Source organism: Triturus cristatus, chromosome 7 (genome assembly GCF_964204655.1).
Source record: "Triturus cristatus chromosome 7, aTriCri1.1, whole genome shotgun sequence".
Taxonomy (NCBI): Eukaryota; Metazoa; Chordata; class Amphibia; order Caudata; family Salamandridae; genus Triturus; species Triturus cristatus.
This window is the reverse complement of record NC_140590.1, coordinates 1,713,022,650-1,713,094,738: the sequence shown is the minus strand read 5'-3', so window position 1 is coordinate 1,713,094,738 and position 72,089 is coordinate 1,713,022,650. Positions and strand designations below refer to the sequence as shown.

Here is a 72,089-nt window from a genome sequence, read left to right as displayed (position 1 = left end):
CTGCAGCCGGAATTTTGCTGCTTTCTTTCACTTATGCTCAATATTCTTATATTCTTGCATAGATGGATAACCCTGGTAGTGGTGGAGTGGGCCACTGTACAGGCCAAAATTCTTCCTCTATTGAAGAAACCGACCCTTGACCCCTCTCTGCCTTGCAACTACCGTCCTATCTCCCTCCTCCCTAGCCTTGCTAAGGTATGTGAGAAGGCAGTGACTAGGCAACTTTCCGAGTTTGTGGAAAGTTCTGAGGCCTTGCACCCAGCCCAGTCTGGTTTTCGGGCTTCTTACAGCACGGAGTCGGCACTGGTGGAGATCTCAGAGGCTATTCGGGACTGTTTAGATGCGGGCGGCAAAGCAGCTCTGGTGATGATTGATCTGTCTGCCGCATTTGATACGGTGCCTCATGCCAGATTGCTTTCCCGCCTCTCCGAGATTGGTGTCTCTGGCCTGGCTTTAGCCTGGCTGAGGTCCTTTCTGGAGGGCCGTTTCCAACAGGTTTGGCTGCCTCCCACTGCCTCTCTTCTACAGGAGGTCTCTACCGGCGTCCCCCAGGGCTCGTCACTTAGCCCCCTTCTTTTTAACATCTATGTTACACCGCTGGTCTTTTTGGCTGAGAAGCTGGGGGCTAAGGTGATAGCCTATGCCGACGACACCCAGCTTCTTTTCACATGGAACAAGGGGGATGATTCCGTGCTGCCTGTTCAGAAGTGCTTGTCCTCGGCATTTGGTTGGCTTGCCAGGGCTCAACTCAAATGCAACGAGGACAAATCGGAGATTCTTCTCTTTGGTAACTTTCCCTCAGATTTCAGAGATAGGATCTGGCCCCCTGACCTTTCCCCCCCCCTCCTCCAAGGGGAGCTCCGTAAAAAATCTTGGAGTGTGGTTCGAGGACAATCTGTCTTTTGCGACCCAGATGAAGAAGGTCTCGGGTGGCTGTTTTGACCTTCTTAAGGTCCTCAGGAGTTTTCTCCCACTTCTCCCTAGACCGGCGAAGGAAACGGTTGTTCGGGCTTTGGTTTTGTCCTGCTTGGACTACGCCAATGCCCTCTATGTTGGATTGCCTGGCTACTCCTTGAACAAACGTCAAGTGATCCAGAATGCTGCCGCTAGGCTCATTCTTGGTATCTCTAGAAGGTGCAGTGTCCGCTCTCATCTTCAGGCCTTGCACTGGCTGCCCCTGATTGAGAGGGTTAAGTTCAAGGCTCTGGTCATTGCCCACAACGCCCTTCATAACTTGGGGCCTATCTATCTGCAAAGGCGGTTCGCCTTTTTTGTGCCGGCCAGAACCCTCCGGTCATCAGCTCTTTTACTTGCGAGGGTTCCACGCTTTTCCCGGTCTAGGATTGGGGGCAGCTCTCTTGCTGTCAAAGCTGCCGCTGCTTGGAACTCTCTCCCATTTTTCTTGCGCAATACCCAGGACCCCGGCTGTTTTAAGCGCCTCCTTAAAACTTATTTGTTTCCATAAATCCATCTGTTTTTGCGCCTACCTTGGCTCTTCCTCCTCTTGGGCTCGCGCTGGGACACTCTTCGGAGTAACTACTGCGCGCTATAAAAATATTTTAACATAACATAACATAACAAAGATGGAAACTTTATACTAGATCACTTGTGCAATGTCTTCTATTGGCGCTGGCTGTTGTGTGCACTGCTTGTCTCTGTGCACCATCATGAGGGTGATGGGTTGGTCTCAGAGGGATCCATGCACATTAACATACATGTCAAGGAATGAAGCAGCAGCCATGCCAAGCATTAAACTGCAGTTCTGGCTATGCTGCTTCCTGTCTGGTTATACATTTAGTACCACTGGTAAACTACTATAGCCTTCAAGCCCAAGGTAGCGGGCTATGCCAGCCATTAAAAGCAAGCTCAAGCATTAAAGGCCCGAGCCAAGGAGAAGGCTTTAACAAGAGAGTGGGCCTTTAATGGCCCGTATAAACCAGATACAGAGGGACATAAGGCTATTTGAACATTCCAACACTAGAGGGCAGAATCTTCTAACAAAGAAAACAAAGGCCTCAGTGAGGGGATTGAAATCCTCTCGGGCTCTGTGAGGGCTTTGTTCAAAGCAACAGCTGTGAAGGACAATATTAAAATGATGGAGTTCTGAACTTTTACCAGCCATTAGAAGCCCGGAGCACTCCATTGTCCTCAATGAGGCTCCCAACATTCCAATGTTCCAATATAACCTTAAAGCTTGTCATAGTGGGCTATACCAGCCAAAAAAGGCTGCTTCAGCGTTGAACAAGGGAGCAGGGCTTTAATGGCCTGTGTAGCCCATTACGGAGGGCTTTAGGGCTATTAGAACATGCTGCCCTTAAAGTGCAGCATGTTCTAATTAGTAGAACAAAGGCCTCATGGGGCCTGAGGGGGTTAAAATACCCTTGAGCTCCGTGAGGATTTTGTTCACGGCTGTAGCTGTGAACAAACATTGGAAAATTGATGCTCCGGGCGTCTATCGGCCATTAGAAGCCCAGAGCCCTCCATTGTCTTCAATGGAGCGCTCAATATTCCAATGTTCTAATTTATGGTAACACTCCCTACTCTAGCATTTCACCGACAATGAAGCACCCTAAAGGTTTCTTCTGTTAACTAACACAGGTGCTGATGAAGACTACAGAGTGCAAGCCATAGCCATGAAGGTGCACTGTGGGCACCAGATCATTGTGGGCAACAAAGACGTTTTGCGGTACAGAGAGAAGCAGGAACTAGTTAGACAAAGTCCCTTGCAAGTTAGCAAGTTTGAGTCAACACCCTTGCTCCAGTCCCACATAAATAATTATCTATACTTGAGGCAGCCCCCTGAGTACACTTCACTCAGACACATCATGGAAAGACAGGAGACACTGTGAAAATGCTTTCAACTGAAACTGGCACTGTCATGCTGCTCGGATGCAAATAATCCAAAGCACATCAGGTTCTTTTTGTTGACATAAGTCTATGCACATGTGTACTCAAGGACATTCTTTGTGTGTGCAAGGGATTTTTTCAAATGCCTGACCTGTCTGTGCCACAAGTATTGTATCCAAGACATAGATTCAGCAGTGTAAGCAAAAGTATTGTGTTACCATTGTACTCAATTTCATGACTGTCCAAGAGAGAGGTATCTAACAGGAGACTGCAACACCATGAAGATATTCTGGGTCCCCTTCTGTGGGTGTCTGATAGTTGTCACAAGGAAAACAAAATTATCATATGTGGTGTCCATATGAGGGTCCACCAAGTGAGAGCACCGCATACCATGCTCCACTCATGGCATCATTGCGGACATTAATGGAGCGTGCCAGTTTTCAAAATTTGACCTTAATGTAGGGCACCACAATCAATAACTATCTCAGGTATATCTCATCAAGGAACCCAGGTATATCACTACATTTGCTACACATCTGGGCCTACAATAGACCGAAAGTCTCTGATACCTGATAAGAGTTTGTGCTTCAGGTCCTGTTGATTCTTTTGCTGGTTCGTTAAATGGGGGAAAGTTATCCCCAACTCACTCCCAAGGGAATGTTGAGCACAGTGTTGTGAATTGTCCAAAGTGTTCATGTGGTCCCTCTCAAGAAGAGAAGTTTCCACCTCCACCTTGCTGCCCAATGGAATGAAGAATCTGAAGGCGTTGGTTCTAGTTCAGATGTTTCCTACCATATCTATGCGTTGGGATTGAAACCAGTGTTCCTGGCTCTGAAAGTGTTGCTTCTATACATCTGTGAAAAGACAGGGTAGACCTTCACAGGTGTTAATGAACAGGGACATGTTCTCTTGACATCTGTGTTTCCCATCCGAATAAACTGGGCTTTTACCCATAGTACGTAACTATCAGTTGAATATCGTTTGTATATCAGCTGGGCGTGTTTAACAGGTTTTATGGGCAGTAAAAGCATGGCCCCTGAGCTGTTTTCTTGCTCTTGCACTGCAGCAAAGCTCCAAAGACAGATGTATTACTGATCTGTTAGAACTGTAAATGTGTGCTACTTGCATTCTCAGTAGTAAGCGTGAAATTCCTGGCTTAACGGGTGAACAGGTGTATGAACCATTTCCTCAATGCCTCAGCCTAGCCGCTTAAAACCATTAATCTTTCTCTACTTTTAGTTGGGTCTATCAAAGATCAACCTGATTGTTTTCTAAGCAGTCTGATGAAACTGCAGAGAGACCCAGTAAAAACGCAAATGTTGTATTGCTGTTCTAACATAGAACAACACAAAGGTTATTGGTGGAAGACTTGAATTATTCTCAGCCACAGGTATTTACATAAGGGTTTCATTCCAATCTATTGTTTTTTACCCACTTTTCCATTCCTATAATTAGCCATTAGCAAATCAAACCTGGTCCTGTTTCAATAAGAATGGCCCAGTCTAAACTACTAAGCCAGGTCCACTCTAGAAGGGAACATATGACACCCAAGATTAGTTTCAGTCCTTCAGGGCCCTGTCAGTAAGATGCTGCTTGAATCCAAATATAAAGTGAGCATGCAATGCCGGTGTAGGCAGACCCATTCACATTACCCACACCAAGACAATAAGAGAAATGGGTGACTATGCACCTCATTTCCTTCAAATCTGCTGACTTGAAGCAGGCAGTCTCACTGCCACTGTCGGCTCGACGGATAGGCAAATCGGCGGACGGCAGTCACCTAGTCTGCACTGCCCTCTGACAAGCTGCTTTCCTCCTGCTGCCATAGAGGCGGTCTGCAAATGGCTGATGGTGGCATCAGTACTCTGGTGTAAACTAGGTGGATGGGGAATCTGACAGCACCACGACAGCTGTACCATCACCACCAAACTCGTAATCGGGCCCTAAGTCTGAGAATGAGAAGGCTAAAAAAATATTTGATACAAGATACTTGCTGTGGAAGTAACTAATTATGGGGCATATCATCAACGGCCAGCGATAATTATCGCTGGCCGCTCTTAGCGTTAAAATGTTTAACGCCGGCTATCGCAGATAATTATCGCCATGCTAGTGCTGTATTAACAACGCTCAGCGCAATGGCGATAATTATCCTAGCAATAGCGATGTTTTCCATGGTACATCGCTGGTTTTCCAGCGATGTTCCATGGAAAACGGCGATACCCTTGATAATAGGGGCCTGTGGTCTTAGCCACACAATCCACCCCCCATGTTAAGTATGCCTTAGTCAGGAATTTAACAGACGTTAAATTCCTGCGTTAAGGCATACTTAGCGCAATTTAAATAATCGCTTCCCCGCATTGTAAATATCACGAAGCTGCCTTCGTGATATTTACCCATGTTGTTTCCACAGACACGCCTACTTTGCATCTCATTAACGATGCAAAGTTAGGCGTGCTGGAAACGGGAGCAAAATCAGCAAAACACGCGATAGCGTGTCTTTGCTGATAAGGCGATAAAATTATCGCCGCTTTTCGGCCGAAAACGGCTGCAAAAGCGGCGATAATTTGTTATCGCCGCATTGTTAATATGCCCCTTAAATAGGTAAATCTGTACAACTAGAAAGAGTTAGTTTGAGAAATCAACTTGAACTGTTGAAACTATTATTGAAAGACATTTTGGAGCTTTATGATGGATGATCAATTAAGTGTTCCCATTATTTATAATATGAATTCCCAGCTAAAGAGCTATTATATTCCGCTCTTCCACAATGTATTATTTGAATACTTTCAGACATTCAGCATATTTCTATGTGCAAATTTTTATTATCAGTTATTTAAGGTTTCAATTTCTGTCAATGAATGAAAGGATGTATTGATGAAATGTCTTCCATATTGGTATAATGTCTGTGGATTCCAACTAGACAGATATGATCAATGCTGCATACAATGTTTTCCAGTAGTGGTTTCGAGATTGGGCCTAAACCCAATTTTACTTCAAAATATTATGGTCCTTAATATAACCTGGGCCACGGGAATTATGTGATTCTTGAGCCACAGCAGTCTCTACATGATTATGGAGTTGCCATATTTGCCAGCAATCTACAGCACAAACATATGTTGGTTTCTAAGTGAAAAGGGATCCAAATTTGCTAAAAATGGCCAAAACAGGGTTCTATACAAAACCAGATCCTTTACAAAGGTTAACTGATGAAAATGTATTTGCTGATTACTGTATTCAAGTGTTAAACTATGCGACTATGGTGCAACCTTACCCACACTTTATAAATAGTGGTTAAAATGCCAAAATAACAATATGATACTGTTAAACATTGTGCCACGTTATGATGTATAATTTATCAGTTCTTACCTTAACATTTTGCCAATTTTGCCAGATAATTTGGTCCTCCATTGTTGCATATCAGTGGGCCTGAATATTTCCGGGAACATATTAACAAAGCTATGAGATATTGCATAATTCTCGTCATTCAACAAGCATTCATGTACCACAATATAACATGATACCATAAAATGACGTAACATACTTCTACAACACAACTTAACATAACACAATATAATACATGCTACCACATCACATCATAATACGTATCAATGTACGCATACTACTATATGCAATTAACATCCATAACTTAACAAATCACAACACAGCACATGCTAACACATCACTCTATAGCTTTACGCATCAATGCAGACATTTTTAAAATCATCCTATTAGCACTTGCATTGTATAATTGAAAGAAGTGCCACCACTTGCACATGGTAATTTATAATTAATCCTAAACCTACCTAGACCCTGCTTGATGTTTCAAAGTGAAAAATACTCTGTTCATGTTAAAGTCAGAAGACAGAAAGGCATGTGTCTATCATTACCACAAGTGCTGACATCACTTTACAGTAGTCTTGTAAGCACTTCTTGATTTGACTTGAACCCCAATACATATATCACAGGTCCTCTTAGCACACAGGAAACTCTCCACTTGCTGCTAGAGGCCCATAGGAATGAATGGGAAGCCATTCGCAATTTGCAAGTACCAAATTACTCGCAAATTGCGAATGCAATTTGAAGGTTGCTAGGGGGCTTTAAAGGCCACCCTGCTGCACCCCCAAATTTGGCATGTGTGCTCATGTGGTGCACACATATGCCCTAAGGGCATATGTGTGCACCACACGGCACTTTGAAAAATGAACTGTTGTGCATTTTTCAGAGTTTTTGCAAATTACCATCAACTTGCAGTTGATGGTAATTAGCGTTTCCTAAATGTGAAGTCGCATTTAGGATAGGCTTTGATGCATCCCAAATAGTGACTCACAATTTGCGATTCCCTAAAAGCATTCACAATTTTGGTAATCGCAAATTTTGCGATTATCTATATTGCAAATGGGTTTTGGGTGTGATGCATCGGAAGTAGCATTTTACCAGTCCCAGACGGGCAGAATCTGCAAATCAGCCCATTTGCGACAGGTAAAATGCTTGATGCATGTGCCCCTATATCTCGTAAGATTTTGGTTGTGGACTCCTGGGCGAGCTAGTGCTTGCCTCTGTTATATCCTGCAATACTTCCCTTACTTCTATTGTTGTCACATTAAGGGGGTGGGTGTGTTCCCTTAATTGCAACATCATCTTTATACTGGCCTCCCACAGCACACATTAGACTAATATTTGGTACATTTTCAATTCACATTTTCCATCCATGTACCTTCCTGCTTGTAGGTATGGCCCATGTGATGTAGGGCCTCATTACGATGCTGGTTGGACCAACAACTGATACTGCGGACGTTAAATCTACAGTGGAGCACATATCCCCAAATATGTCACTACAAATGCATGCAAAACTCACAGAAATTATGTGAATTGTACACATATGCCTGACATATGTGGGGATATGCCTTGAGAACCATATAACACACTGCTGGAGTGTGGCCAAATTTGCAGTCCAGTCAATGTGCATACATACCCCATAAGTCTTACCTGGATTCCGGCACCCACAGGATTGTAGTCATCAGGGTGCAGCTGCCCAGATGTAGGGGGGGACTCGGGGGAAGAGCTCCATGGTGGAGAGAAGTGGATTTTGGTGAGTATGCACCCCAAATCCTTGCTTCGGATAGATGGACCGCCACAATCTGGTCATCAGAAACCCACATCGCAATCCGGACAGTGGTCAGATAGCCATGTGCTGTCCTATGGCTGCTGTTATTCTGCTGTCGGAGTCAACAGTCTTTTAGCAGTCAGTCCGATTACAGGATGCATGCATCCTAATCCGGAGATTGGACTGACTGCCTCTGACAAGACCGTGGCGGTCCAACCATCTCCAACAGGAATGCAGAAGCCGATCCAACCGCCATCCGAATCAGGCCCTGAGTAATTGTGTCTTTTTGTTTGGTACGCCGAATTTGTGTGAATCTTTTCTGTCTGTTCACTGTTTCCTTTGTTGTTTCTAGTGGTTTTAACATTTGTACGTCTAATCATTTATATGAGTCCCTTATGCATTTACCTTTGTTTGCTAGTATTTATTGACAAAATATCTTGCCGCACCACTGATCTTTCATTATTTTGATGTTTGGTTTGTGGTCCTCTCTTTTTTAATGATGTTGTTTTAGTCTGTTGCACAATCTTGCATTTCTTTTATGTCCTTCTTGGCCCGTTCTGCTGAATAAAGTATAATTAAATTGAATTGCTTTCTTTTCCGGGATGTTATGTATCTTGCTATTTCTGTGATTGTGTCTGAAAATAGTGTAATAAATAAAAATAATGAACATTTTAGGATATTTATATGTTTGTTATTTGCCTATAAAATTATGCAATTACTTTTATAATGTATGCTTACATGTATGTTATTCTTAGATATTTCACACTTTTTCGCTGTTTTTCTGTTGTGGCTGTTGTAATGTCAAGCAGGTGCTTACATTTCCATTAGAAGACAAATAGCCTGTCAGTTTTATTTTACATGTTCATTTGTTGGTAGTTTGTAGAGGCTGAGGATCTTTATCACTTTTGGGGTGATTTTCTATTTTAGAATAATTTATATTTACTTACTTTTTATGTCTTTTCTCTTGTTTGTGATTGGTGTTGTTGTATTTTGTTTTAGTCAGTACATGTGAAGATATAGAAGTTGGAGAGTGTTTTGTTAATTATTTGCTATTTTACATATACCATTTTCATTACATGTACATTTTTGTTTAAATATAAATTTTACTTACTATGCAAGGGAGTTGAGATGTATATTTTAGTTATTTAAGAGTCTGGTCAGAGAATCCAGCACAGTGTCCTTATGTTGTAGCTATGCCATTTGATAAAGATGAGTACCAACACAGCAGTGCGGTTCACTGACAGACTTTCGATGATATAAATATCGATGTTCGGAATATCGAAAAAAAAGTATAGACTACAAAAATATCGACTCCCATACCTAAACAGGTAAGTTCAAAAATAGTGAATCAAGAATATCGATGTAAGACATACGGATGTAAAACATTTCGATTTAAATATGTATAAAATAAAATAATATATATTAAATACATAAAATATGAATATGAATTTTAACAAAATAAATTAAACTTAAATATATATTTTAACGAAGGAGGAGCCTAGCGCGCAACCAAGATGGCCGCGTAGGCTTACGGCTCTCGAGGGCCCCCGCAACCTCCCACGTCTATCCTGACTTAATCCTGGTTTATTCGACGGGCATTTGCAGATGAACTTGCGCTGAGGTGCCACCAGTTTTCCAAATCCGGATCGGACGCCGGGAACCGGAATGGTTGCACTCCGAAGTTTGCGGCCTGCTCTAGCCTTGGTCCCGATCTCGAGCTGGTGAAGTGCCCGGGTACGAAGTGAACAACAGCGGCTGGTTGGGCTCGGCCTGTCACGGACCCCGCACTTTCACTTACGTTTTCAAGCTCGTTTTCTGATATCGGCTGAGAGACTTTGGTGTTTCAGGGGGGCGCGGACGGCGGAGTGTCTGGCCTGACTCTCGGACTATACATGGGCTTACTGTCGGCGACGGCTGTGTTCAATTGAATCAGCTACCCGGTCTCTTTTTCCTGGTGCGGGCGGGTGCCAACCTTGGTGGCCTCCGGACGATGGCGGCGAGACTAGACGGAGACAAGTCGAAACCCAAGTCAACTCGGAGGGGTGCCTATACCCAGGTCAATAATATGGATCGATATGCGCAGGCAAAGGGATCCCCTGGTAGCTCACATAAATCGCCTGAGAGGTCTAAAGAGGTCTCAGACCCATCGTCAGAATTGACTTTGCTGGACGTCATGGGCGCCATTGAGGAGATGAAGACCACTGTGGATCAGCAGTTTGATACCTTGGCTCATAAATTGGACGCGGTCCTGATCGATGTGAATTTGGTCAGGGCAGACCTGTCCAAAACTAACGAGCGGGTCGACTCCTTGAGTCAAGCGGCGTCGAGTCTAACTGTTGACGTGGCCGCCCTGCAGACGGAGGTCCGTAGGTTGCGGCTAGCCAGTGATCTGACGGACCGTCGACTTGAGGACTCCGAGAGCAGGGCTAGACGGAACAATGTTCGTATCATTGGAGTGCCGGAAAGGTCGGAGGACTCTGCTGCGGATCTTTTTGTGGAGGATCTGGTGATCAATCGTCTCGCGCCCAAGGGACTGAGCAAGTTCTTTGCGGTGGAGCGGGCCCACAGGATTTCGGGTGGTGCGCCCAAAGTGGGTGCTCCCCCGCGGCCTATAATCGCCCGACTCTTTAACTTTCTGGATAGGGATGCTATCCTTCAGGCGTCGAGGGTGGCCGGGCCGCTGAAGTTTGAGAACTCTAATGTTAGCTTTTACCCGGACTTCACGCAAGCGGTCCAAAAACAACGGCTGGGATTTTTGGGCGTCAAACGGCGCCTGAGGGACATGGAGCTGAAGTATGCGATGTTATTCCCGGCTAGGCTGCGGGTTGAGTTCCGGGGTCGCTCACACTTTTTCGACCGTCCGGAGGCGGTTGGAGACTGGTTGGATGCCCTGCCTCGGGGACAGGATCGAGACAGTCGGACGGCGGAGCGCGGACAGGATTTGGTGGAGCAGGCCTAGAACTTGGTTCCTGGTGATGGACTGGACTGGTGTCGTTTTGTACCTTGGCTCAACTGGACCCTAGTTTGGCACAATATGCACTCCAAATGCCTGGGGGTTGTGGGGAGCTTATTGGGGTCCTTTCCTCCTTCTGGGGTTCTTTTTGTGGTATATGTTAGGGCGACAAGCACACTGCGAGTTGGGGGGGCTTTTTGGGCTCAAGCAGGGGTGCAGGGAGGGGGGAGTTGGGGTTTGGGGTTTGTTGGGGAGGGGGGTTGTTGGGGATTGTTTGTTTGTTTCGCAAGGCAATGTGAAGTTCTCTGCTGACTTATCCGGTTTGTGCTTTCCGGGATGTGGGTATCATGCACGGGAGTGGGATGGGGGGTAGGGGATTGAGAATCCTTTCGTGGAATGTAAATGGACTGGGGGACAGGATCAAGCGTGGGGTGGTGTTGCAGTTTTTGAAACAGACTTCGCCCGACATTGTTTTCCTGCAGGAGACACATTTAATTGGGAACTCCTTCCAGGCCCTAAATAGGAGGGGCTATCGCCTTGCCGCTCACTCTGGTTTCACTTCTGGCTCTAGGGGAGTGGGCATTTTGGTTAGGGCCTCTCTCCCATTGGAGGTGGACGAGGTGCTTCACGATGATAGGGGGCGCTATGTGGCACTGGTGGGGAGATGGGAGGGTAGGACTGTTTCGCTCGTTGCTGTGTATGTGCCTCCGGGGTTACAGACGGCTACATTTGCTGATCTGGGGCGTTTGGTCCTGGGACTCCCTGGGGGGGTTCTGGTGTTGGGGGGTGACTTTAATGCTGTTGTCTCCGGGTTGGAGGATCGTCACCCCCCCAGGGATCTCCCTAGGGCTCAGGCCTGGTTGGGTGGCTTTTTGGACACCTTGGGACTTGTAGATTGCTGGAGATTGATGCACCCGGGACAGGCGCAATATACCTTTCACTCGGGGGCCCATGGGAGTCTCTCGAGACTTGATTATATGCTTATGCCGGCGATCCAAGCTGGTATGATTGGGGAGGTGCGTCATTTAGCCCGTGGTATTTCTGACCATTCCCCTATATGGTTGCAACTGAAGGTTGTCCCTGGGGCAGAGGGGAGAGTAGCACCCGTTAGCCCTTGGTATATACGTAACCCTAAGATCCGCGGGGAACTGGTCAAGTCCACTGATCACTACTTCAATGATAATGTGGGGTCTGTGTCGTCGGCCGTCTCCCTATGGGAGGCTTATAAAGTGGTGATCAGGGGGCAGGCCTTGTCCCTTATCTCCCATGCTAAGAGGTGCGAGAGAGCAGAGGTGGTTCGCCTGGAAACTGAAATAGCTGAAATGGAGGAGGACTTGGAACGGGGAGTTACTGATGAGAAATTGCACGTTTACAGCCTCAAACAATCAGATTATAGAGCGCTAGTCACGGAAGCCGCTAAAGGGATGAGTAGAGAGCAGCAAGGACGACTGTATGATGTGGGGGATAAGGCCGGAAAGTTGATTGCTTGGTTGGATAAGAAGGAAAGAGCGAGCAGGGTGGTGCCCGTTGTGGAGAGAATGGATGGAGTGCGTGTGACTGACCCGGTGGAGATCGTTGACTGCTTCACGGATTATTTCCGTGGGGTATACTCTCCGGTTTCTGTGCGTTCGGAGGAGGATTCTCATCTGTTGCTTAGAGATATTGCATTGCCAACCCTATCGGAGGCTGATGAAGTATTGATGGAGGCGAAGTTGTCGTCAGATGAGATCGCTCGGGCCACTCGCTCGATCGCATCGGGTAAGGCTGTGGGTCCTAATGGTCTTCCCATCGAACTATATAAGTTGCGTCCCGATAAGATAGCGCCGTATCTTCAGGACATGTTTTTCGCGGCACGTGCGGCGGGCTTCCTCCCCCCTGACCAACGCCTCGCCAACATAGTTGTGATACACAAAGAGGGGAAGCCGCGAGATCGCTGCGCTTCCTATCAGCCCATTTCGCTGTTGAACGCAGAACCCAAAATTCTGGCTAAGGTATTGGCTAATCGACTGGTTCGGGTCGTGGGCGACTTGATTCATCAGGATCAGTCCGGTTTCATACCCCATCGGAACACCGCTCTGAATTTGAGGCGGTTGCACGGCGTGCTTGCTAGAGCGGAGTTTATACGTGAGCCGGCCATCTTGGCATCTTTAGATGCCACTATGGCGTTTGACACTTTGGAGTGGCCGTATATTTGGGCCGTGTTGGCGAAATTTGGGTTCGGCCCTGAGTTTATTGGTTGGGTAAAATTATTATATGCTGACCCACTGGCTCAGGTGGTGGTGAATGGTAGGGTGTCGGCTCCCTTCGCACTGGGGAGAGGTACGCGGCAGGGATGTCCGTTGTCACCCCTTCTCTTTGCACTTTCTTTGGAGCCTCTCGCCGCCTGGTTGCGTTGGGAGCCGTCGCTGCGAGGCATTAGATGGACGCCGGAGTTTGAAGACCGTGTCTCCCTTTACGCGGATGACATCCTTCTGTATCTCACCTCTCCCCGGCGGTCGCTAATTGTATTGGTGGACGTACTGAATTCCTTTGGTCGCAACTCTGGCCTGGTCATTAACTGGGCCAAGTCATGTGTTTACGTCCTCTCGGGCGAGGCCCCCCTCCTACCACGGGATTGCCCCATCCAGATTGCTACACTGGGGTTCAAATATTTGGGAATCTTTATCTCTCTGGATCCCGCGGTCCGCTATGAGCGAAACCTTCTCCCTCCCCAACAGCGACTAAAGGCCGACGTCGCGAGGTGGCAACGACTTCCACTCTCGCCGCTCGGACGGGCGGCATTGTTTAAAATGATGTCGCTACCTCGCTTCTTGTATGCTTTGCAAAATACTCTAGATGTCGTGCCGGCCCGTTATTTCCGGGAGGTGGAGGGTCTTCAGCGCCAACTGTTTTGGGACGGGCGGCCGCGGATTGCTCTCGCCAAGTTGACGCTCCCTTGGTACGATGGGGGGGTCGCCCTCCCCGATATTAAACGATACTATTGGGCGTCTCAGTTGGCGGCGGTGAACCACGGGATATACGGTCCTGCCTTGAATCCGGCCTTCGAGATGGATAAATTGCTGCTCCCGGGTGGGGATTATAATAGGGCGCTGTACTCGGTGACCCCGGACACGCGGTTGACAGGACCCACGCAGGTCGCGGTACGTGTGTGGCACGCGGCGAATGCTGCAATGGGGTGGAGGGATCGCTTGACTCGGGCGACGCCGTTGTATGCCTTCGGGCGGCTGGGCTGTTTGTGGAGATCGAAAGACTTTGAGAAATGGGATATGATTGGTATATGTAAGGTGGGTGATCTTTGGGCGAAGGGGTCTTTCAAAACGTTTGAAATGCTTAAAACTGAATATAAATTAAACGATAGAGAGTACTTCCGGTATGCGCAAGTTTACCATGCGCTGTGTTTGGTTTTGTTCGACGTTGCTGCTATCCCCGAGTATTCCCCACTGGAGGATAGAGTGTTGGATGGCTACGTGCCCGACACCACTATTTCTCTGATTTATAAGAAACTCATTAATGATCGCGCGGACTTGCTGCTCCGTCTGCGGGCGGCATGGACGGGCGATGGCTTGGAACTGGACGATGAGGACTGGGTTTCGGCGGTGGCCTCCCCGAAAGAGGTGGCGATCCCGGCCCGCTTACGATTCGTACAGCTGAAGATCCTTCATAGAGTGTATGTCACGGGGCCCGGTCTGCTGCGGATGGGTTACTCGATGGATGGACTGTGTAAGCGTGGATGTGGCCTGCCTGGTACCTTTCTTCATATCTTATGGGAGTGTTCGGAGGTTGTGCGATTCTGGAATGGTATCCACACCGTAATGGAGGAGGTCTCGCACGTCGCTCTGTTGCCAGAGGCTAGGAGGTGTTTGTTGAATGTCTGGGAACCGAATGATTATAATGCGGCACAGACGCAGTGGGTGACTCTGGGGTACATGGTGGCTAAGGGTAACATTGCACAGCTATGGGGCTCCCCGAGGCCGCCCACGATCGAGGTATGGAAGGAGAATATGGACTGGTGTATGTTTCGGGAAAAGACGGTGTATGTGGCGAGAGGCAAGCCAGGGAAATGGACTAAGGTATGGGGTCCATGGAATTTATATCGTGGACGTATCTGTACCCTGCCTCTGCCATTAGAGGTCGATATTGCTTTGTCCCCCTAGCCACGCATACTGCGGGATGGTGTGAGGTGTGTTCCATGCTTTGTCTTCCCGTTGCCCCCCATTACCGCTTCCAGACAAGAACTGCTTTGGACACTGTACGTTGCTCCCCATCCTGGGAAGGGCACGCTGCTATTTCGGACTCTCATTGCCTTGAGTGTGTTTTAGATTTAATAGAAAATGAAACTGTTTTTTCCGATTGCTCCTGGCCTATGGCCACAGCCTGTTACATGTGCTCACGAACTGCCGGGAGCTTTGCCTCTGGTTCATTTGAATGTGTGGCGTTGCACTGCGGGCCCTCGGGCTCTATAGCGGCCGGCCCTGGTGGTTGTAGGCCCTTGTCTGTATTTTATCGTGTACCTACGGTTTCTAATAAAAAAAAATATATATATATATATATATATATTTTAACAAAAAATAACAAATAAACTTAATTAAAAAAAGATAAGTAAACAACACAAAAATCATTATTTGTGCATATATATATATTTACTTTAAAACTTAATAATTATATAAAATAATATATAGATATATCAATAATTTAAAATATAATTTTTTTTAAATAATAAATTAAAACATTAACCTATTCAAAATATTTAAACTTACATTTCCCAATACAATCATTGCAACAGTAAGGAAAGTGTTGGATAGCAAAAGAATTAAATTTACTATTCCAACTCCAGTAATTGCAACATTAGGGAAGGTGTTGGATAGTGAGGGGTAAAAATTACTATTCCCACTCCAGTGAGAGCAACAGTAGGGAAAGTGTTGGATACCAGAGGGGGAAAAAATACAATTCCTACTCTAAAGAATGCCACAGTAGGGAAAGTGTAGGATAACGGAGGAGTAAAAATTACTATTCCCACGCCAAAGAGTGCAACAGTAGGGAAAGTGCTGGCTAGTGGATGGGTAAAAATTACTATTTCCACTCCACTGACAGCAACAGTAGAATAACTGTTGGAGAGTGGAGGGGTAAAAAGTTTTATTCCCACTCCAGTGAATGCAACAGTAGGGAAAGTGTTGGATAGCAGAGAGGTAAAATTCACTATTCCCACTCCAGTGAGTGCAACAGTAGAGAAAATGTTGGATAGAGGAGGTATAACATTTGCTATTCCAACTCCAGTGAGTGCAATAGTAGGGAGTGTGTTGGATTGTGAAGGGGTACAAATTACTATTCCCACTCCAGTGAGTGCAACAGTAGAGAAAGTGTTGGATGGCGGAGGGGTAAAAATTACTATTCTAACTCCAGTGAGTGCAACAGTAGGGAAAGTGTTGAATAGCAGAGGTGTAAAAATTACTACTCCCACTCCAGTGAGTGCAACAGTAGGGTAAGCGTTGGATAGCGGAGGGGTAAAAATCACAACTCCCACTCCAGTGGAATGCAACAGTAGGGGAAGTGCTGGATAGCAGAGAGGTAACAATAACTATTCCCACTCTAGTGAGTGAAACATTAGGGAAAGTGTTGGATAGCGAAGAAACAAAAATTACTATTCACACTCAAACAGTTAAAACAAAAATAAAAAACATTACAAATTATTACAAAATCATAAAAATAAAAAACATTAGTAATGAAAAATCAAATATATTGAATATATAAAAAAATATTATAATATAATTACATATAAAAACTACAAATAATATATATTATAAAATAATAAATACATTTATTTAAAAAAATCTTTTAAACTAGAAAATATTTACAAACAAACAAATTAATTAATACATAAATGTATTTATTACATTTCCTACCCTATAACACCACACCAATAACAAAACACTTCAACATTTGTAATTATTTTTTTTCCAAAATTAACTTAATTATTAATCAATTAAAAAAAATAATCTTAATTAAAAAACTAATAAACATTAATTGACTACACACACTTTAACACTATGATATACACAACACACATCTAAATTAAACTCTAGAATAATAAAACACAATTAAAAATGATTTATACATTTAAAACTATTACTATTAACAACTAATAATAAAGTAATTAAAATGTATTTAATACCCACCCTTTACCCCTTTAGAAGTGAAAACAACAGACAAAAAAATAAATAACAAAAATACATTAATTAACAACTTTATATTAATTAATTAAATACAAATTACTTCCCACCCTTTGCTCCTAATAACACCAAAACACACACCTAAAATTAATTACATACTTACCATAATTATTAACAATTAATTGATTACAATTAATTACCATCCAATTATTAATTCATCGATTAAAAATAAATTACTACCCACCCTTAACACTTATAAACACCATAGCACACACCTAAAATTAATTACACAATTACCATAATTAATTACCATTTTTTTTTTATTAATTAACAACCAATCATTAATGCATTTATAATAAATGTTCTTACACATTGAACACTATAACATCTCAATTAAACAAATATCAATAAATAAAAAATAATGAAAACATTTAATATAACTAAATTACTTCTCTCCTCATTCCCCTATAAACCCACAACCCGCTACAGAACTAAAAACGCAACATTTGATTTAAAAAATGTAATAACTACTAAAAAGGTAACACATATATTAAAAACACAAACAATTCTTATACAAAAAAAGCACAACACATACATATAAGATATATACTAAAATACATAACATTAATAACCAAACAATATTTTTAACAACTGTGGGGCCGATTCCGATCCGGGTCGGAAAGCACTCCGACCGAGTCGGATCCGGAGTGTTTTCTGACCGAGCCGAGCCCCTACAGTCCGACCGAGCGAGTACGATGCGCACGTATGCTGTCGGACTCGGTTCGGTCGGACTCCCATAGAAGTCAATGGGAGCTGGTCATACGATGCGTACATGGGCTCCCATTGACTGAATGGGTACGTCTCGAACAAGTGCGCCCACTACAGTGGGTACGCGTCGGTGCCACCCGCACCGTACATGCCTGTGTTGGGGAGACCCATTGGTCTCCCCATGTGTCCGAGTCGTAGGGCTGCGAGTGTCAGGGGGTCCGACGCGGACCCCCAAAGTCTGACTCCGGGAACTTTTGCGAGCCGGACACTCCGGCCCGCACAGGCTGTCCAACGCATGCATCGTACTGGCTCGGTTGTAAATCGCATCCCTTGAACGCCACTGTTAGCTTCCGACTGGGACGTACGGGGCGGTTCGGACCCGGAAACGACTCGTCGGTGAATTTCATGTAGCTCGCATTGTACTTGCTTGCTCGTGCAGCTGTACGAGTCGGCCGGAAAGCATGCTTACGGCTCGTAGTTTTTCCGGCCGAACCCGATTCGGTGCCCTTCCGACCGAGATCAGAATCGGCCCCAATATATTTGCAAACGATATTAAACACTTCGATAGTTTTAAGATCGATATTACTTATCAGAAGTCGATATTCTTGACCATGATCTTCTTGCTGTTGATATTTCTGACCCACAATATTTGCAACTTGATGTTTGTGCAACTCGATATTTGTGATTCGATATTCTGTCTCTGCACCCAGCATTGCTAGTCCGGGGTGGAGGTGGGAGCTAGAGACAGGATATGAAGATAAGGCACAGTAGCGAACAGGCACGCCCCTATGATTGAAACACCAAACTGTGACCTCTCTCAATATGGCATCAACAGCAATGATAACAGAGAAGGCACAAGGGCTGCAACATCATGAGCATCCTTGTCAAAAGGCTTCAGGGAGCCCAAGAGCGAGGAGCACTAGGTAGAAGCACAAGCAAGGAAGAAGGTGGTGGCTGCTGTTTAGCACTGTGAAAGAGAAGTTGCCATTGGAATACAGTTGATGTATTAAAAAAAGTTCATGCTTCCAGCATGTTTTGAATGAACAGTTCTGACAATGTGAGCCAAAGTCCGAAAACGACCAGAACATAGGCCTTATACTTGTCATTTGTGAGTTAAATATGTTCTGCAATTCATTTTTATCTTGTTCAGAGAAGCAAGAAGCAAATCTGGGTCTTACAACCACATGCCATGAACACCAGACATGGTCTGGAAGACTGCATGGATATTTAAAAAGGGATCTCTCAGTTTGTGGCCTATAATATTCACTTGCTGACTTCATAGAGGTTTGAGGGATGACCTTGCAGATGTAACACAGTTCTTTCAGAGAAGCAAGTATGGCCTGCCTCCTGTGCAGTAGGCTCAGCAGTGTAAGGGACTGGGAAAACATATTTGCACAATCTCTGGTACTTACTGTAGAGGTGTAACAGTTTTTGTGGCTCCTGCCCAAATATGTGAAGGGGTCTTTCCTGTCCAGATGCTCCAACCCCTATTTCACAACACCTTAAATCATATTTTGCGAGAGTATCAGACAATGGTGGCATGCACAGTTCCCCACTGTGATTAAAAGTATATGACCGTAAAAAAGCTGCTGCAGTCCAGACCGGAACAAGGGGTTCCAGACACCAGAGCACAGGTGTGATTTAATTGAGAGCCAGAGACAATGGTAGCATTGGGGGCACTGCCCTGGCAGCAGAGGAGAACTCCACTGCCCTTTAAACATTTTGGCTGGAGGAGTTGAAGGGGCCAGGACTTTTCTTGTGTTGACTGAATTATAGAACTCTTAGAGGTCCTGTATGTTGCAAAGCCTCCACTGACCAGAGCAGGACTGGGTTGTATATTTGAGAAAGTGCCAGTAATAAGCAGGATTACTTGAACTAAGGTGCATGTTTATAGCTCTAGACACTCTCTTTTTACCCTAGTTTACAGCTTTTCAGTGAAAGACCCTGGAGGCAGAAGTCTGTTCATATGCTTAATCAGAGATTATGTTATTTCAGAGCCCTGTTGGTCTTTGTGCAGCGGCGGTGCTTCCATTAGGACACAGGAGCGTCGCCCTCCCTGCTGCCAGTGCAGCAAACACGAAATATTAAACCGTAATAAAATGGTTTTATTACCATTTCATTTTTCAGTGCAGCCTGAGTCAAATGTTGGGTCTGGGCCAGCACTGCTGACTGGCAGCAGGAGAAGAGGAATGGTGCACACCTAAAGTTTAAAGTGCGCATGTCACTTTGGATGGCTTTCCTGAGACAGCAGGCTTGACATGCGCACTTTAAACGTCTTCACCCGAGCTGTCTTGTACAGCTGGGTGGAGAGCAGGCACAGGCCTCCAGAGCCGGAAGGCATGCAGAGCCAGCCCGCTCCAGCCAATCCTGTTGCTGCTCTAATGATTGTTGACAGCATGAGCGCAGCGTCCGGATTGGTTAGGGGAAAGACCCCTGCTGCTGCACCACGGATCAGAGAGCACTGGATTTGGTAAGGAGAGTGTAGTCCGTAAAAAAAACTGTTTATAAGAGCCATCGATTGAGAGCTTTGGGGTTGCGCCTAAGGGCAATCTGGAGGGCCCGCTTGATCGCCCCACTACTTTTAGAAGGGATCAGCTGCGACTGTCTTTGTGAGAATGACAGCCATAATACTCTCGCAATTGGATGGTGTCAGAGAGCTTTGTGTTTACTTTGTATTAAAGAATACCTTTTCAAGAGCAGTAGACACTGTCAATCAAATTGTGTCTAGAATCTCTTCTATTTTGCAAGATTAAGGAGCAGAGGCCAAAATAAAACGCTTGACATGAGAATGGGCATGTTGGAATTTCAAGATAGGACTTTGAACCTGATGTGCAAAGTAATTTTGTGGAAACCCTGCAATTCGCAAACCTCAGCCAAAAATGGCTTTTGGAAACATTTGAAAACCATTTTGCGAGTCAGGAAATAATTTCCAACTCGCAAAATGGGGTTAACTACCCATACAAAATTGCATTTAGGAAGGCGTTATGAAAGCAGTGTTCCTTCCGAATTGTGGTTTGGTATGGCATCTATGAATGGCAAGACATTGATTAGTTTCCAACACAACAAAGGTGGAGCGTCTAGAACATGAGCATGGTTCAGCAGACCCCTCCATGTCCTGCCCAAAGTTTTACAAACTAGGAAACTTTTAGATTTTTTTAAAAGCAGCACTGGTTGCTTTTGGGGAACATGGGATCCTTAAAAAATAAATAAAAAAAACCTTACTTATGGGAATACAAATGCGGGGAGGATGGTCTGTTTTTTCTTTCACGCCACAATAACTGTGTTTGAAGCCCATCCTAGAGGGTCGCAAATAGCGACATCGTGATTAATATTAATTAGGGTGGTTGTTCTGCAACCCGACTTTGGGCATTTTTCGATGCAACCTGCTAGTACATAGTTAGCATCACAAAATTAAAGACGGCTGCAAAAAGTTAGTACACAAATTGCAACCACAGACATCCGGCCCATGTTTCCAAAGACTGCAAATCAGACGTGAACCCTGACCTCTTCCCAAGCATCCCTGGGAACTTTTTAGAAATTTGCAGAATGATGACTACAAGGGCTTCTCATGCTAATTAACATTGGTATGTGCTTCTGCCAATCGAGTTCCCACGAAAATTCCACAGTACAACGAGTACTAACATTTCACAGAAGAATTCTCTAAATGTCAGCAACAAATGTTAAAAACAAATTAATTTTTTCGTTCCTTTGTGTAATTATTTTATACATTTTCATTAGCTTCCTTGTTACTTGTACATAATATTTATGCCGACAATATCTGAGATCTACATTTTGGTCTGCCATTCTCTGAGACTAATGGTCTTAACATTGCATTTATTTGAATAGTTTTAGTCTGGCTCAAAGTGAACAAGAATGCCGCCTTCATGTTTGCTAGTGTGCAATGAAATGACCACCTGACACTCTATTAGGAGATCACACACATGTCTCTGCTGTCGAAAGCTTTCAAAACTGCTGGGACAGTCTGCAGTGGCTGGAAACACAAGCTGACGCAGGGATGAGTCGTATTCACAACAAGAGGGTGCACCCCTGTGTTTCCCCTAGTGCTAGTGCTAAAAAAGCTACCTAGCTCCAGCGCAGACACCCTGCTGCCATGTTGCAAGGGTGCCTGCACTGCTGGGGCGAGTGTTTATGTGCAGGAAGGGACACCTTCCTGCACATACAATCAATAATGGCGACTTGCTCTATCTATGTGTGCTGCAGAATTCAGCATACATTGAAAGAACAATAAACAAGGAGAAATCAATAAGTTCCCTTTGTATCGCCATTCTAACACCTCATATTCCCTGGCATTCGTTTTTGCCGCTACCTCAGTCTTGTAAATTTGGGGTAGCATCAAAAAGCAATGGGTGTTGCGTTCAAAAGCCTAATGCAATACCCATTGCATGCCCTTCTGCCGTCAAGCACTGCGGCTGAAGGGGCCATATTTACAAGGTGGCATTACGCCACATCAAGTGGCTTAGCGCCACATGGTAAAATAGGAACTGGTGCTATGCCACAGGAGTGGCGAAACAAAACTGACGCTCCGGTGCGGAATCGTGCTTGTAAATATGCCCCTTACGTTCTTCATGCCAGACCAGTTTGTTTGTCCGCTGACTTTTTCACAGAAAGAACCCCCACTGAACTCCCAGCGCCCTCCCCATTGCTCCCCCATGCCCAGTATCTGATTCAGTTAGTCTCATTATGAGACATTTTTTGATAACCCTGGCTGACACTATTTAAACCCCAGGAAGGTTTGCCTACAGCCAAATCATGTTTCCCTGTGGTTGCAGGCAGTGTGTTTTTTCACAGCCATTACACTAGCCACATAGATGCTGGGAATAAAGTCCATGAAGGCGCCCTTTGCAGACAGCAAGCAAGGTGAGTGTGCAGTGGCTGATAAAAGATTTTTAGCAACAGGGGCAACGACCTTCACTCCCCGAGTATGTCACTTTGTAAATTCACTTTGAGTCTTTCGCTTCAGAAGATGTTGGTTTCATCAATCTGTCTATAACAGGGGGGAGAGGGCATTGCCTCATTGTTTTTTTTTAAAGAAATGTTTGTGAAAGTGTAGTTGTTGAACTATTTATTTAGGGCTTTTTTTGAGAGAAATGGTAAATTTAGTGGGAGACAGCCTTTACAACGAAACTTTTACAACGCATGCCATTACATCGCATGTCGTTGCAACACAAAAGGTGTGCAGCAGTGAGTAGAAAGTGTTAAATTTAACTCCAACACCTTCTCTACTGTTGCACACACTGGAGTTGGAATAAAAAATTAATTTATTCCAACTTCCAGGCCCCCCCGACAGAAAGTCGGAGTAAAAGTTTACGTTGCAACAGCATGCGATGTAAAGTCATTTATTCAAATTTAGTACTTGATTTGCAAAGAAACAAATAGGAAAAAAATGTCTTTGGAGACAATCACCCAATCCTTCCTCTGGTAGCGCCCCTTTCCACCACCGGCACTGTCGGTTTCGTGACTGGAATGTATCATTATGTGACACTGGACAGTTTCGCGATAAAAATAAACTTTTTGTTGTATCACAATCATAAGTGAATTTCTTTTTACCGGACGCTATAAAGATCTAGGTATGCACTTATATTTCATCAATAAAGTGAGGTGGTGTTGAGTACATATCAAGCAACGTGCATTAGGTGTTCTTTAATATGCAGATCTTCAGGAACACTTAAACTATGTTACCCGGTAACAATGGATGTGACTTTCCCAGGATGATCAAAATAGCTCCTGTATCAGTGTGTATTCCTAGCAGTTCGTTGTGCCACCCGACTGTTCCACATACCGTCCATGCCTGGGGTTTATAATCATCATAAGGAAGCATCAGAGGAAAGTGGGAGATCATTGATGCACACTTTCCAGTCCAGTAAGTGGCTCAGTAATGTCTTGTCAGCATGAATACTTCTTAAACTGATTGCCACCACGTTCCCACCTCTGGTAGTCATCCTTTAATTGTTGGTGGACCAGGACTCATCCATTTTATAGCTATCCTTGTCTCACCAGTAGCAACATGAACAGTGCGTTTCTCTTTCTCATTTTGACTGTTTTGAGGGAGGAGTGATGTGCCTGGTGTTGAAGTAACCAGTAGGCCTGTTTTATTTACATGTTTGCCAGTTACTTCCAGCCAAAAACTCAGGATACAGGGCCACACACATGCAGGGTTGGATTGGGGCAACAATTAGGTCCAGCAGCCCAAAAAAAACAGGTGGCCCATAGTTGCAGAGCGCAACCTATTGCAATAAACTGCTTAGTTACGATCATTGAGCTAAGTATTGGCCAACATGTGCACTAATTAAAATATTTTAAGGCTTATATGGCCTATATTTAAATTGGAAAATAACAAGCTCAGAATTGTGAAAAATACCAGGAACTCATGTTTAACTGCTTTTCGATCGATAAGTTTGCTATGGATGTTTTGATCAATGTCTGCTGGGAAACATGAAATGGTACAGATCTAGACTGCCTTTTACACTCCCCCTCGGCTTCTAGTCATTCATCTTTTACAGTACTTAAGAGTGGCCCTCCAATGCTCAGAAACTGGTGAAAAGTAATGTACATGTTTTTTTTTTGTTTTACTGCTAACATCACATGTAATTTCCACTAAAGGGGATGATGCTAGTGTGTAAATGCAAAAATAAATAAAACAAGCAATATGGAAGTGCGAGGATGAGGGTTGTGCAACAGGGATGGAGACACATAAGCGGTGCACTAATCAGGTAACGATCCCTTCAATTGGTCACACACGCCGATCTTGGGGAGCTTAGGGGGTTATTGCACTATGTGCCCTGACAAACAGGAAATACGCGGCTGCCTGACATTGGAGCTTGGAGCAACTGAAATCATCCAGTGCTCGTCTGCATTGGTCATCGACAAAGGATAAAGTAGTCCCTTTACAGTTGCTATAATGGCACACGTGGAAGGCTACAAGTAATGGCAACCTGCTCCATGATAGGGAACAAAGAATAAAAAAGGAGGGACAAGGATAAAAAATAACTACTTAGAAGCAAGGAGTTTTAATGGACACTGAAACAAACATGTGAAAAGCAGTGGGCGGGCTGTAAACCCACAAAGTATGTACAACATGTCTCAGAGGGACAGTGTAAGCGCTGTCTAGGCTCGACCTAAAAAATAGTGTCACTTTACTCAAACACATGCAGTTTATATAGCATGAAATTGGCCCAGAGGCGTGGAAGTGCTTTACATGAGCACCAGATAACATTACAGATGGTCAGACTCATTTTTTTTGGCTCCTATAGATTAATGATTTGCCCAGAATCACAGGATGTTGAGCTGATGCTGGGACTTAAACCGGGTTTTATGGCAGGCAAAGGAGAACAGCAGAGACTAATTTGCATGGAAATGCATGTTCCATGCAGGGGAGGGAGACAAAACAAATGAAGAGTCCCCTTGCTGTCTCTCACCAACAGCTCTAGTCCTTTCCCCAGCCCCAGTCCCCTCCAAAGCCTGTGCTAATAGCTTCCCATCAGCAGCTCTTCAAGGCCTTTGTCACACCTGGATAGAGGCAGAGGGCAGGCATGCCTCATGCTTTGACAGCTGTGTCTTTCTGCCTGTCACAATGCGTCAGACTGACCTTATTGTGATGGACACAAAAAAACTAGCCCACCAACAAGCCTCAACTACAGGCCCGTCAGCTGGTGGCTGATTGCCCGCCTTGCCAAAACGAAGCTGCCAACATGACATGTGTAAGAACATAGTCCCCACCACTGCAGATGTCAGGCATGTCTGACTATGCAGGGACTTGAGTCATCAGATCAAATTGGGGTCCTTCACAGGAGGAGAGCCTGTTCCAAAATTTAGAAATCTCCTCCAGGGAAAGGGAAAACACACCAGATATGCACCAGCACCATTGGGGTGATTGTAGTCTTGTTAGCTACTGGCTAATTTATAAAGGTGCATGCTTTCATTTTAAAATACATAAATACATATGTTGCAGCACAGTGTGGAGCCCTCAAAGGTGGTGGGCCTCTCACTCCCCTTCTGAAAGACCTGCCTGTTTAAAATAGTGGCAGTGACAAAAATATGCTGCAGTACATTAAACTGGATGAAAATGAGTCTTGCCAGTATACATTTGTACATAAATTGCAAGAATGTTTAGGGAATACTATTTTTACAGGTAGACAAATATTGACAGGATGGCTTTTAGGAACCATGTGCACATGAGCTCATTTCTGTGCAAGCAGAACCACTGGTTGAGGGTAGACTGAGAAGCTGCACCACCCAAAAGCAGCCGAGATGTGGCGCAGGTGTTCACTGTTGCACATAACCATTAGTTCCAGGACACAGCATGCCCTGTCTGTGCCAGTGCAAACCTTCAATCTCTTAAAAGAGAGAAGCAGGGAGAACCCGGTGGCTTTAAATTTGCTTCCTGAAAGTCGCTCTTGTCACAGTGGCAGTGGTAAAGGTTGAAAATCAGATCCTGCATGCCACAGTCATTACACACAGTTAAAGGCAAGACAGAGGTATAGTCTGTTTTTACAGGCTTTTATTTGTGGTGTAGAAATGTAGTTCAGATCACCTAAGCATATCTTGGGGTTGAATCACAACTGCAGTCTAATTTGTAGCCATTTCAACCAAAGACATCAGAACCTATTGATTAGTGAAAACTTTAGATAGGATCTTTGAAAGCTCGGCAGCCTCAAATAGGACTCAAGAATATGTTAGTTTTAGCCCCGATTGAGATTAGGTGATGATTGAAAGCCTCATATTTCTGGAGGAAATTCTAAATGAAGATGATCAACTGCTGGATTCCTCTGCCAAACAGCCCCTGTTGTGGAAAAAAGATGCTGTCTATTCTCCTCCAGATTAAGCATTATAATGGTGTTATTTGTAAATGGCTAATGTTCTTCCAGTGGACCCACAATCTGCGTGAACCCCCATTAGGCACTGATCTGAACAGGAATGAAAACTGTAGGTCTTACGTCTGCTGCTGATAGTAAATACACAGGACACAGGCCTCCAAGGTTGACTGCTGGGTGCTACAAGACAGGTATTCCCTCCACCGCAGAGTATGGATGCAGATATAAGGGGGGCCTAGGCCATATATGATGCTTTTTCATGGGCATGTTCCCTTTAATATCATCTACAAAACCTCCCTGTGATAAAATTGTTTCTGTAAACATTATGCTATAGACCCTAGTGATCTCATCTCACAGGTGATTGTGCAGATAGATGCAGTTACTGTGGGGTTCATTCATTATTTGGCGTGCGGACTGTCAATGGATGTCCGATCCTCCACTTCCCTAGCAAAGGACTGCTACCATATCTAGAAATCTGTGTCCATCTCAAAGGCATCTATGTGGCTTGGGTTTACCTACTGATCCAGGTGTGCTTGGAAGGCACAGTTGAGTGAAGAGCGATCCCTACGTTTTTTCCCTGATAGGCATTCTTTTATCTGAAGCAAATTCTTAAAGAGAAAACTGTTTCCATAAGAAAAGAAATCAGTTACCCTGAAGTGCCAGGAATTTGCTACCTAAGTGTAAATGCCACTGTTTAATTTCTCTGTACTCGTCCATCAGATATTGCATGGCAGATTGGCAAAACATTCTACAGATGGGCTCGCACCCTTAACAGGATGATGCAGCTGTGACATGGCAGCCCTGTGGTGGATGAGCTACCAGGTCAGAAGTTTCTGACAGTGGAGTCATGTCTCTACTACCCGAAACTCAGTGCTTCTCTTAATCTAAATCCAAAGGTGGGATGGCGACTTTGGTATGATGGCAGCTTTGTCACTTTAGGGCATGGCTCTCTCTCCACCCTATTATGTATGATGCCACAAGTCACCGGAGTGTTCGCCATTATTATGAGGTGAATGAGAACAGGGCACGTGTGGCCATGGATTCTTTTAGGAGGAAGTGCTGTACACAGCCCAATGGAGGCAGACCAACATATATCCCGTAGAGTGAACTGGTGGCCTGGTGGGCTCCCTGGTCAGGACCTGGTGTGAGGGAATTATTTTCCAGGTGTGTGTATGAAATATGCCTATAGGCTAGATATTCTGTGAGGTTGAGAGATATTGTTTTGATATTTGTTTGTCTTGTGGAAACCTTTTTTGACACTGGCACTTTTTATAGCCCAGATTGCAACTCAATGGAAGGCCCTGTATTTTTTCGACTCCTGTGAGCATAACAGAACTTTAAGGGGATCCCAATAGTTGGGCAAATAGACATCATGTTCACCAAAATGCCATAATTCTTGACCTTCTGAGGTGAAAGGCAGAATGCCTTCAGACCTTGGAGCCAACCTGATGCAGGCGACTTGAGAAAAGAGCAGTAAATTGGGAGGCTAGGTAGGCCCCCAACCCTTTGCATCTGTTAGGCACTAAATTACTTTCCTACCTTCAGTTCGCGGTGTGTGCAGTACCCAGTTCTGTTAGTCTCCCCTGCACACCCCTAGATGTCTAGGATTAACTATCACAAGCAACTTAGGAAATGTCCTTTTCCATGTAGTGGTTAATTGGGAAAAGCTAATCCTCAAAAGTGATCCATAGGCTAGCATTATCGCTTCAATGAGACAATTTTACTGACCTTATTTGGTGGATGTAAAGAGCTATAGGGGACACAGTGAAAAAGAGGTAGGGAGAGTCGGGTGCTTGGCAAGAGGACTTACAAAAAAGCGACACTTGATATCTTTGCCTATTCCATCCACAACCACCTGTGTGATGCAGAGCCATTAGGTATCATGGTGTGTGGTGCAAGTGTGCCCAGGGGACTGGAGCAAGACCTCTGTGAACAGCTTTAGATTCTACATTTAGAAACAGTGTTTACTGCCACAAATGTATACTGCAGAGTGACAGAGAATGACACATACAGAAACATAGCAAACCTTTGTACTGCAATTCTTGCAAAGGAGAACTCAAGCTACATTATTAAAGAACACCCAAGAAGTCATATATCCAGAAGACATGGACAATTCAGATCTGTTATAAATCCTCCTTGAAAAAATCCACAAGTACCAGGAAGAATCTCCATCACGGTCATCAAATTCATAGAATGCAAAATGAAGTCACTTAGTTGAAAGCTCCTGCTTACCTAAGTACCAGAGAAATAGCAGTGGTATGAAGAAAAAACTGGGTCCGAATATGCCCTAAATAAAGTCAGCAACATAGGCATATTGGCAGAAACACAAAGACTAAAAAGGAGTTAAATATGAATTAAAAGAGCACATTTATATTAATCAGTGTCCTTACAACTAAAAAGAGAATATGATATAGGAAAAATCAAAAACTTGACATTTGTTGTTTGTCTTTAGGTTTCAAAAACTAATTTGGACCAAAATATCACACTAATGTTTGTCGCGTCTTATGTCAATTTATGAATTTAGCATACATTTATTGTGAACAAATTAAAAAAATCATACTAGGCAATTTATACATCACTTTATTAGCTTGAAAAAGCAGATTTTGTACTGCACAAGAATAAATAATACACGAAAAGTCAACAGTGCACCTTTTAACGAATAACTGCGTATTATTTATGTATGAAGTGCAATCTAAAAAAGAGTATTCATGTTACCATAAACAAACTAAAATATACATTAGTTAGATATGTACTCAATACATATGATCAATATTTCAATAGTCATTCAGTAAACAACACAACAACACATACATAGACCAAAGCAAGAGTTTCTGAAATTCAATTCGTTTTTACTCTGTTGTATAAATCAACCAAATATTTAGCAAATATTAACAGGACTGACCAACCATAAAACACATAAAACATGAGACAATTAGTGACTGGACATACTTAATGACATAGTGTTGACCACACATGGCCCGGATGTAAAAATCCCTTTTTTTGCACTTACAGGCCGCCATTCCTACTTTTTGTCCTGATGAAGACCCGCTCTAGATGCTTAAAAACTGGCACTACTTCATAGGGTCGAAACGTCGACGTTGCTCACTCAACTGGTCCACGCAATCCCACAATTAGAACTAGGAAAATTATATCCTGTTGTGGTTTATGCTCTTGAGTTTGGACCCTCTTTGAAAAACTGTGTCCATCACTGTATATATATGATATATGTTATATGTGAATTTGTGGTCAACACTATGTCATTAAGTATGTCCAGTCACTAATTGTCTCATGTTTTATGTGTTTTATGGTTGGTCAGTCCTGTTAATATTTTGCTAAATATTTGGTTGATTTATACAACAGAGTAAAAACGAATTGAATTTCAGAAACTCTTGCTTTGGTCTATGTGTGTGTTGTTGTGTTGTTTACTGAATGACTATTGAAATATTGATCATATGTATTGAGTACATATCTAACTAAGGTTAGGTGATTCCCAACAGAACCATTGTTTTTTGTTTCGTTAAAATGCCCAGGTTCTGAGGGTTACTGGGTTGCCCCATTATCTTTAATGGTTAAAATATACATTATACAATAAAATGAAAAGAAAGAACAAGCAACCCACTCCTTCTTACAAATTAATGGTAATCCATTGCTTTCAGTGAAAACGATATATATGCAGATAGAGTGAGACCCCTGACACTATCTGGGATGCCCCAAAAGGACCTACTCCCCAGATACTGCTCACCTTATGTGTCCCCCAGGGTGTAGTAGCTGCCAACTGCAGACTATAAACTCAAATGAAGGGAGATGACACAGACACATTGCTGTGTCAGTGGGCCTTGGAGAGATGAGGCGTTTCCTATTGTGAGGGTTATTGACTGGTAAAGCAGCAGGGGGGACTCTTGGGGGACTCTTCACGGCATCGTTGAGGGGCAGGCAACTCCACAGTGAAGGCCTTGCTCTGGTCACACATACAATCGTGCGGTACTCCACTCCTCCACCCCCTTGGTAAAAACACGCACACATTATTCACTGTTACCCACCTATAATTCTATAAATATTTACCTGTCCCAGAGTCGTTTTGGAAAAAAATACCTTTAAAATGTTCTTAATTTAAAATCTCCTAAAGACAGGGCAAAGATAATTTTAGCCAAGACAACTTAAAAAAATAAATACACTTATTGAATAGGGTCTGTGACAACTTGCCCTTTGACCCTTACTCCACTAAAAGGGGCACACAAAATAAAGATCTGCTCAGAGGAAACTCACAAGTTGATGCTCCTTTCAGACTCTCTCTTCTCAATAACTTTTTTCACCTGACGTTTGCACTAATAGGACTGCTAATAGGACTGCCTGCCTCCTTCGCAATTCTTATTTTCCTTCTTCCTGTGAGACTAGAGGAAGGGCCAGTTTGACAAACACGTAAATACAAAATCCTCACCTCTCTGTTGACCGGAGATGTAAAAGGAGAGAGGTGGCAGCCATGGCCTGTGCAGGTAAGAACGGTGGGGCCAGGTGGGGAGGTGGGGGGGTTACGACAGACGAGGGAAATTGATTATTTAATTTTCCCTCGTGGTCGTCTGTCGAATCTCCCCCAACCAGGCCCCACTGCATCACCCTCTTACCTGCATGGGCCACTGCTGAGAGGTGGATTCAGTGGGAGCCAACAGGGCACAACTCACTTGGGGGAGCCGGTAATGCCTCATTAAACAATCTGCAAAAACATTAACCCTTTGCCGCGTAGGTAGTAGCTGGTAATGCCTCACTAACCAAACTGCTAAAGCATTAACCCTTTGCTGTGCAGGGTACAGCCAGTAAGGCCTCTCTAAACAAACTACTAAACATTAACCCTTTGCTGTGCAGGGTACAGCCCATAAGGCCTCTCTAAATAAACTACTAAACATTAACCCTTTGCTGTGCAGTGAGCAGTCGGTAATACCTCACTAAACAAACTACTACACAAACCCTTTGCTGTGCAGGAGAAAGTTCAATGACTTGCCTGTACATTTGGGCACTAAAAGAAACATCAACATTATAGCAATACCCTACAGAGTACTGTGTACCGTTAGTAACGTGTATTTTCGTAATCGAAAGCTAGGGAAATATTAACTATACATGCTGAGTTGTATCTTCTTCTACTGCCACTGATTGGATTGTGGGACAGCATGATGAGCCTGGCAGCCTATCACACACATCATTTTCAAAACCGTATTTCGTTACCTAGGAATGCGAATAATATTGACTATTTATGAAGAGAACGCTACAAACTGGAATGCTTTATACACTTAATTAACAAATGTTATAACATGAGTTCCATTCTGTTCATTGCAAATAAATATATCTGATGCACACAGCCTGAAATTCTGACATGGCCCAGGCCCAGCTAAAATTAGTTCACAACAGCCATTTAAATAATAGAAGCTGGTCAGCAGAAACAGGCACCAATCCCAGGAAGAGGGCGGAGTCACTTCCTTCTAGCACATGCCCGTCACATGCTAGGTTCCACAACTGCTGTATATTTGACATGCTCTAACTCCATAGCAGTTTTTTTCCATTTAAGTGCTGCTCTATCACCTTCACTGCACTTCTTCTTTCTTATTTTTCTTCCCAGTCCTTGATTAACTTTGAGTATATTTCATTGATGTACCACCGGCTCAGGACTTACTATAGCCTTATAGCCCGCTGCTGAGGGCTATGCTGGTTGTAAAAGGCCCTGAACCCGAGTTATATTGCTTAAGTGAGGGCCTTTAACAACCTGTATAGCCTGAGGCAGGAAACCAATAGGCTATTAGAATATTCCACCCCCTGAGGGTGGAATATTGTAAATTTAAAAGGGATAAACAGGAAGACACACATTGGAATGTTGGAGCAGAAGACTTACACCAGCCATTAAAAGCCGGAACCATTATAAGCCTGAAGCCACTCCACTGTCTTTAATGGGGCACTCAACATTCCAATTTTTTAATGTACAGATGATTTAAGATTTGTAGGTATAGATTGGCATAATATGTTTAAAACCAAGAGTAATTTCATGATTATGATGCACAAGTGTATAGAGGACACAAATAAAGCTTTCTTTCATAAAGTTATATAATGTTAGCATATAAAATAAATCAAGTTTGACAAAGCTAATGTTCTTCAAATCTCTAGCTTCCATGCCGTTTAAAACCCATGCCCCAGTCTCAATATTGTTTACTTTACAACAATTCCCAATTCTTTTCTGCATCCCCTATTTTTTGCCTGCAATCGATTGAATCACTAAATAATAGTTATACAGTGATGAAAATTACATAATTGTTTCCACATTTTGCAAAGTTATGCAATGTTACTCTTTTAGCACAAAATGTACTCTACTAGTATTCTATTTATGCAAGGGAGTACGCCCTGTAAGAAGGCACGCTGGATGCTCGTGGGCAAATGGTTGAAATAGGAAACTACCCTTGCTGGCACTGCTACCACGACAACCAATATTCTGCAAGCAAAAAGTTTTAAAAAACTGCGAAATGCTATTTTTTTGAGTAATTTTACGAATGATGTGTAATAAGAAATGTGAGAATTTTACAAATATCCACTGCATAATTACATTCTCATTCGGGCTACTGAGATCCAATTTTGAATGTAGTTAGAACAATGACCCCCATGTACTACATGTTTTAAATCACTTCTGAAACTTGACATGGGGCTTGATTGAGTTCTTTGTCAGTCATTGTATGATGTCCATCTTGATGTTCTTTGGTGACCCCAAGGATTTACTTCCGCTTATAACTCCACAGCAATGTCTTGTCACTCTGGGGCATTCAACCTATCTCACAGTCTTGTAAAGAGGGAATCAGTTCCCTTAACCAGGTTTCCAAAATAAAAAAATATAGTTAATAAGCGGAGTTTGCCTTGTTTGTCTTGCTCTTGAAGTTGCTCTACAAGGCCTCAGTTGGCTGGGCCTTTTTTGTGTGAACACTAATTTTGGCTTTCGCAGGCAGCCCAAAGGATCTACAGTAAGGTAACCTGTAACAAGCCCATGTCTTCAATTCCATAACCTGTAGCATAAACTGTTGGGGCACTATTTAAACTTTAGAGTAAGTTGACTTCATTTTGGTATCCACAAACTGCACTTTTCTAGTAACTTACACTTTTGTAGTACGTCCCTATCTCCATTAATTTTAATAGGAGGATGTTGCAGTAAAATTTGAAGGCCATGTGTAGTGATGAACTTACTACAAAAGAGTAAATTACAACAAAAGTGTAAGTTAATTTGTAGGTGTGAGTTAGTACAAAAGCGTAGTTTGTGAACATCGAAAAGAAGTAAACTTACTGAAAAATGTAAACTTACTCAAAAGTGTAAGTTACCTTTGCGAACCAGGTTCTGTATGTTGACGAATACAGAAAGTTTTCAGTGTTGCAGTTTTCAACTTGGGATTCCCCAAGATGAGGATCAGGGAGTTAATGAAGGGATATGGATTACATCCAAATCCAGAAACATATAATTTGTAAGACATTACATCTCCACCGTCATCTGTTAAAACCGTAATCAAAGCAAGGTCGAAGACAATGTAGAGAACCAGCAAGGATAAGGTGGTTGTTGCTGCATTGACATGGGCCTCCAGGCTGGGAGCCCCGTTAATGCCCAACATGTTTTGCCGCATCTGTTGGATGTGTCTGTAGAGAGATGTGAGGATCAGCACAGATGCAATTACTATCACTATCAGAGGCACAACGCATATTGTGGTAGACATCAAGATCCTGTTCCAAAGGCTGTTTTCACGAAGTGTGCCTTCAAAGGGGGTGTTTGTAGTAGTGGAATTATCTGTATGTTTCTTCCTCATGTACCAAATTCCAGGGAGGTTGATGACTAAAGATGCCAGTACAGAACCAAGGAGAAGCCAGGGAACCATGGCAGAGATTCTTAGCTTTAGGCGTGTGCAGAGCACATGTGAGAAGTTGACAATTCTGATGCAGTAGAAGACACATAGCCAGGTGTTGATCCAGAAGTTGGAGGAAACAAGGAAGGGAAAAAGCATAAAAAAACTCTTCCAAATGCTGTCTCTATTGTATACCTCTTCCCAGAGGAAACGGATCAGTAAACTTGCTGAGCAACAACTCTGCAGAGGAATATTGGTCAACGCCACCCCCAGCAGGAGGAGATCACTTGATGTTGGCAGGCGTCTACTCCTGGCGCACTGAGTTGAGATTACAGCTGCCATAAATGTGTTGGTGGTGATGCCCATCAAAAGTCCAATACTGATAACAATCAGGTAAAATAGGTCGAATTGAGACATTCTTGCAAAAGACGTTGTCTAACTGTGCACTTTCCTGCTCTAAGTGGTGTCCTGAGCCCAAGGAATATGTATTTATCCCATACTTCGTTTTTAGACAGGATTTAAAGAAACTGTATCTTTACTAATATTGGGATATCAGTTCACGTGTCCTCTTAGAAACAAAGAGAGTTGAAAGTGATGAACAGACAGCTTCATTGTCTACAGGCACTGCTTTGTGTGTGCAAGGTATGATCGGAGAAGCCAACAATACCTTTTCTGGCACGGTGAAGGTCAGTCGGCAGAGAATTACCGGCACTTGATTGCACTGCTGGATGGTTCCTATTCAAGGTGGCTATCTAAGTACCAATCTTAACAGAGTCTCCTTTTGAAGATCCAAAAAAGAGAGGGTAGTTTATTAGTTAAGTGGGAAGACTGTCTCTTTTTCTCTGTGTAAGGCTTCCCTCTAAACAGTGCCACTCCTTTAGCCAAGGTGCAGGGCTGGTTCCTCTTTAAAAGGCATCTGTAAGTTATGCAATTTACGTCAAGAGACAGTGAATTTTACTCCATGTCTCCTCCCCTCCTTTGCCTGCACTGTTCGTTTGGTTCCTTCCCTGCATCTAGCTGCTGCTCTCCTCTCCTTGATTTCATCTGTGTTAGTTTGTTCCTTAATACCTTACACAGCTCTCTTTACCTCCTCCCTCTTTCTACTCCCTATGTTGCTGGATAGATCAGATTTCAAAATGTATTTTGCAGAAATTGGAGAACCCGCAAGCCACTTACCATTTGCACATGTGGTGGTGGGAGAGGGGAGGGTAATGGTGCTCTGGATCAACAGCATCGGGATACCTCATTTATTTATGGTGAAGCCTCAATGTATGATACTTTATATTAAGATAAACTTATGAATCGCATCTAGCTGCAGGGAGGTCTCTATAGCACCACCACCTTCTACAAGATCTCTTGTATCAGTAGGTAGTGTTCTCATGTCTTATAAATATCACCTACTTTATGAGTTGCTGTCACTTGGACAGTGAATATTACCATGAGATGACTGTCAAATGCCTAAGTGGAATCTCCAAATCCTACAAGAAAGTTCTCCAATGAGAGTGAAGGGCAATTATGCCCACTTTCCAGGCTACTAATGCAATTCAAATATATACTTGAGGGTTTTGGTGAGTTCCATGATTCCACCCAAAAAGTGAAGGTATAAGAGGGCATGCCCAACATTACCACTGGTACCTTGTAATGCTAGAACTGTAAACAATAATGTTTCTCTAGGTTTCATTCTAACAAAACACATTATAACATTTCCATAACATTTGGTAACCTATCCATCTGCAGCTCTATGTTTGGGAGTCTTGAGTTAAATATCCCCATCTCAATTAATTGTACATATCATTTTTAAGAAGAATTCAAGTGAAAAAAGCAGGGACCAGGCAATAAACAAGGGATTTAGCAAAAAGTCATTGGATTTTCCGTACAAAAGTGAGTAGAGTCGATCATCAGTCCAATATGCGGGTAATTAAAACAACAGCAAGAGTAGGTCCCTGACCGTTCATCTCCCAGCTGACATGCTTTTGTTTTGACTACCACACTTTGGATTGATGATCAACTCTACTGTACGTGCTTTTTCATCACCAATCTCGTAACTTTTTGGTCAGAGAGATTTTGCTCTAATTACTGAGGCAGAGTAGTCTTACGGTCAGACTATTAAAGGATTGAATATACATTTTTTCAAATACAGAAGTGTCTATGCCTATAATATTGGACTTCAACACTAATACTTTAACTCAACTTGCAGGCTCTCCTTTTGTGGCACTGGCACACTTTTTAACTGGAGCACCTTATGTCACTGTGCATTTCGACACCTCACCTAATTAGAATTGAATTACTCCTGTGAATGATTACTCTTGTGTATACACTTGAGAACAAATATTGATTGTGCTATAGCACACCTTTGTAGCCTGATCCCTGGAATGTTTGATTGAGTCCTTTTTAACAATTGCATGAACCAATAAATTATATTGGGATATTTAAGTCGAGACTAACCAATGCCCAGTCCCATATGGGTGGGTACCATATGTAATGCAAATGTACTAATGATTTTTCTTCAAGCGAATCCTTGTGAGCCCTTGTTGTTCTGATTCTACCAAAAGCATGTTTTAGTTTTTCCCTCCCTTCATTGACTCCTGCAGTCACAGAAAGCCACTTTGAACAAGTGTTGGCAAGGTGGTGCCTACAGTCCGTGCTGCAGCTTTCATGCTGCAGTAGCTTCAGGAGGGAGGTGGAATATATCTAGCTCTCTATCAAGATCCAGCAGAGCTGGGAAGCTCACCTATTTCATCGTATATGCCGCCTCTGTGCTCTGAGGGCAGCTGTCTCCTTTTTAAAAAAAAATTCTTTTAGAGTTTTATAAAGCGGGAACTAAACCTGAGGTTATCAGAGCGCTTTACATGAGCACCAGTTTCGATACAAATGGACACATTCATTTTTGTTAGTCACAGGGAGATGAAGTGATTTGCTCAAAATCACAGGATGTTGAGCTTCCAGGCCGAGACTTGAACCCGGTTCCCCAGCTTCAAAGTCGACCGCTCTAGCCGTAAGGCTACTTCCTCTCCTTGACAGCACCCAGAGTGCTCGAGGTGCAGGCAGTCACTACCAGTTCTAAACAATCTTATTGGCAAAAAGGCACTGCCTGAGATTATTTCAGCAGACTGACCATTGTTTGTAACTAGGACATCTAGCCAACTCTGACCATTGTGTGAATAGGGTATGTTGTGTGACCTGTGATCACTGAACATCCAGGTATGTCGGTTGCATTAGAGCTACGACGCATGGAGGTATACAGAGAAGAACTGGGGTTGGTGGTACTTGTTGGATGTTCAGGACTAGATGTGATGAGTGAAGTATAACAGGAACAGGAGATTATGAGAGCAGACCCTGGGAGGAGAGGGCATATATCAAATAGATGGAGAATGTGGTTTTCAGACTTTATATCATCTCAGGCAGGTGATCCATCTTATGTTAAATATCATGCAATTGATTTTGAGTATTGTATAAACAGTTCATGCTCTGCTCAGTAGTAAGTGGCTGTAGTTATAAGAGGTGGGCAGTCACGCCTCATACGTGAATCATGCCTATGGGTAGTTGAGTTCTTCAGTGGAGATTCATGTGACATCTATGTGTTGTGGTGTAATTGGACTGGCCTTTCTTGTGGGCTACGGATTTGGCCCTTGCCTCCATTTTGGTTTGAATCAGTGCAGAGATGGCTCCCTTCCAGGTAATAATGCAGACTTCCTTGGCATTATATTGTCTAGTTTCATCCACTAAGGGGTGGGTGGGTGATAATGGAGGGATGGAGGAGTTGGGGAGGATAACCTAGTGATGTCTTATTTGGTAGGTATGTTAAGCATGGTATTCGTGCTAATGTTCCTAGTTTTAGGAGTGTTACACACGTAATCCAAGCTTGCACAAAAAAGACGCAACATATATACGCCGTGGTACCTCTGTGTCACCGGGATGCGTTGGTTGCGTTGTTCAAAGCCCTTTAAAGTTAGTGGAGTACGGAAAAAGGACAGGAAACTACAAATCCCATGAGTCCTTTGCGATATGATGTTGTCTACATTCTAAGCCCCACGGAAGAGGAAATAAAGACCAATTTTGTGGTAAATGCGGGGCAGAATATTCGTTTGTCGAGCTGATTTCTACTCGTCGGATGAAGCTGCGAGTGGTATCTCGGGAAGGGTGCGGGCGCACCGACCCTCTGCTTTTGTTCAGCTGGTCTCTTTGTGAAGGCGAAAGGATAGCCTTCATTTGGTGCTATTTCTGGCTGCTTTTGTTTCGCTCTAAATCACTGGGGAAATCCTTCCGACAAAACATTTCGTTTCCTACCTGATATCAGGGGTGCATTTCTTGGCTTATTCGTGTCTGTGATAGCTTCGCTATACTACATATCTGTGAGATGTGTTTATACCAACATGACAATCAATAACGGTTGAACCTACAGTTGCTATGGTCAGGCTAAGACTTTGCCGGCCAATTTGATCGTGGTAGAACAGTTTTGTGAGTTACAAAATAGGAGTTATTATTATTTAAGGAAGGTATGTGAATTTGTATGGCGTTCTATGGATTACATCTAAGCTACTGTGTGAAATATATCATTGATTTTGGATTGGGGAAAAATACTTTTTACATGCCAAGATGATAAGGCCATGTATGCTCATTGTGAGAAGTTGGCCTGGCATATGCTGGTCACTAGTTATAGTGGCCACCTTGCACCTGTCCAATTCGACTCTTATGGTAGATAGGTTTAAGACAACCTTTTAAAGAAAGCTATCCTAGTGGTAGCTGTGGAGAGCAGCCTTCAGGCTAAGTCTCTGAGGAATGTAAAGCAGCTTGTTTTACCTTATAATCTCTTGAATTACCAAATGAAAGGACACCACACCGGTATATATATCAAATATATATGTATTTATTTAAAGACACACTCTACTAATCTCTTTATGAGATTAGAAGCCAGGTATACATTCAAATGTCAACAGTTCTCAATAAATTAAGCACAAATATGGCTGGAGCCCTAGGGGCGTACCAGACCATATACTAAAAAAATGGGTTAACAAAGTCGACTTGCAAAATGACGAGGCCTTGGGAATCACTGGGGCTTCACTACTGCAGAGTTAGCAGGTAAGTAACAAGCCCACGGGAGACGCGTGCAGTGTCTAAACACAGCCGTGGGTTTCCTATTGGTTACAATAGAGCAAGTCGCGGTTTGTATTTTAAAGTTTTAGGGCATTTCAAGGAAGTCAACAAGCAAGCCACTTACAAGGTAAGTATTTCGAGGGCCAACACATACTTGGGCACCGGAGTGCACGAGTTACCTCACCCAGGGAAGCCGGGTGCATAGGTGTCTTTTGGTATCGGGTCGAGGTGCTGTTTTCAATGGAGATCAATGAAGACTTGCTGCTTGCGACAACTGGAGAGGTGTCCGCTGGAATCCGAAGGTGGATTGAAGATGAAGAGGACCTGAAAATTGAATGGACAGTGTTCAAAGTCACTTGCCAGTGACAGGTGGCCAGCAAGATGGATACCACAGATGTTGCGTTGATTCAGGTCGTCGATGGTGTTTTGACTCTTCGCTCACGAGGTCCAGGAGGGATCGACGATGACCAGCAGCTGGATTCAGAGTGTCCCACAACTTCTGCAGCTGATGACGGTATCGGCAACCGGAATGGAGCCAATAAGCCTTGGCAACTGCAAGTCTCGTGTAGATTGAAGATAGTCGATGATGCAGACCAGCAAGGTCTGATGGACTCACCCAGCAAGGGTAAGTGAGGGCAGGCCTGGAGCAGCCAGAAGAGCCCTTTGAGTCAATGAAAAAGTCTTTGGGGGACCCACTAGCCAAAGGGCAAGTGATCGCGAAGACACCGCCACAGGAAAAGTTTCACAGGAGCCCACGGTCACTCGGGACGGGGTAGGCTGCTGATTTTTGTACAAGACCTGCTAGGGGCTTGGGCCACAAATGCTCCAAAGCACAAGTTCGTAGAACGTTGTTTAGCATTTGCACTCGACAATAGTGTACGTAGAGCGTCGTCCAGGGTTATCTGAATTGCATTGGCAATGCTTGCTATCTTTTAGTGAAGATATGGGAGGGACTAGCTCTATGACCACTCCTCTAGGAGGGTCAGGGTAGTGGGTGGTTACACCCACTTCCCTTTGTCCAGTTACGCGCCAGAGCAGGGGCAGGTAGCCCCTGAACCGGTTGGAGCTGGGATATGCACAGAGGAGCCTACTGCTCCCCCAGTGCAGAACTTCAAAGCACTCTAAGAGTGCACCCACCCAGCTCCAATACACTAAATCCTGTCTGGGAGGTGGTGACACCTTCCTGTGACAGGATGCTTTTTGTTGGGCTTCCTCCACTGCGAGTTTCGGTCAGCAGCAGGAGGGCAGCCCAGTGTCTGTGCTGGTGGCATCCATTTTGTGATGCCAGGGCTCTTTGAGATTTCTACCGGTTAGTACAGTGGGTACATGTCATCCCCTCTAGAAGGGTGGGATCATACTCTCACACCAGATACTGGTGTGGGGGTATGATTCCAAGTTGTTTGACACCAAACACGACATGTTTTGATTCCAAAGTTAGCATTTACCGCAAGGTTATAATGCACTTAAGAGTATATGGTTTAACCACATCCACAAACAGCAGCAGAGAATAGACTCTGCCAGCTGCAGAGGGTTCCTGCTCATGCAGAATCACCCCCTCACATAGTAAACCAAGCACCCTGCCCTCAGGATTGATAGGGCTTGCAATAGGGGTGGCTGATAGGTTTATATGTGTGTGTATGGTGAGATATAGGAACCTATACCTCAGTGAGGAGTGCTAACACTACCTCACACAGGCTGCAGTAGCAGGCCTGTGGTGTCAGATTGAGAATGCTTCCCAGGGGTGGCATAATACATGCTGCAGCCCCTGGTAGGCCTGGGAAATACCAATGCCCTAAGTACCTAAGGTACCATATAGTAGGGGCTCATAAGGTACCACAGTATCCAATCACTGGTGCATCTAATATGCACACCAAGTTGTTTAGAGAGCTCAGTGAGACTGGGGCCCTGATTAGCAGGGACCCAGCCAAACTATAGCCAGAAACCAGTGTATACATCAGAAAAAAAGTGGGGGCAACAGAAGTACAGATCCTACTCTCCTACACTCATCATTATTTAATCACGTTTCTCTCTGGGGTATATGAGTCCTGGATATTGGTTGATACCCTGAGATGTTGGATGCATGAAATCTTTTGGTAGGTACTAAAGATATAATCAGTGATGTAAGTTCCTTTGTGATGGAAAATGTTTTTGGAAATATAATAAGTGTCTTTTCATATTTCAGCCCTGTCCCCAAAGAAAGACTCCATAGTCTCGTACTATACAGATATGCCAAATAATATCTAGAACTTATGCTAGGGTGATGATATTTTCTTTGACAGGTAATGAAGGAATTAGCTGGAGATTATTATTCTACAATGTGTAACATTGAGTTAAAACATATGTTGTTTTTTCTTTTACAGGTCACCTTAAGCTTTTGTACTTTCATAGCAATTCGGAATTAAGGCGGTCGAGAGGTGGACCAAATGCGCATCGAACGAACTGTGAGGAAAAATTGATCACATGATCGCAACAGGTAGAAAGATTCAGGGCCTTCATGGTATCAAACAATGTCATGAAGATACTGAGGATTCAAGCATGATCTTTTCATGCTCATATATGGTGATTTGTAGCACACATTTCTAGTTATGGTAAACAGAGATAGCATGATTTTCCCACGAGGGATGTTCATGTTCTTTGAGCCTCAGAAGTAAAAGCATATAGCATCGCTCCATAAAGGTATGTCGTAGGCAAGCTATAGAATTTATCAGTGATTAAGGTTTCCTGGCTTGCCAGCAGTCCTTCCGTTTGTGGGATATGAGGGTAAATTAGGATAAGCCTCACTTTTGGGGGGAAACATATAGAGGTGAAAAGAACACCCTCAGTGCAACATCAGCAGGAGTGCACAGCAGTAAAACGTTGGATACCTGCATGAGCTGTATCTCTTTTTTTCAACAAATGAAGTATTTAACTGTAGTCGAGACAGTCTATTCCTTTGAGTCTTTACATAATTTAATTCACATTACAATTAGGACAATTCTTTTCATTAACTGAGTAGCTCAATTCATAGTTGAACGTGTCAAATCTTTCTACACATGGAACCGATGGTGCATGCCTAATGAATTCCCCAGGTTCAAGGTGTTGATATATTATGCTATCCCAATGGATGGTTACAGTTCCTACAAAAAGAAAGAAAGTGATAGCCAAAGGATAAGCTATAGAAAGCAGGGGATGTCTCCAAATGCAAGGTGAGTGTGCAGAGTGAGGAGAGGGTACTCCTTGGTGTGGTACTTGGTGCCCTCACACACCCTTACGGATGTTTGGCATCATCATTGGGCACAGTTGCTCCTCGTGGGGGTGGCGCTGCAGTCCCTCACGGGCCCTTGGTTAGGGGCTCTCTGGCGGAGTTCTTTTAGGAGTTGCCGCATTTGTGAGTGTGGGTGTGTGGGTAATAGTGTGCTAGTGAGTGCAGGTAATAAAATTGAAACAGGGTCCAAACGAAGTTTAATTGGGAGGTCCCTGGTTCAAATTAAAACATGGACGGGGATGGAGATGCACGGTAGTGCTAATATGAGAGGGGAAACTGAACCAAATAAAGTCCCACTTCTCTCAACCCGTGTAGTGTATTAACAAAAAGTGCTCTAAAAAAAGTCAGGTCAACATGTTTCGCGCTATCTGATGGTCCCTATTGGATCCAGGAGCGCTTCGTCAGGACCAAAAGAAGAAGAATATAAGAAACAAGGGTTCGGGAAAAGACAACCCGTAATCCCTTTCGTTACCTAGGTCTGGTATGCTTGACAGATCGTGTCCAGAATCTGTTTTTATACGAAAATCCTGTATCACAGCCTGAAAGGAGACATAACAAAAAAAGGGGGGAGCGAGGAAGGGGGGAGGGGGGGAAAAGGAAAAACATATCAAGGGTGCCGTAATAATGTGGACACTTTTGCACAGTCTGTGCTAAGGTGCCCAGTGCATGTAGACCACCGGTGATTGATACGTGGTGATCATGCTTACTACGCGGCAGGGTACCGGGATACTACCCAGCATAAACAGAAAAGGTGTGAGGGTGATGATTAATAATAGGAATTACGTGTGACACACGAGACGTTCGGGACTGACTGGAATGCAACACTGCAATGGTGCTGAGAAGACATCGGTATATTGGTGTTTCATAGCGACCCCTAAGAGTTGGTGCTGTGAAGGCTCTCCACATCAAAAGAGTACAATTCTTTTCATTAACTGAGTAGCTCAATTCATAGTTGAACGTGTCAAATCTTTCTACACATGGAACCGATGGTGCATGCCTAATGAATTCCCCAGGTTCAAGGTGTTGATATATTATGGGCAGCCCCAGTATTCCTAAATATGAACTATGAAATCACCCTACACATCCTCCATGTGATCCCGGCACTGATTTCATTTCATGATAACAAATATAAGATTTTCCAGCTCCATTTGTATTTCAAGCGCTACAATTCATTACACCTCTGCTTCCTAAGATAGGCTCTCATTCTTTGCAAGTCTGACCTTTTGGCAGAGGAAAGAACTATGCAACTATTACTTAAGGTAAGTATTAACTACAAATGGCGCACAGCCCCAAGAGCAGTTGTTCCACTAGCGGCAACCGGGTGCCATTTCCCTTTGGAATACAACATGGCTTATTGTAAAAATATGCACTCCTTGGAGATAATGAGAACTTCCATTCCAAGCTGCCTTGTGGCATGTGTAAATGCTCCAATAATGGCCAATACTGAAGCACGTTTATGGCTTTTTTCTTCTACCCTTAGGTATCATTCAAAGGACAGCTTTACACCTCGGTTTAAAATTAGTTACTATGTGCATACATGTTTCCTTGGATGGCAGTGACAGGAGAATGATACTATCAAAGAAGCTGAAAATTGACTTTCAGGCGAGGTTTAAAAATCTTAAATTATGCTCGTTTTCCCGATGAGCTAAAGCTCTAGCCAAATACACTTCTGTCAAGAAAGGGATCTGCAACATCTAAGGAGCTACCCTGAAAGATACTGAGCTGGGCCGTTTGAATAGCAGTGGTGTAAAGAGATTAGGCCCCAGGCAGCCGTGATGTGATGCATGATGTGGCAAACACAAAACATAGATTAGAACATAGTGTTTCTTATAGAAGGAGCCTGGGTGAGGGAGGGGATGTTGTATTTATGGCCAGAGCTGCCAGCTTTGGAGCTGAGGAACCATGTTCGAGTCAGGGATTTGGCTCAATATCCTGGCTCAATATCCTGTGATTCTGTGCAAATGTTGCTTGCAGGGAAAAAGATGATAACATTGCTCTGACAGGCAGGGAGCTGCCTTTCAGCCGCCCCCTGTCTGTCAGAGCAATGTCCGCACCTGCAGGAGGCAGGGAGCTGGCTGGGACCTTGGGGGACTTGAGGCTCCCCCACAGTTTCATTGCACACTAGGTGCCCTAGAGTGACCTAGGTACCATGGCCCAGCACTTACTTCAGTAAAGTACAAATGTTCCAGGTGTGTTTTCTCTGCATTTCCACAGTGATAAGTTATCTGTAATCCATGATGTAGGTGTTTGCATCCTTGCTTTTCTCGAGATCAATATCTCACGTCATGTCTGTGATGAGGAGGTTCTTTCTTGTCATCTGCTGCTGAGACCAGAGATCAAGTTCTAAACTTTTAAAAACTAGAAGTATGTAAACTTGCCTAGAATCCCCACCCATTTGGCCCCACGCCATATACATTAACGGTATGTAGCATCTTCCCGCCCTTGTCTCAGGATTATGGACAGCTTACTAAAAGGACCCCCCACATGTTTCCCACCAATTTTGGTGATGTTATCTTGATGCCTAGGAATACGATTGTATCTCTACAAAACAAAGAAGCACTTACTTCTGTAAAGTACAAATCATCCAAGTGTGTTTTCCCTGCAGTTCCAGCTTGTAAACTTATCTGTTGAAGACCCTCTAGCAACAATCACATTGGCAAAGTTACAGACACACAAGGTCACTGGATACATTTATTCAGCAAGAGATGCACTATACATTAAGCCAGTGGGGTAGCATTTACTAATTAGCCAGTAGAAAGTACTCCAGTTGGGTAGAGGTATTGCACAAAACGGTGGCCTATTCTTGAATAAATATTCAGGGCAGGATTCATTCTGGCGCATTGCTCATTTCACAGACATTAAACCTCAACAGGTTACAGTTGGGAAATAAAATTTAAAAAAACTTCAAAAATTCCCTGAAAACAAATGTACAGAGACATTATAGGTAAATTCAGCAGTCATAGTTACCCGAGCTTACTATAACTTACACCCCCACAATGCGCTATTTATGACCTCACATATTACATCACTCAAGGCATGGTCATCAAAATCATTGATGATATCACTGATGACATCTCAAATAACATCACTCATCACATCACTGATGACATCACTGATGACATCTTAAATAACATCACTCATGAGATAAGAGATGACATCTTCCAGTGAGCATGCATGTTTTCTAAATGTTTATGGGTGTTAAACATATATACCAAAGTACTACAAAACTTAAGATAGTATACTTTCCTAATTTTTAAAGGGGATGACGGAGGTGACCGCGCAAATTATCAATTGATAGCACTACTTGACATTGATTCTAAGTACTACGCAAGTCTTGTACTGCAAGACTTGTAAGAATGAGCAGACAACCTGGCACTTATTCCATGAAACTAAACAGGATACCATATAGGTCAGAATACTTCCTCAAACCTGGCATCCTTAACACTTAGCATAAAAAAGTCTTCATAAAAAAAACACTTCACCCTTGTTTTGATGATTGTAAGGTGGCACTCAAAAGGGTCCCTCAAAACCTACTTTGAAGAAACTCAACAGTACTGGGACCCCTACGAAAATAACGAGAGCCATAAAACACTTTTACACCGGAATGTGGTTATATGTCAAGCTTGGAAATGGTACCAAGCTTTCTAAAAAAACCTACACTTTAGTTGGCCTGAAACGAGGGTGTGTTCTTGCCCCCTTATTGTTTAATATCTACATTTCAGGCCTGTCCACAGAATTGGATCTCATAAATGCACATCCTTCATAATTATGGGTCTGGCCTTACTCACATCGTATATGCTGATGATTTGCTCTTGATAAGCATGCCCCCAGAAGGATTGCAACAGCTTTTAAGTGTTCTATCAGGCTTCACAAAGCTGCACAAACTTGAAATCAATAATAAAAAATCAAAAGCTGTGAAATTTAGTGAGAAATTAAACATACCAGGATCATGGATTATAGGTTGGCACCAGTTATCCGTTGAAACAAAATGTAATATTACAGACTTGTCTTTAATTCTCAAGGCCCTTTTGTTCCATACATGAACACAAAGAAATCTAAAGGCACCTTTCTGACTTTAGGATTTTGAACACTATCAAGATCACTGCGAGGAAATATTTTAGGGCCAGTACAGAATGGCATATCAGCAAAGTTGCGTCCATCCATCACTTAGGGCTGCGAATTGTGGTAGGAAAGAAGGCGGCAAGGTTATTAGATCTGTTAATTGCAAAAGCCTATCGGATCATCTTTAGGCTTCCAAATTATACATCGCGGGCGTAACTGCCTTAAAATGTTCCTACCTAATAATGTGCCACAGGTTTAGACGGGCAGGGGGACAGTCCATTAGCGGCAAGCATATGGCTTGAAATAAACAAGCAGAATTCAAAGTCAGTACTCAGACACTGATTAGGTGATGCTCTGCAGGTGCTGCAAACCACTGACCTATGTATCACCGAAGCATCAAATGGTGAGGTTAAAAAATTCCTCAATAGAACCACCAGATGTGGCTAAGCAAGAAGATAAAGCAACACTAGCGAAGCGAGCCTATGCCTGGCAAGTCATTGATACCTACAAGTCTCTAAAACCACTGCCCTATTGTGACTTTGGATTCTCATTATATATCAAGTTTAAGCTTATGCCACTTCACTTAAGAATCCAACCAACCTTGGACCAATCACACCTGGATAAACTCTGCCAAGATAGAATGCAGGGTTTGTGGCACAGAGAAGGAGACCTTAACACATGTTCTTTGCATCTGTCTTGCAATGTTACCTGACAGTAGAAGGATGCTGTGCGGTGCTTTCAACCAGGCTGCCATTCGATCAATGAGACAAGCTCGTATTATTGTACTTAACCCCGATCACACATGCCTAAACATCCAGGTGGAAAAGCTCCTAGAAATATTTGAAGCAAGAACAAAGGCCATTATGCGGATATGAAACAACACAAAGGTCCTATGCGGCCCTAGCACATAACTGGACATTGGTAGATGTTAAAAGCAATCCCACTTTAGAAACATTTGCACTTCAGCTGCCACGGACTTACCCATTTGCTACCTGGAAACCTAAGGAGGCATGGCGGCTTTGGTCTACTCACCTCCAGGAGGCTGACAGTAGCGCTGGGGTCATTAAGGGTTGTCGCGGCTAATCACAGACATTTTACTAAACATTTTACACTTGCGTCTATGGCCAAGCACTGTCACTTTAAAAACTCTGGCCCACACCCAATTATCGATGTGGGAGTCTGATGGTTGTGATGTGATCAGCATATGATGATGCAGCTGAGCATTGAACTTTGCATAGTCATCCATGACCGAGCACTATCACCTTAAAATGCTCTGCGCAGCTAAGCCCATGACCATTTTTCCATTGAGAATATGTTGAATTGTAAAGATTTTTTTATTTCAAACGAATGAGTAATTGTTATGCACTTAATCACAATAGTTCTGCATATTATTAATTTTACTATTGCGTAACTGTTGATGGTGTACCGGTTTTAATAAACTTTGCACTTTAGAAATAAACTTGTTTTTGTTATTTTATTCACTCCATTACTGTTTTAAAACTGAATCCAACACACAAAATACCAATGCAGATGGAACGCTGCCCATGTATTGCAGTCTGTAGTGTTTCATAAATATACAAGGGATGGACCATGTGATGGTATTACAAATATCAGTCATTGGGGTTGTGTTTTCAATGCCACCCAAGAATTAGAAATCCCCCAAGTTATTCTACCTTCATCCTGAGCTGAACGAAATTCCTTTTGCTTCCTGTGATAAAATATGGTGGCTTGCATCAGCCATCTACAGAGAGTCACTAATGAGGATCACGGCCCTTGTCCTTAAGTAAAAAACAGAAAAGAAAACTCAAATTTGTTAAATAAATCTCCCAGGCTCTCCAGGCATCTAAAGTATGTAATAGTTCCTGTTCAGGAGAAGATAGATTAGGACAATTAAAGGAGACACCTGTGGAGCAAATCAGGACTTTGTCTCCAAAAACCTTGTCTGGGAAAACCCTTAAAAAAGGTTCAGAACTTATTTATGCACCCCATCCCCATGTCCTTCACCCTGAAGATATAACAGTTACGATACAACTTTATAGTACAGAAACATAAGATCCTCTGTATTCAAAGGCTGGAATGATTTCATCTGCAAATAATGCAACACTAGAGAGATATATCAGGAAGGAGCTGGAGATGCAGATTCAGAATACCTAAGAGAAAATATTGAGGGGCATATTCAGAAGGAGACAACTCTGATTTATCTCCACCTTAACGCAGCAAAAGTGGAGATAGATTTAACACCCCATTCACAAGCAGGTGCAAACTGCAGACAACGCCAGCATTCCCGCGATAACTGCCCCAAAATCTAACACCACGGCGGACACCACCAACTAACTCTAATGAGATGCAGAGTAGGCGTTCCCGTGCAAAAACACACAAAAACACAACAACACCACTTTCACAACGAACTGACAGAACTGCGAAGTGAACCAAAAACAGGCGATAAGCCGCAGTGGCCACGGGTATTTAACACCTGCCTCAAGCAGGTGTAAAGACGGACGCCTACCTGCAGTAAGCAATGGAGCCCCGCACACAGCCATACCCGAAGAACAAACAACGCCATGGAGCTACTCATCATGCAGCTCGGAGCCCTAATGGGGCCACAACAGCCCCTGCCACCACACCCAGGACCTGGACCCGCCCCCCCCCTGGACCACCACAGAGGCAGCGTAGAGTACGACAGCGAACCTACCGAAAACGCACAACTCTCACAGACCTAACGCCCGTGGAAGTCATTGCCAACTACAGGCTCAAAAGAACAACCATTCTCCGCATCATGAACCACATCGCCCACAGGCTGATGGTCCCACCACAGCAGAGAATCAACATCCCACCTCAGACAAAGCTGCAAGCTGTGCTGCGCCTTTGGAACATTTCAACCAACAACTGCCAGAGTCTGAGGAGTCTCACAGCCAGCCCTATCAAAGTTCATCACACCTGTCCTGGATGCCATCTTCAGCTTCATACCTCAGTACCTTCAATTCCCCAACACTGCGCAGGAACAGCTGGAGACAAAGCAAGGCTTCTACGCCACAGGCGGATTCCTGGCCGTGTTGGGGGCAATTGACTGCACACATGTTCCACTTGTGCCCCCTGCGGATACTGCACACCACTACCGCAACAGAAAGCACACGCATTCCATCAATGTGCAGGCAATAGTGGACCACCGGGGACTCTTCACCAATGTCGTCGCCAACTACCTAGGTAGTGTGCACGATTCCTTCATCTTCCGACAGTCCATCATCAACCAGCGCTTCCAGGATGGCACATATGGAATGGGACTGCTCATTGGTAAGTACCAAATCAACACACCACACATCCCACAGCCACCAACGCACAAAGCACATATGTGGGGATGCACATGTGACCAAGCCACATTCGACAAGTCAGACTACACGACCACCTACCAGACACGACTACACCACTCCATGGTCATCCTGGGTTACCCCTGCACCCAATACAGACATTTCAACAGCTGGACGTGTGGAGATGCGGAATGCAGCCATGACACATGTGAGGCACTGCTCTTCCCTCATGACCCTGCCCCATTCTCCCGCAGGTCAGCATCCCGAGGCGGTGGGCCCGTGTCGGACGCTGTGCATCCGGGGCCACTGGTCCTGTGCGACTCGAGTCATCCCCCCTGTGGTTCTGACATTGCGTGTCTGAGTGCCTGATGTCTGTTGGTGTAGTTGCCAGCACCAGGTACTCCCTGAGGGCTCTCTTACACTCACCCCACACACAGCCAGCACAGGCATCACTGAATTGGTGGGCCTGCCATCACATCCTGCCGAACCAAGTATTGACTCTTTTCTCCCTGCACTGTCAGAGGTGATCAAGGATATGCACTCTGCCCTTGGATGATGGCACCCCACCGGGAGCCGAACACACCCGCCCAGAGTCAGTACAATGCGGCCCACATACGCACCAGGGGCAGCGTTGAACGCACATTTGGCGTGTTGATGTCACGTTTCAGGTGCCAGGACTGAACAGGTGGGAAGCTCCTGTACAGCCCGGACGTTGTGTACAAGATGATCGTTGCATGTTGTGTGTTGCACAACATCTGTGTACGCACCAGGGCCCCATGGATCCCAGTTCCAGAGGTACCGGACGATGATGATGGTGATGGGGCTGGTGGCCCACATCCCACTGCAGCTGCGGCAGGAATAGCCTGTAGGAACTACATCATTGACACCTACTTCTCATTAGCACGTCACATTGTGTCCGTCCGTAGCAATCAAGGGACAGTAGTAGATGTCCAATTGCACTGCATGTGTGAATAAAACATATTCGCAGGTTACTGGTTGAAATTGTGCATTGTCATGTTACATATCCCTGGGGTTACAGATGTGATTTGCCTGGTTGCGCACATTTGCCAATCCAGTTGTGTCCTGTGTTCAGTTGTGGAGGGGTTGCTGTTTGTACCGGAATGTTGCCAATGTCGAGGTGCACTTCTGCTTATGTGCGTTTGCTGCACGGTGGGTGTGTCGCTCCTGCGGCTCTGATTTGTCTGCCACTGGTCTCTCTCATGAGGTGTGCCTGTTGGTTCTGTCCTTCCACGGTGCTTGGATGTTGTGGTGTGCATGTTGTCCTCTGAAGTTGGCCAGGGTGCATCCGTGGAACTCCGCTGTTGCTGTATTTTGTTCTGTGGCATTTTCCGTATGCTGTTCTTGTGCTTGTTCCCGCATTGTGTGTGAGTATTGCTGCCCTCGCTCTGCTTATCCCAACTTTCCTCATCGCAGAAGGGCTCATTGAAGGTTTTCTGGTGTTGTGGTTTGTGTTTTTATATCCGTCAGGATGGTTGTATCACGGACTTTGTCCGTGTTTTCGGCAGACTATCGCATGGTACTGCCGTGTTGTGAATTCCACGTTGACATGGGGTTATTTTCCCGCGATAGGCTGCGATATTGAAAGTTGCGTTATTGATTGATTGATGTACTTATAGAGCGCAGCTATCACCCTACGGGCATCTTGGCGCTTGCATTGGGAACCCGTCCTGGTTTTTCCCTGTAAGATAACCCGTACTGGGCATCCCCAAGGTGAAAGCCAGGCATCCCGCCACGGGGGGCCGTTGTGGAGATTAAGCAGGCTTGTTGCCCAGAGCTGCATAGTGTGAACTCGTGCTTAGAGTGGGCACCGAAGCGAGAATTATCAAGTCCGTGGACGATTGGGCTCTGGACTCTTGCGGTAGTTATCACACATTATTGTGAATATACCCCTGAGTGTCCCTAATAGTGTAGCCAAAATATCAAAGAGAAAATTGTCAACTGTGTATAATTATTTTTTTTTATCTACCTCTACATACATGTAGCTTGACAATGTATATATCTTCAAGGTACATAGATTTGGATTTAAGAATAGTAAATTTATACTTGCCTATATGCACTTCCTTCCCAGATGTTTTAGTTTTAAATATTTTGGTCACTACATTACATTCTTGATGTTCTGAACTACAGTTGTATTACAAGCAAAAACACTTTCCCCAGTTGCGTTATGAGATGCAACCCTATGAACTTCAGATGTTGGAATGGCACCAGGAGTGACTTTTTATGATTCAGTAGAAATCCATGCATATCAAATAAACTGCACACTTCCATCACATATTAGGCCACGTAACAAAAAGAACTGTAAATCAGCAAGTAAAGAAAGACTTAAATTCCTTTTAAACAAATTTAACTTCTAAATGTGGAGCCCAGCAAGGTGAAAGATTTACTTCCTTTTGGTTTTTGCATAAAAGCAGAAATGACCAACAGATTCAACTGAGAGTTTCTCAAAGTTCTTGGAGTCTTGTAATGTTTAAAACGATCAGGGGAATGGGCATGCTACTCAACTGTAGCACTGCAGAAGAATTGGGGGTCATTTTCTTCCCAGGAAAAGTCAGAGATCAGTACCTGGGACACATGCTCAGTCCTCTCATCCAGGGCCTAGAGAATCTCAAGGATTTCATGATAAAATGATAACACAGCATATTGACAAAACAGTGATGCTTGTGGAGCTCCAAAGTCGTAGGATGCCATTGTGCCTCAGACCACTGGTGGAAAGAGAACTTCAGAAACAGGAAGAACTTGGTTGTCATGACTGGCACCATGGATCTTACCCATGGTGGTTCTAACCAAGCACAGCCAACCAAGGATGGTTCAGATTTCTATTGGTATAAGGCTGCTCAATTGTGTAGTCAAATGTGAGACACATATAACACCCACCTTGGATGATATCATGAGGCATTTCAAAAGAGCCCAGTGGTTCTCGAAGTTCGTTTTAAATACAAGGCACCACCATCTATTACATGACCACACCAGTAGGTACATAAAACCATTTTTCACCCATGTAGAGCTTTGAAGATTCACTCAAGACACAAACAACAAGTGCACAGATCATTTCTCCAGTAGTAATGTGATATGGCCCATGGTCTGCCTTTAGGATAAGACTGCAATATAATGTGCTCAGATGCTTTGTAGGGGAATCAAACATTATCAAAGCTTCATTGGTGTGCTATTAACAGACTGTGTGAGCAGGTCACTTCTGCTATTGAGACAGAGCAGATACCTGGCACAGCCTGCAGTATTTAAGGCCAGTGCCATGAATCATAGCTCGTGTTGGTCCAAGTGTGAGTTCGAAAGCAATAAACCAAACCTCTGTCACGGCATGCTGCCCCTATTGTAATTTCTGCATTTTAATTACATCTATCTCTAGTCTAACAAATATCGGGGGAGATGCACTAATTGTTGTTGGAGGAGAGAGCATGCACAGAGTTGCTATTCTAACTCCAGTGTAACAGACATTGGAAAAGCTCATTTATTGGGAGGGTTAGATTTACAATTTTAACTCGGTTACAGCAAATATTGGGGATGTGTATGCATTGTACAGTCTAATCCCAGTCTAACAAGTTGTGACTAAGTGTGTATCAGGGGAGAGGGGATTTATTTTAAGTCCAGGTTAACAATCACTCGGTATGTGTATTTTGCACTAATTGGACTGTGGTCTCACTAACATTGGGAAAAGTGCTTGCACTTTAGGTGGAGAGGCAGATATACTATTCAATCTCCAGTTTAACAAATATTGGCAAACTAACATTAGGAAAAGAGCATACATTGGTGAGTGCAGATTTTCTCTCCTAAATGCAGTTTAACAAATATTGCAAAAAGTGCTTATACTGGGAGAGGTCAGATTTGCTATTCTAACTCCAGTCCAACAAACATTCAGGAAAGTGCATACATTGAGAAACAGAATATGACTATGGGCCCGTTTTCGAGTTTGGTAGAGAGGCTACTCCATCACACAAGTGACGGGTATCTTGTCCATTGCATCATAAGAGCTTTGTATTCAATGGCACTTTAAATATGGTGGAAGGGTTAACCGTCATGTTTGTGATGGAGTAACCCATCAGCCGAACTCTATCTGAGGCCCTAGGAGACACTGGGGCAAGTGTATACTTTGGAGGGAGGTAAGAGTCAATAAGCACAAATAATATAGGTACCCACTGAATATATTTAAAAATACATAGAAATAAAAACTTTGAAGAAATCATATATGTTAATTAACTACCTAATGATATATGTTAAAATAATACACTCCCAATCTCTCAAGAAAACCACAACTCAAAATAAAATTCAGTACATTATTGAAAAAATTATTAAACATCTAAACAAATAAGTAACAAAATATAAACAAATTAACATGTTAATCAACAAAAAAAGATGGACCCAATCAATAAAATGTAACAAAAAGAAAAAATAGGCATTAACATTTTTGAAAATAACATAATAAATCAAATTAATATAATACAAATCAAAATTACAATTTAGTAAAGCAATATGAATTAAAAGGATATAGTAAGAAACCTTTGAAACTTGTTGCATAGCTATACAAAAATCGATATCCTTGCTTTAATTTTGTCAACCATGTTTATGTAGCCACAATATTGTGACCATAAAATTATGGTCGGGTGATATTTTGGAGTCAATAATTACGTGGGAAACTTTTTATTGTACTTATTTTTCTTTGAAACAAATGGGGGCTAGATCAGAAAAGATGAGTATGGTATGAAGCACTACATAAAGCAGAAATTGGCAAAGCTAATAGGCATCGCCTTGAGGTGCCAATGCATGCAAACACAGATGTGTGCAAATTTGTTCTTAACAGCCCTTTCTATTTGTAATCATTTCATATGAATATTCCCGGAATATTAATATTATATTCCCATTTTAGATGTTTTGTGGCCAATGCACAAATTCGTACCTAATGTTATGTACTCCAAGCTGCCTTTATGAATAGGCTTCATTGAATCCATAATTAGCTGCTGAGTTACCATATACATTTTAGAAACTGCATCAACTCAACCCATAGCTCTCTGTCATTTTTTGTGAACACGCCATTTTCACTTTTTGAAAATGACTGGTGATATGGCTTGGTAGATGAATATTTGTAGGAAAGAAGGATGATAGTTTTAAGACATTGTCAATAAGAGAAGGAACACCAAAACCCTGGGAATGGACTAAGTGTGTGACAATAATCGTTGTATTGCTCAGTGCGCTCCTCCAGAGAGGTACAAACCTTATGCAAATTAGCCCGGAAGCTGATCCATTAGGAATAGCAGAGACTGATTTGCGAGGACAGGCCCTTCCGATAGGGGAGTAAAGCAACTCCAGGCTGGTTTTGGCTTTGATAGGCCTCATTGGTGAGGTGCAGCTTCCGTATTACGTCTACTCATGAAACTCTTCTAGCACTTAGAGGTTCATCCTGTGAAACATTTTAATGGAATAAGTAGAATGCTTGAAATAAATTCACCCTATAGTGTTCTTTATTTCGTACATATGTAATAGATTGTATTATGGGTATCTTGACTCTGCTTGATTTTTACTATGTGCATACTAACTTCTAGCTCATGAGTTAATTCCGTTTTCCCCCAATCTTTAGTCCTTCATTCATTGGTGATCCTTGCCTTTTGATATTTTTATAGTAGTTGGATTGCCACAAGTACCATGCTTTTTTTATTGAGTGTAAGTTTTATTCTTTATTTGTTCTCAAGGAACTTCTATAATCATGTTGGTGTCATTAGAAAAGAGGAAAGGATGCCTATGTTGACCACCCAGTTCTCAAGAGGGGTTTACTCTCAGTGCTCTTAATATTATGCAACTATTTCTTGGCTGTGCTGTTGAAGTCTTTTGTAACCCCCCTCCCACTTCTCAGAAGACTAATACATTTCCCAAGGTTGAGAGCTAGATAGTTATATATACACCTGTTTATCACTAAAGAAATCCATCTTCAAATATCCATTCATAAATTATACATTTTGTTACACAACATTCAGTCAACCGTAATCCAAGCACACCTCAAAAATGTTACTGACGAGGCCAAACAACTCATTTTAACTGATGTTCAGTATAATCAGAATACAATTGTTTACCTTGTGTACAAAACATATTTTATAAAGTCATCATGGCTCTTACAGGGCAAACTCTAGTCTTGCAGCAGATATTTATATCATAGATAACACAATTTTACCTATTCCTAAAGGTTGTACTTTTGTTATTTCTGTCTTTTCTGCATTTTTCTTGGGCACACATTCATTTTTACAGTGGCTAGGGATGTTTACATTAATTGGAATGGATGTAACGGAGAAGAATCAATATTAGGCTCTGAGCTTTTGTTTAAAACCGAACTTTGGTCCATTACAGTGCACATGTGTTGTTAGGTTAATCTATTTCTACTTGTAGCTGACTTGTTGCCTACTCTAATCAAATTGTTAGAAAAAATCTATGTTCTCTTACTGACACGTTTTCAATCATAAATGCATGGTATGAAGTGCTCCTAAAACACTCCATCTCCAAGCTTATGTCATGAACTACAAAGCCCTGATGAATTTGCAGTACAATTTCTGGGACTATTCACCCAGGCTTTGTGCATTGTATGGGTATGTCCCCTGTTCTTTTCACTCCATCAGGGCACATCTTGTAGACCATCTATTATGATATACAGGTTACATGAATTTCTGAGACAGTGACTCTCCTCATCAGGATCAAGTTGCTTAGTCTGTAGGCAAATCTCCCAGAGATACAGTTGCATTCAGGTGCACAGAAGGAACATGACATATTCCTCTATGCAAAGACATCACTCATCTTCATTTTCATGGCATGTAATACACCTCATTTGCTAAACAAGCACATACAACAGGTGGATGTGTTGTAGCTGTGACACACATTTGCCTAAGCACCTCTCACTTGAAGGATTTCTCCTTGGATGAGTATGAATAGCTAAGGGGCAACCTTCACAATGCATTTGAGGCCAACAAGTGACAGAACAAGTCTTGTCAGCCTAAAGCTTCCTCTTAAACTTACTCAGACAAACCTACGGTTACAAACAATGGACATTTCCAGAGCCCTTCCTTACAGCATGTTAACAACTTGTTAGACATGTTTATCACTCGTGAAATCCACTCTAAAATACCCTTTAAAATGTTTAATTTTGTTACAATTGCCAAACATAAGGCTCAATGACCCCAGATAACAACCACAACCCAAGAAATAGAGCTGCTGAATAGACCCGATACCCCTTCTACCGCATTCACATCCTTTCGCCCTCCCTCCACCTTCTCCCCTCCTCACCACAGTCTTCCAACTGAAATTTTTACCTTCGAGAAACTCATTCGCAAAGACCTTGCTTCGCTTGAACACACTCGCAAATACATTCCCTACAACCTCACACTACCTGAAAAAAATGCCTTACAGGCACTCAAACAAATGGATGGGCTTATTATCAAACCGGCTGACAAGGGCGGCGGCATTGTCCCTCAAAACACTGACGCATATAAACTTGAGATCCTCAGACAACTATCCAAACATGATCACTACTTGAGACTCCTCACTGACCCAACCAAAGAGATTCAGAAACTTATTCTAGATATCACAGAGGAAGGCCTTTCGCAGGGCTTTCTCAGCAAGTACGAATTCCAGTACCTCAACATCAAATCACCATGTACCCCAGTGATTTACATCCTACCCAAAATACACAAAAACGCCACCATTCCACCTGGACGCCCCATTGTCTCGGGATGTGGTTCCATCCTTGAACCCCTTGGTAGATATATTGATCACTTTATTAAAGAATTTGTTCCCAACACACAATGTTATATCAAGGACACCATGGACATGGTTAACCTTATAGAGATACTTCATTTGACCCCCTCACCAGCCTCCTATGCACACTCGACGTTGAGGCCCTTTACACGAACATTCCCCAAGACGAGGGCATTGATGTCATAGGCACGGTACTAAACTCAAGGCCACAACCCCACACGGTTCTGACTGCCTTCATTCTTCACCTCCTTAGAATCTGCCTCACAAGAAACTTCTTTCTTTTTGATGGTCATTTTTACCAACAAGTCAAAGGTACCAGCATGGGCGCAGTTTTCGCCCCAAATTTCGCCATACTCTACATGGACTGGCTGGAGACTAACATAATACTATCCCAATTGAACCCATTCAGAAATCACATCCTTCAATGGAAACGCTATATTGATGATATTTTCCTTATTTGGAATAGCACTGAAGACATTCTCTTACAATTCCAACATTGGCTCAACACACACAGCCATGGCCTTAACTTTACTGTCAACAGCAGTAATCATAAGATAGCCTTCCTGGATCTATGTATCATTGCCCACAACGGTGGACTCTACACCACACTGTACCGTAAACCCACCGATAAAAACACTTTACTTTCATACAGCAGTCACCATCCCAGGGCCCTCCGCGACTCACTTCCATACTCACAGTTTCTCCGCTCACGGCGAAACTGCTTCCTTAAAAAAGACTACATCTCGGAGGCTAATACTCTTTCCAAGAAACTCATTAACAGAGGCTATCCACGCAAACTTGTCAAAACAGCGTTGAAGAGAGCATGGTATTGCCCGAGGGAGACCTTACTCAGCCCCAAAACTAAAGAAATTGACGAAAAAATAGTGTGTGTCACCACATTTGCACCTATATCCAATACAGTGAGGAAATGCATCCTGAAACATTGGCCTACACTTAATGCTGGCTACCTGAAGCTACAACGCCCTCTTTTTGCCTTCAAAAAAAGCAAAAGCATCAAAGACCATCTGGTCAGGGCCGTTCTCCCAGACACGAAAACGGATGCCACCATTAGGACACTTTGGAATCTTCTGCCTCTAGTTGGCCATTTTAAATGCGCCGCATGTAGTGTTTGCAGTCTCACCACAGACACTAATAAATGTGTGCATGCTAATATTGACATCACTCTTTGTCACTTTTCCAATTGTAACACCTCCAACGTTATATATGCTATCATGTGTCCTTGTAACTTGATCTATGTGGGACAAACTACACAGAAGATCTGAATCCGGATCTGCCAACACAGAAGCAGGATCCGCTGCAAAACTGCCAATGCCCCACTTGTCGAACACTTCTCTGCCATGAACCACACTGAAAATGACTTAAGGTGGCAAGTCATTAGCGTGATCCAACAACCTGCTAGAAATACTAACATTGCTGCTATTTTGAAGAAGGAAGAACTCAAACGGATACTTCGTACTGACAGCCTGCACACAGGGCTGAATCGCCTGGAGGATTGGTCGAACTTGCTCTAACCATCCCATGCGTACTCCTGTTTAACCTGTCATGCTCTATGGTTTTTATGCGTACTCCTGTTTAACCTGTCATGCTCTATGGTTTTTATGTAACCATGTACTGTTGTTCCAATTTCCTCCCTCTCTCATCCTTTTATTCTTGCCTTCCCCCCTTCCCTTCCCACTCTTCCCCTAAATTTCTTTCACCTGATTATTTTTAATTTTTAACTTTAATTTTAATTCAATTTTCACCCTCATGCTCCTCACTTTCTATCCCCTAATTTACTCCCTTTTATCTTTTTCCTCTCCCATTCATTTCTCCCCTTTATTATTTCCCTTTTTTTCATTTTTCTTCTCCTCTCCCCCCTCCCTTTTGCATTGGTTTTATGTGGCCCCCATATCCTTGATGGGGGGCCCGACTCGCTCTTCTGATAATTTTCCCACTCTCTCCCTCTCTTCCCCCACGGGCCGCCTGCACATGCTAGGGCCTCATTTCTTTCCTCCCTCCTTCTCATTCCATCAAGGCCGGACCCATCTTCCTGCACTCAACCTGTTACCTTTTCTATTTCCACGTGCCCATTCATATTGTCCCGCCCCCTCTTGCCTGGCCTTTCCATTCTCCCTCGAGAGCCCGGACCATGTGACCTGCCCCGCTTCCAACTCCCGGAAGTCCCGACCTCACCGAAGGCTTCGGCTTCTGTACCGCCGGCATTGTGCATCCATATTACGGCGTACACGGCTCGGAGGTTCCCGCCCTGCGATTTCTACCGCTTACACCAGTAACTCGTTTCCTACTAGGTAAGAGACACCACGACCTTCCCTTTCTAGTGCCCCTTCCACAAGCTGCCACGATACTACCCTCCTGTACTCCTTTACCCTTCCAGCACCCGGGAGTTTGACTCCACTGCCGTCCTACGGTCCCGACTCGGACCGTTAATTCTCTCCCGCATTGGCACTTCGGCCCTCTAGGTGTGGACCTCGGACGCCCTTCCTCCGCCTCCTTCGTGCGTGCGCCTCAGCACCTGAGGCTCCTTGGCCCCCCATTCTGTTTACTTGTGGCTATCACGTACGTTTCCTTGCATCAGGTGGGGCCCACTTGCACACTCACACTAGAGCCCTTCCGGCCTTCGCTCTGCATTCGCTCTACCTTAGCTACTATGCTTGTCTCTCAGCTGCCTCGGATCTTTCATTTTTGTTTTTTTCCACCTCCTTGCCAGCGTTTCTCTTCTGGCCCCTGCCACATATGGCCTTTTTTACCCTCTCTATTGCCTCCACCCCAGCTTCCCTTGATCGCTTTCCCTGCTCCTTCTTCCACCCCTCTGATTACCCCACTTGTTACCCTTTCTTTAATTTCCGCTACAGACCCTCCTCTCCCATCCTTTTCCACTCGGTACTTACCCTATTGACCTCCATATATCATTGGTTCTTTCTACTTCCTCGCTTCATTCAGCACCTACCGCTAACCTATTTCTTTCCCTTTCTTTCCCCCCCTTTTTCCCCCCCTCCTCCCTTTCCCCCCTCCTTTTATTTCCCCCACCCTACCCAGGCTAACTTCCCAGGCACCCTTACCATCGCCTTGTCCTGAAGAGATCCCACTATCCGTATGGGGATCGAAACGTTGTCGATCTGCTTCTCTAAACTCAAAACCTTACTGTATATCTGTTTTCTGAGTGTGAGATTTTGATCTGACTTTTAAGTATTTGCACTGTTCATTAAAAAGTCACCTTTTTAAGTCACCAGCCTGGGTTAAGGAAATCGGCTGATTTCCCTTCTAACCTCCACACGGCTAGCTCACTCATTGTGTTATTTATTACGGTTTCTAATAATCACCATAAAAACCTTTTTTCATCACATGCATTGTTCATTCTCTTGAATTCCAATTCCTTATTGTAGTAATTGTGATATTTATTTTGACTCCTCTTGAATGGGACCACTGTTCCTTGAAAATACAGAACTAAGCAGCATATTCTAGCAGCACATTCTAACAGGTGTTCAGTGAAATCAGAGTACAAATATCTGCCTGGTGTAACAAAGGTTTGCATAAGTCTTAGGTCTCACAGCTCTTACAGGCCAGATTCTGGTCTTGCTCCGGAGTTTCGCACCATAAAGAACTCAATCCAATATCTCTCTTACTGGCGATGTCTTCGATCTGTCTGTCATTTCTGCGTTTTTCTTTGAGCAACACTCTTTTTTTATTTTTACAGTGCGTGGAGCTGTTTACTTTAATTGTCATGGATGGAAAATAGTAAAACTCATGTGAGGCTCTTAGCATTTGCTTAAAACCTACCTATGGTCCTTTACTATGAATGTGAGTTTTTAGGTTAAGCAATTTATACTTGCAGCTGTGTTGTTGCTTACTCTCATCCAATTCTTAGATGAACAAGGGAATACAAATCACCTATACTCTACTTTACTATACTGACAATCTTTCAACCATAAATACAGGGTAGGAAGTGTCCACAAAAACATGCCAACCACAAGCAAATGTCATGAGACCCAGGGCCCTAGCAGAGTCTTATTATAGTTTCTGGGACTTTTGTCCCAATCTGTTAGTGCATTGTGCGGGTGTTATCAAAAATGAATTTCTTGATTCTTGCACATCGTCTGAACACGTCTTGTGAACTATCTAATGGAAATAACAGATTAGATGCATTTTTGAGACATTCACTCTCTCCACGAGGAACAAGAAGCTTTGCTTGTAGGCACATTTCCAGTCAATAGCCTTCCATTCAGGGCCACTGACTGAACATGATATAGTGCTCAATCAATCAAATAATTTGTAAAGCGCACTACATACCCGCAAGGGTTTCAAGGCGCTGAGGGTGGGGAATGGGGGGGTGCTGTTGCTACTGGTCGAACAGCCAGGTCTTGAGTCATCTCCTGAAGGTTAAAAGGTCTTCGGTTTGTCGTAGGTTGAAGGGGAGGGTGTTCCAGGTCTTGGCAGCACGGTGGGAGAAGGATCTGCCTCCGGCTGTGGTTCTACGGATGCGTGGGACGGTAGCCAGGGAGAGGTCTGCGGAGCGGAGTTTACTGTTGGGTACGTAGAAGGAGAGTCGACTGTTGAGATAGGCTGGCCCGGTCTTGTGGAGTGCCTTGTGTGCGTGGATCAGGAGCTTGAAGGAGATTATTTTGCCGACGGGGAGCCAGTGCAGGTTCCTCAGGTGGGGGGTTATGTGGTCACAGCGCGGGACGTCGAGTATCAGGCGTGCAGAGGCATTCTGGATTATTTGCAGTCTGTTGATGAGCTTGGTCGGGGCTCCGGCGTAGAGGGCGTTTCCGTAGTCGAGTCTGCAGCTGACTAGGGCCTGGGTGACTGTTTTCCTTGTGTCTGTCAGGATCCATGTGTAGATCTTGCGGAGCAGACGGAGGGTGTTGAAGTAGGTGGAGGAGACAGGGTTGACTTGTTTGGTCATGGTGAATTTCGAGTCGAGGATGACTCCCAGGTTGCGTGCATGGTTGGTAGGTGCGGGGGGTGTCCCCAGCGATGTGGGCCACCAGGAGTCGTCCCATGCTGAGGGGTTGGGCCCGAGGATGAGGATCTCCGTCTTGTCTGTGTTCAGCTTAAGGAGGCTATCCTCCATCCAGTCGGCGACGGCCTTCATTCCCTTGTGGAGGTTGGATTTGGCGGTGAGGGGGTCCTTGGTGAGGGAGAGGATCAGTTGTGTGTCGTCGGCGTAGGAGATTATGTTGAGGTCGTGATGTCGGGCGATGCGTGGGAGAGGCATATAGATGTTGAACAGCGTTGGGCAGAGGGAGGATCCCTGCGGGACGCCGCAGATGATCTCGGAGGCTTCAGATCGGAACGGGGGAGGCAGACTCTCTCGGTTCTGCCGGAGAGGAAGGAGGAGGTCCAGACAAGGCCTTGTCTCAGATCCCTGCTTCATGGAGTTGTGTGCATAGTGTGTGGTGGCAGACGGTGTTGAAGGTGGCGGAGAGGTCCAGAAGGATGAGGGCCGCGGTCTCGCCGTTGTCCAGTAGGATCCTGATGTCATCTGTGGCGGTGATGAGGGCGGTCTCAGTGCTGTGGTTGCTGCGGAATCCTGACTGGGAGGGGTCCAGGATGCTGTTGTCTTCGAGGTAGCGGGTGAGCTGTATGTTGACTATCTTCTCGATGACCTTAGCTGGGAACGGAAGCAGGGAGATGGGCCGGAAGTTTTTGAGTTTGCTTGGGTCAGCCTTGGGTTTCTTCAGTAGGGCGTTTATCTCGGCGTGTTTCCAGCTCTCAGGGAAGGTCGCGGTCTCGAAGGAGAGGTTGATGATGTTGTGCAGGTGGGGTGCGATGGAGCTGCCGGCTTTGTTAAAGATGTGGTGTGGAAAAGGGTCAGACGGCGAGCCGGAGTGGATTGTGCCCATGGTCTTGATTGTGTCTTCGATGCTCATTTTGGCCCAGGTTGTCAGGGGGTCATGGTCGGTGAGGTGTGGTGGGTCCGGCATGTTGGGGCCTGTTAGGGTCGTCCGGGGGTTGAAGCTGTCGTGGATGTCGGCGATCTTGCGGTGGAAGAAGGTGGCGAGGGAGTCGTTGGAGTTGGAGCAGGGGTTGGAGAGTTCCTTCACGACGTTGAAGAGCTCCTTGCTGTTGTGTGCGTTGTTGTCGAGGCGGTCTTTGAAGGAGGTCTTCTTGGCGGTCCTGATGAGGTGGTGGTGGTTGCGGATGGCGTCTTTGTGGGCTGTTTGACTGCCCGGCGACTTTTTGCTGTGCCATATGTTCTCCAACTTCCGGCAGGTGCGCTTTGACGCTAGGAGTTCCGGGGTGAACCAGTTGGCTCTCTTGCTGGTGTCTCTGGGGGTTTGTTTTTTCAGCAGGGCTAAGGTGTTGGCGCAGTCGTCCATCCATCGTCTAAGGGTGCGTGCACCATCCTCAGGGTTGGAGGGGTTGGTCGGTGGGTTGAGTGCGAGGTTTGTCTGTAGTTGTACTTCGGTGATTTTGCCCCAGCACCGACGGGGGATCTGTAGGGCGCGGTGATGTGCGACGGGTTTCCGGAAGGTGAAGTGGATGCAGTGGTGGTCGGTTCAGGTGGGTTCGGAGACGTGGCTGAAGGAGACGTGGGGGCTTGAGGAGAAGATGGCGTCGAGCGTGTGTCCGGCGATGTGGGTCGGCGTCGTGACAAGCTGTTCCAGTCCGAGGCTGGCGAGATTGTCTATCAGGGTGGGGAGTTGCTGTCGTTGCTGTTCTCCAGATGGAAGTTCAGGTCTCCGAGGAGGATGTATTCGGTGGAGGTCAGTGCGTGCGTGCTGATGAAGTCGGCGATGGCGTCGCAGAATTGTGGTCGGGGTCCGGGTGGTCTGTATACGAGGGTGCCTCTTAGGGTGGTCTTGGGGTCTGTGTGGATCTGGAAGTGCATGTGTTCGGCAGTGCTTAGAGTGTCGTCGGTGTTGGTTGAGACCCTGATGGTCTTCTTATGGACGATGGCGATTTCTCCTCCGACTCCGTTGGTGCGGTCTCTGGGGGAGATCTTGTATCCTTCGGGGATGGCTATGGCGATGTCTGGAGAGGAGGCTTCGTTCATCCAGGTCTTGGTCAGGAAGACGACGTCTGGTGATGTGGTGTCGAGTAGGTCCCAGAGGTCGATGGCGTGTTTGCGTGCAGAGCGGGTGTTGATCAGGATGCATTGGAGCTGGTTGTGTTCTGTCGTGGCGGGTGTCTCTGCGTCTTCGATGCAGGAAAAGCTGCAGTTCTGGCAGTCGAAGGGACCATGGGTGCACTTCAGGGCGGCCTTGCCGCAGGTGAGGGTCTGTCCTGGGTTGAGAGCGATGAGGGTGCTGGCGTCGTATCGGAAGCCGTCTTCATGGCTGGTGCGGGGGCCAGGGGTTCTGGCGCTTGGCGCGTTCCAGGCACAGACAGGCCTGCCTAAGGCGCGCCAGCGGCGCGCCCGCTGCGTGGCCGCACAGCGACCGCCATTGAAGGGGAGGTGGAAGGGAGGAGCAGCTGGGAGGCGGAAGGCGGGTGGCAGGGGGCAGCAAATGAGCACGGAGGGGGGCGGGGCCGCAGGGGATGCAGCGGCAGGAACGGGAGCAGCGAGGGGGGCGAGCAGGCACAACAGGGGACATGGGGTACAGAAGGAAAAACGGGCAGCGGGGCACAGGAGAGGGCACACAAGAGCACGGGGAACAGAAGGCAAAAATGGGCAGCGGGGCACAGAAGAGCACGGGGAACAGAACAAAATGGCAGCGGGGCACAGAAAGAGCTAAAGGGCACACAAAGGGCACTCAGAGAATGCAGGTGGAGCTGCAGAGGGGGTAGAGCGACCTACCTGGCAAGGTCAGGGGTCGCTCAATTCAAAGACACGGCTCACCTTCATTTCCTTGGCATGTGATACACCTCATTTCCTAAACAAACAAAAATTCAGACACTAGGTGGCCATCCTATAAATGTTTCCCACATTTGCCTAAGTAGCTTTCACTCAAAAGATTATTCTTTAGGAGCATCTTTCAAAGACACAACATGATAAAGCAAGTCTTAGCCTCAGAGATTCTGCATGCATTTTCTCAAATATTCATGCAGATAAACTTGAGTTTGAAAACGTGTAATTTTGACATAGAAAAATTCATCTTTGTTTCAAGTCAAGAAGGCAAATATATATAGCAAGTCATGTTTACTTGTAATTTCAGACTTAGGAAGAAGAAAGTTTGTAAGCATCATGACACCACTGTGAAAGCAGCTGCCATCTGAATACACTCACATTTTCAGAGAGTGTCCTTATTGGCACTTCTTAATTATACCTATGAAGGTAATGGAGAAGGAGATTAAAATAGGATGAGATGAATTTAAAAATCAGACACACTTGGTAGGCCATTGTGTACTTGCAGATGGGTTTTCACAATAGTAAGAAAAATGACAGAAAATGGAGAAAGGGTTATATAGTACTCAAGATTAGTCTTCACTGAGAGTGTGAATCTTCAATTTTTAGTATTGTTTCTACTTTTCTGTTGTATTTCCACCAATCAAAAAATATATTATTAACACTATTAAACAGACCATACTGATAAGGCATGTACAAATACTAAGGACAGGTGCACATGGTGGGGAAAGAGTGTGGTAAGAAAGGAGGATGGACCAGAAAGTGTGAATGAAAGAGACACATACTGATACATAATATTAGAAGAAGTTGAGAAAAATGGAGCTAGCTGGAGAAGGGGTTGTGCAGAATAAAAAAACAAAGGGGCGGAGATTGTCTCAAGGATACAACTACACATATTGCAGGGCACCTTTGGAAAATCGAGCACACCTGCACCTCTGCTGAAGGAAAGTTCACTACAGAAGACACTGTTACCTCTACAAGAATATCCTAAAGCTCTAGTGGTAACTCATGAAGGTAAGGGCAGCATCTTTGAAAAAAGACCCTTACTCTGAGCAGTCTCCTTTAGCCTTCCGCTGAAAACAGCATATTGCGCCAGAAACATTTTTGTGAATACTACTATATCACCTTGTGCATATGGGGCAAGGCTTTAGGAGAGTACTGCACACCCAATAGGAGTCAAAGGAATTTCAGTTGTGAACAGATGTCCCAAACATATTGACTACAAGATTTCGGTAATAGCTGTCCAATTTTCTGTACTCAGTGAAACTCTTGGAATCCAGTTACACAACATGTTTCCATTGTGGATATTTTTCCTGGTATTTCACTGCATTTCACTGCTGATGGATATTGTCAACAACCCCTTCATGGCAGACGTGACCATCACACAATGTGCTAGGAGCAGACAGCTGCCAACATCATGCCACCTTTTGCTGCTGGCACTGGCGTTGGTCAATATTCATTTGCAGTGTTGCTTGTCAGGCGACTACCTGGTCCGCTTCCTCTGGCATGAGGTGTACTACAGACTCAGTGTTTGGAAGATCTTCTTTTTACTTTTTCCCGCAGTTGCTCTATCCAGTTTTTGGATCAACTCTTGGCTCTGTGTCTTCTACTGTGCGACCCCCTGTTTGTGAACCTCAAGCGGAGAATCACTACCATGGTACCTTGGTTTCTCCTGAGTTCCACGTTGGCTTCTTTATCCAATAGGTTTTCATGAATCTGGTATCTTGGGACACTGCCTCCAGGTAACTCCTCTGCAGCTGTTCCAGCGCAAACAACAACTCGGGAAAAGGTCAGAACAAAGCTGTCCTCCTTACATCGCAGACCTGCCGTCACACTAACTCATTCACACATGCATTCATTGGTGGGGCCCATAACACCAACACTCGCACGATTCTCTCTTTCACAGGTCTGCACACAGGAGGGGGAATGTTGGTGGGAGTACATTAAAACCTATAGGGAAAGAAAAGTTATCTTACATCATATACATTAACCTTCGCCACCTATAGATTCCTAATCCTAAACAACAAGGCACTCCGCCCACTTGGTCGATCGGACCAAATAGTTGGATTGGTTGATGGTGATTTTAGAACCAGCTAAAACACATTTAAGACTCAGAATCCTCTATTCTCTTTCAAAAGAACCACAAACTCATTTTTTTCTGTTAATCAATTATTGTTTATCTAAATTTTCTTTCATTTAGAATTTGTCTCTTCAAATTTTAGTATTTTTTGATCACTTTAAGTAAATCACAGAACACCATATTTACCTATTTTGGCTATCTGAGTTTTCTCTAATTCATTGGCTCAGCATAACTGAATTTTGTGGTTAAATTGTCCAAGGGTCAGGCCAGATTTCAGAGTCCGAAAGTCATTTGCTCAGCACGTTACAGTCCCAAAGATCATCAAAGGACTAGAAATCGTGCCAGCATCCGTCATCGAAAGGTCTTGAATAGCGTAGCGAACATGACCCTCTCATCTACTCCTCATCGACTCCCCCTCCCTATTCTACTATTCTTTTATAATAATTTTTGGGAAAATATGAAACATTTCTAGGCGGAGACAGTACATGATTGGATAATCATAAATCATCCGATTTTTGTCTGTCAGTCTTCAAATGGGTTTTGCCGATTCATTTCCGGTGATGTTACGGACTTGGTGTAGCAAGTTTCGGATTTTATTTGTAAAGTGCATTGTTCATTAAAATCAGTTTCTACCGTCCTAGGTCTTGGCAGTCCACCAAGATCCTATCCTTGACCGGGGACAGTGTGGAATAGGTTATGCAGAGGTTCATGGAGCCGTCTTAGTCTGCGCAACAGTCCTCGCACTTCACGAGACGGTGGCCACTTCTGAATCCGTACTTTGCCCCCATCTTTTATTAGGCCAAGATGTCAACCTAAGAGAAACAAACACAAAAGAATAATTAATTCAAAGAAATTATGATTCTAATGTTAACCCCTTACTAATCCCTTTATGTACTAGCATTTACCTAGCACATAGCGACATTTAAAGCATTATATTCACCTTTTCGGTCCTCCACGAGGGTGCAAACGTTACAGAAGCAACATATAGCATGCGATATCTAATTATCACATATACTACTGTTAATATGCGTACATATTTTAGATATTAGTTAATTTGCCATGCAATAGCAAGTTCCAACGTGTAATTGGTGTATGCAAATTGTTTAGTTTTAATATACAACCACACTCAATTAGTAAATTGTGATAAGTAGGTTAGTCAATTAATACTTTCATGCTAAATAGAGGAGGTATACAAAATGTTACACTACCTGCTCCATCACAGCAAATACCACCTCTGCAGAAGCAGTGACAGAATATAGTACTTTTCACAAAGTCTTGATGTGTGTCATGGGATGCTTTGTTCCTGTGGTAGTGATATTCATCTCAGCTGTGCTGGCCCTCAGATCTCTCTACAGACACACCCTGCAGATGCAGCAGAACAACACAGGCTTTACCAGTGGGCCCAGCATGGCAGCTCACAAAAGGGCAGCAAAAACTATTCTGTCCCTGTTGGTTTTATATATTTGCTTTGATGTGTCATTGATTTTTGGCATAACAGATAGTACTGGTTATGCAGAATCTGCTAAGTTTTATCTTACTCGGTCTGTTTGTAGTGTGTATTCCTTCCTGAACTCTCTGATCCTCATATCAGGAAATTCCAAGCTGAAGTCAGCTGCCTTGAGGACATTTTGTGGCAGTCAACTCTAATGTTTATACACAGTTTATTGAAGATTTGAGATGGGCCTGGATGCAATTAGATCTAATCTTTTCATACAAGCTTCATATCCAATGGTGGAGGGTTGGTTATTTCAAAGCCTAAGAAAGAACACAGCAGCACAACAAATGTGGTGAAAGGCCTACCAAAATAACTGCATTCAACAGCAGTATTTTCTTTCTAACTTTCAAAAATGATTTTAAATCAACAAGAGCTGTTTACAATGTGCTTGTGCTTAAAGGGAATGAATAGGAATCACTAGAAAATGCTTATGTCCAAAATTGGAAAATTAAATGTAGATCTCCTTTTGTCTAAGAATTCAGTTAAGAAGGGCCTTCAATGAATTATAAGGGACACATCCAGCATGCCTTAAGGAGAGATATAAAATATGCAATGCCTTCAGTTACCAAGTCAGTCGGATTGATTCGAGAACATCATTGTACCTTTTTTGTTAGCGAGCTACCTCAACATTTGTATCCAGAGCAAATATTTTCTTATATATATTTATTGCAATTAAATATGTTCAAATGTCCATCAGTATTATCCAAAGTTAGGTAAACCAAAAACAAATCATTGAGAATAGCCTTAAGATGTATAGTAATGAGGGTGTGAGTGGTCTAAAAGATGTGGAAGAAATTAAATGGAGGAAAGTAATACAGGTCAAAACTGACATTTGAAAATTTCTAGCACTTGTTCCTACATTTGTTTGGTGGTGTACATGATTTTCACTTTATTGGAAAGGTACGTATTCCTGCTCAGATTTGATAAGTTATTGTACAGAATCGTGTGCATGAAAAGCACATGGCAAGTGGAAAATTGTGAAATTAATGACATTAAATTGTCGATTTAACAGAATTATATTTTGAGTTCAAAGTTCTTACTGAGAAAGAAAATATGAATGAGTAACTGCAGGAAAGCTGAAGGTGGATTACAAACACTGTAGAAGCTGCGACAGACACGCAACAGATTACATATATGTCCCCTGTCCTAGATTGCAGTCCTGTCACATGCATACGTCTGTGGGGTGAAGTAAAATGCATGCTGATAGAATGTAGTGAGCCTGCCTCTGAATGTGATTTGTGCACGTTCCCCGTTACTAGTAGTTTCTTGTTAAACACCCTTTGTTTGACATTCATTAAAGAATAAGGCAGTCAAGCGAACCTCCTTTTCATTTCAAGCATCCATGGAAACAGGAGGATATTGCTGCATTTCCCAGCATCCATCTCTACAGGAATTTAGAACATTGCATTTTCCAGTATCTATATTTACAGGAAGTAACATCACTTATTTCCACCCATCATTTCCTTGTCTGCCTCCTCCCTTATGTTAGACAACCCTTTAGTGAGACCCAATGCTCATACATCCCCAGTGCAGTCACGGAGGTCTTAACCTGTTTGGACTTGTTCAGATTGGGAAGGACCTAGAGCCAGAATCCCTGTTCCAGGTAAACTAGCTTCATCATGTGTCTTGCAGACATCACAATTCACACCATTCTCACACCCACACCCAGACCATGCAAACGCATACACCCATCCAATGCCTGCAAACTTATCTGCACCAGAACAAACACCCCTCCCACAACACAGAATATTCAATTGATCCTCATCAGTTCACACCTTCCAATCATACACGCTTTGGACATCGCTGACATCATCACCCACCACAACCTAGATGCCCTCTTCTTGCTGAAATCTGGTTCTCATCCTCCTCTGCACACATCTCATGCTCTTCCTGTGGGCCATGCTCCCTGTTCAGTACTGCTGTGCCCCTGGGATAGGTTTCACTTTACAAATGACAACACATACATGCATATGCACATTCATGCATTACCATGTATAAGCCAGGAAGGCAGTAGGCCATTGGCCAGTGCAGGGATCAGTGCACGCGTCAGCCCATCGAGCAGTATCAGTCACCCTTGCTTCATCTGTTCATAAATTGAACACCACAAAGATGGCTAGGAATAATGTTTGTTAAGGGAGAGCCAAATGATGGGATTCGTGTAAATACTGCATGTCATTTTTAATTATACAGATTGCGGCACACAGTTTATGACACAATATACAGTTCATTAATATTTATATTTTCCATCTGTAATTGAACCTTCAACTATCAACACCAACTAAAAAAATAAAAGTAAATGTGCAGAGATGGTAGAAATTAAATTGAATAAAATGGAATGCCCTGATTCACAAAGGGGTTCCATAATCCTGGTGGAGTCCACGCTGCCATGGGGGAGTCTCTGCACTTGGGGTGGAATTCTAATTGTGAAGATTCAGGCCTGAGTGAAGAGACTCCCCCATAGCAGCGGGGTCCCCGCCACAAGTGCATAGGCCCTTTCTGACTCAGGCCTGAATTTTGAGAGTGTGATTGTTACCTCTAGTTACCTCTAGAGGGGTGTCATTGTGCCAGGAATCAGGCCCTAGTTCAGAAGATGTTAATTAAAATGCCATGCTTTTAATTTCTTTTTAAAGAGCACATAATTGTATTCCAGATTTCATTTTGGTAGCATGGTTGAAGAATGACCTGCCCTTCTAGACATACTAAGTAAGT

At 43.9% G+C, this 72,089-nt stretch overlaps 2 protein-coding genes across 2 annotated transcripts; one reads left to right on the top strand and one right to left on the bottom strand.

Moving 5' to 3' along the window:
• Positions 1-34,007: 34,007 nt before the first annotated feature.
• Positions 34,008-34,940, bottom strand: LOC146812852 (taste receptor type 2 member 40-like). Its single transcript, XM_085615214.1, has one exon. It carries the CDS (start codon positions 34,938-34,940, stop codon positions 34,008-34,010), a length of 933 nt encoding a protein of 310 aa, XP_085471340.1.
• Positions 34,941-42,716: 7,776 nt separating this feature from the next.
• On the top strand, positions 42,717-69,532 carry LOC146812851 (taste receptor type 2 member 2-like). The gene is made up of 4 exons (XM_085615213.1): positions 42,717-42,802; positions 67,369-67,509; positions 67,712-67,737; positions 69,108-69,532. Exons 1-4 carry the CDS (start codon positions 42,717-42,719, stop codon positions 69,530-69,532), a joined length of 678 nt encoding a protein of 225 aa, XP_085471339.1.
• Positions 69,533-72,089: the final 2,557 nt, after the last annotated feature.

What these genes read in the sequence shown, in the direction of transcription:
- LOC146812852 (XM_085615214.1), bottom strand. Translation starts at nt 34,940, where the DNA reads ATGTCTCAATTCGACCTATTTTACCTGATTGTTATCAGTATTGGACTT.
- LOC146812851 (XM_085615213.1), top strand. Translation starts at nt 42,717, where the DNA reads ATGGATGGTTACAGTTCCTACAAAAAGAAAGAAAGTGATAGCCAAAGG. An exon ending in TTGGCTTCTTTATCCAATAG is followed by an intron (nt 67,510 to 67,711) that starts GTTTTCATGAAT and finishes TCTCTTTCACAG; the next exon opens with GTCTGCACACAGGAGGGGGA. An exon ending in ACACAGGAGGGGGAATGTTG is followed by an intron (nt 67,738 to 69,107) that starts GTGGGAGTACAT and finishes GCTCCATCACAG; the next exon opens with CAAATACCACCTCTGCAGAA.